The sequence below is a fragment of the Diceros bicornis genome, chromosome X, assembly GCF_020826845.1.
Source record: "Diceros bicornis minor isolate mBicDic1 chromosome X, mDicBic1.mat.cur, whole genome shotgun sequence".
Lineage (NCBI taxonomy): Eukaryota > Metazoa > Chordata > Mammalia > Perissodactyla > Rhinocerotidae > Diceros > Diceros bicornis.
Genome location: NC_080781.1, coordinates 138,012,715 through 138,079,916, shown reverse-complemented (window position 1 = coordinate 138,079,916; position 67,202 = coordinate 138,012,715). Strand labels below are relative to the sequence as shown.

The 67,202-nt window shown below is 55.3% G+C and overlaps 4 protein-coding genes across 16 annotated transcripts; 3 read left to right on the top strand and 1 right to left on the bottom strand.

Moving 5' to 3' along the window:
- Window positions 1–19,344: 19,344 nt before the first annotated feature.
- Window positions 19,345–25,047, bottom strand: TMEM187 (transmembrane protein 187). Of its 5 annotated transcripts, none has more exons than XM_058534992.1 (2): window positions 24,004–25,047; window positions 19,345–22,756 (listed from the first exon to the last, which is right to left on the bottom strand). In XM_058534992.1, the coding sequence occupies exon 2, from the start codon at window positions 20,474–20,476 to the stop codon at window positions 19,706–19,708; it is 771 nt and encodes a 256-aa protein (XP_058390975.1). In that variant the 5' UTR covers window positions 20,477–22,756; window positions 24,004–25,047; the 3' UTR covers window positions 19,345–19,705. The 5 variants fall into 5 exon arrangements, with proteins under 5 accessions (XP_058390975.1, XP_058390974.1, XP_058390976.1 ...); XM_058534991.1 differs by having other exon boundaries at window positions 19,345–20,738; XM_058534993.1 differs by having other exon boundaries at window positions 24,030–25,047.
- A 24-nt stretch (window positions 25,048–25,071) lies between these two features.
- Window positions 25,072–50,566, top strand: HCFC1 (host cell factor C1). Of its 6 annotated transcripts, none has more exons than XM_058534985.1 (26): window positions 25,072–26,200; window positions 32,457–32,605; window positions 32,876–33,036; window positions 33,666–33,874; window positions 34,822–34,906; window positions 35,408–35,514; window positions 36,675–36,854; window positions 36,933–37,292; window positions 37,579–37,739; window positions 38,339–38,536; window positions 38,901–39,041; window positions 39,268–39,372; window positions 39,632–39,851; window positions 40,171–40,313; window positions 40,461–40,599; window positions 40,825–41,045; window positions 41,748–43,260; window positions 43,538–43,701; window positions 44,226–44,802; window positions 45,260–45,583; window positions 45,762–45,880; window positions 45,971–46,108; window positions 46,515–46,700; window positions 47,359–47,659; window positions 48,258–48,321; window positions 48,515–50,566. In XM_058534985.1, the coding sequence occupies exons 1-26, from the start codon at window positions 26,008–26,010 to the stop codon at window positions 48,552–48,554; spliced, it is 6,198 nt and encodes a 2,065-aa protein (XP_058390968.1). In that variant the 5' UTR covers window positions 25,072–26,007; the 3' UTR covers window positions 48,555–50,566. The 6 variants fall into 6 exon arrangements, with proteins under 6 accessions (XP_058390968.1, XP_058390970.1, XP_058390969.1 ...); XM_058534987.1 differs by having other exon boundaries at window positions 38,901–39,125; window positions 44,358–44,802; window positions 45,263–45,583; XM_058534986.1 differs by having other exon boundaries at window positions 38,901–39,125; window positions 44,358–44,802.
- Window positions 50,567–53,381: 2,815 nt separating this feature from the next.
- Window positions 53,382–59,775, top strand: RENBP (renin binding protein). 3 transcript variants are annotated; one of them, XM_058534990.1, is made up of 10 exons: window positions 53,386–53,867; window positions 53,959–54,034; window positions 54,218–54,293; window positions 54,465–54,637; window positions 55,176–55,400; window positions 55,979–56,060; window positions 56,388–56,563; window positions 57,222–57,353; window positions 59,449–59,536; window positions 59,626–59,775. In XM_058534990.1, the coding sequence occupies exons 1-10, from the start codon at window positions 53,761–53,763 to the stop codon at window positions 59,757–59,759; spliced, it is 1,269 nt and encodes a 422-aa protein (XP_058390973.1). In that variant the 5' UTR covers window positions 53,386–53,760; the 3' UTR covers window positions 59,760–59,775. The 3 variants fall into 3 exon arrangements, with proteins under 3 accessions (XP_058390972.1, XP_058390971.1, XP_058390973.1); XM_058534988.1 differs by having other exon boundaries at window positions 53,383–53,867; window positions 55,979–56,563; XM_058534989.1 differs by lacking the exon at window positions 55,176–55,400 and having other exon boundaries at window positions 53,382–53,867; window positions 55,979–56,563.
- Window positions 59,776–60,062: 287 nt separating this feature from the next.
- Window positions 60,063–65,845, top strand: NAA10 (N-alpha-acetyltransferase 10, NatA catalytic subunit). 2 transcript variants are annotated; one of them, XM_058534980.1, is made up of 8 exons: window positions 60,066–60,195; window positions 60,650–60,748; window positions 61,174–61,232; window positions 62,301–62,346; window positions 62,433–62,548; window positions 62,736–62,780; window positions 64,104–64,188; window positions 64,820–65,845. In XM_058534980.1, the coding sequence occupies exons 1-8, from the start codon at window positions 60,175–60,177 to the stop codon at window positions 65,054–65,056; spliced, it is 708 nt and encodes a 235-aa protein (XP_058390963.1). In that variant the 5' UTR covers window positions 60,066–60,174; the 3' UTR covers window positions 65,057–65,845. The 2 variants fall into 2 exon arrangements, with proteins under 2 accessions (XP_058390964.1, XP_058390963.1); XM_058534981.1 differs by lacking the exon at window positions 62,736–62,780 and having other exon boundaries at window positions 60,063–60,195.
- Window positions 65,846–67,202: the final 1,357 nt, after the last annotated feature.

Sequence of the window (67,202 nt, the reverse complement as noted above, 5' to 3'; positions counted from 1 at the left end):
TAAAAATACAATGTGTCTCTTTTAAGCAGTTTATTGTTGGGGGGTTTCCCTTTAACCCACCCTGGCAATCACTGTTTATCCACAGACGTTTTAATGTATTTGTTGATATGGTCGTGTGTGTGTGTGTGTTTATGGTGATAAAATATACGTGACATGATATGTGTCATTTGAACCGTTTGTATCCCATTCAGTGGCACTGGCTGCGGTCACAGTGTGGTGTACCCACCACCGCTAGCCATACCTCTGTGCCTCCTGAGCAGGAGCCTGATGTGCTTGCGTTACTATTTGTTTTCTGTTGTCCTATCTGCTCTTCAGGCCTTCCTTTCTCCTATCTCACCTTCTTTCGGTGTCACTTGTGTCATTGCTCTAGGGTGACCCTAGGCCTGGGTCTGCGTCCCTGCATTTCCCCCTCCCTCTTGCCTTGGGCACTGTTATTGGCCTGTATCTTATCCACATATCCTTCCTTCCTGGTGCTCTCCATGGAGCACTGCAGAACCGTTCTTACATCTTCCCTCCCTCCCCACCTCTCTTTCTTGCTCAGATTACTTCATTTCTTGGCAGAAAACGGGGTCAAGAAAATCATGAGAGGATAAGATTGCTATAGGAGACATTAAGGACTATGAACATCCTTAGCTATTTCGGATCTTGGCTACTCATACAAACATTACCCAAAGCCCTGTGTGGGGCCCACAACAGACGTATCAGGATATTTTGAGTAATGTTTCACAGAACAAATATGCGATGGATTGTCCTCTACAATACGGGGGAAATCTGCGTCTGCTTCATGTGTTTATTAAGAGGGCCGGGGCCAACATGCTGCAGTTTGTAACAGCTTTAGTAAGAAAAAATTCATAGGGGCCAGCCCAGTGGCGCAAGCGGTGAAGTGCGCGCGCTCCACTGCAGCGGCCCGGGGTTCGCCAGTTCGGATCCCAGGCGTGCACTGACGCACCGCTTGTGAAGCCATGCTGTGGAGGCGTCCCATATAAAGTAGAGGAAGACGGGCATGGAAGTAAGCCCAGGGCCAGTCTTCCTCAGCAAAAAGAGGAGGATAGGCATGGATGTTAGCTCAGGGCTGATCTTCCTCACAAAAAAAAAAGAGGGGCCTGCCTGGTGGCGCAAGCGGTTAAAAGCACATGCTCCGCTGCGGCGGCCCGGGGTGCGCTGGTTCAGATCCCGGGCGCGCACCGCCACACCGCTTGTCAAGCCATGCTGTGGCGGCATCCCACATAAAGCGGAGGAAGATGGGCATGGATGTTAGCCCAGGGCCAGTCTTCCCCAGCAAAAAGAGGAGGATTGGCAGATGTTAGCTCAGGGCGAATCTTCCTCAAAAAAAAAAAAAAAGAAAAAAAGAAAAAATTCACATACTATAAGGCTCACCTGTTTAAGGTGTGCAATTCAATGGTTTTTCATATACTCATGGAGTAAGCTATTTTATGCCAGTTTCAGCACTGCAGAAAGACACACTGTGCCCATTAGCAGCCACTCCCCATCCTTCCCTGTCCCCCTTCCAGCCTGAGGCAATTACTAATTTACTGCCTGTCTCTATGGTTTTACCTATTCTGGACATCTCACGTAAATGGGATCATACAAATGTGGTCTTCTGTGTCTGACTTTGCTCCCATAGTATAATGATTCCAAGGCCCACTCATGCTGCAGCATGGGTCAGGACTCCATTCCTTCCATCGTGGGCAGAGACCACACACACAAACCTTCACCAGCTGATGGACACTTGGCTCGTTTCCACTTTGGGGCTGTTATGAGTGATGCTGCTAGGAACATTAGTGTATAAGTTTTTGTGTGGCCATGTTTTAATTTCTCTAGGAGTAGAATTGCTACGTCATATGGTAACTTATGTGTAACATTTTGAGGATCTGTCAAACTGTTTCCACCGTGGCTGCACTGGTTTACATCCCCACCAGCAGTGTATGAGGGGTCCCATTTGTCCATGTCCCCCCCAACACTTGTTATTGTCCGGCCTTTTGCTGACAGCCTTTCTAGTAGGTGCAAAGGGCTATCTCATTGTAGTTTTGATTTCTATGTCCCCAGTGACTGATGATGTGGAGCATCTTTTCATGTGTAGGATCATTTTCCTTCAGCTTGAAGAACGACCTGCCATATTTCTTGTAATCCACGTAGGCTGGCATTGAGTTGCCCCAATCTTTGCCTGAAATGGATTTATTTTGCCCTCATTTTTAAAGGACATTTTGCTGGGTATAGAACTCCGGGTTGCCAGTTTTTCTCTTTCAGCGCTTTTAGTGATATTGAAGCTGGGTACCTGAGGTTACTGTCGAAATAAAACCAATTTGCTGTTTTCCAGTTTAACTTGAGGGGTCACTCAGGGGTGTCGAGGACTCATGAGCTTGTTTTCCAGAGGATTTGTGAGCTTGTTTTGCAGGAGAAAGAAAATGCCTTTGGGGAGGTTGCAATCACCAGATGGCTATCCAGCCCTCCGCAGCTGTTGAAGCCCAGAAGTCAGATTGCCCAAGGGCTTATCGGGAGTGACCCTTTTGTTTCCCTGAAGCCCCTCCTGCTGAGCCCCTGAGCTCTATAAACCCCCTGCTTTCTGTTCTTGGGGAGGTGGATTTGACCGAACCCAGGCTCCCACCTACTCGTTTTGGCCAATTCGAATAAATCTGTCTCCGTCTCCAAGCACCGATGTCTCAGTGTTTGGCTTGCTGGGCATCGGGCACACAAACTAGAGATTAAGAGGTTCCGTATCAATATCACCCATACCTTTCATTATTTCTGTTGAGAAGTCAGCCATTGGTCTCATTCTGGCACCTTTGCAGGCACCGTTTTGTTTCCCTCTGGCTGCTTTGAAGAGTTCTCCTCTGCCCTGATTTCTAGCAGTGTGACTCTGATGATGTACCTGGCTCAGATTCTCTCTGTATCTACATTGCTTAATGTTTGTAACCTCCTTGAATCTGGGGTTTGATGTCTTTTTGTCAGTTTTGGAAAATTCTCAGCCAGTATCTCTTCAAATATTGCTTCCATCCTTTGTCCCCTGTTGTTTGGGGACAAGCCAGGGTGACTGCCGTGCTCACCTCTTGCATGCACCCTTATCTCAAGTCATACCTTCACTGCTTGTTCCCCAGTGCCTTCCAAACGTTCTTTAAAAATACACCCTTTGTCCAACTTCTATAGCTGTTTTCAGTGAGAGTTAATCTGATATACTCTATCATGGCCAGAATCAGAAGGAGTCTCCAGAAGTTGTTCTTGACTTCTCTCATTCCCTCAGGCACACCTCCAACACCAAATAACCAACACATCTTATCTTCTTCCAAATTGTATATTTCTCCCATTTGCGTCATACCATCTCCATGGGCCCTGCCCTGGCCCAGGCCACCGTCCTCTCTGTCAAGGATGGCTGCAGCAGCCTGCCTCCTCTCCTGCCACTCAGGTCTCTTGCTTCTGTCAACATGAACACAAAACTCAGATGTGAGACCCTGTGGTTGGTTTACCCTCATTCAAGACAGATCTGTGCCCAGGCCAGCCTGAATGCAGTCAAATGAAACCTGCATCCCTCAGCTTTAATCTCAGTTGAATTTATGAACCACACTCAGTCCCACCACTAGTGGTGGGGGGCGTTTTTTATTTGGTTTGTTTTTTCTAAAAAGAAAAAAGCTTCCAAGAGCCGTGCTTGTGGTCTACAGGCCACCAGTTGCTGTAGCAACATTGAGCGAGCACTTGTGAAAGGAAGCTTGCTTTACATTGTCAGCAGGAAGGTCTAGAATGAAGCGCCGTAATTGGAGGCAGCACATTCAGTAGAGCCAAAGGACAGGCGGCAGAGGAAAGGGGACCCGTGGTCTCCTAGGGACAGGAGAGCAGAGAAACTAGAAGAGAGGGTTGACTTCTCCACCCTCCTCATTTCTCATCATCTCACCAGATTGCAAATGTGACATCAGAAATACTCCCTTGCTATGGTTTTTCTAGAAGAGAATGAAAGTCAGCAGGCAAAAACAGTGAATGGAGACGTGCCTCTTGGGTTGGGTTTTCTGCTGAGTCACTGCCTTAATGGCTACCCAAGATAACCGACTCCCCCTCTCTTAGCCGGTTTCTACGGCAACCAGTGAGCAGGCTGGGAGTGAAGCCAACCTGGGATCAGAGGGAGTCCCATTCCCGGCCACCCTGTGGCCATCTTGTTTTTTCTAGCCAGAACATTTTTAGAGTCCATTTTTTTAAAAAACAAACTTTTTCTTTCAAAAACACCTGCTCATTACAAAGAAAGCCAAGCAGTACAGACATATAGTGTACAGAGTAAGAAAAACCCCTTCTCACTTTCCCAGCCTGCAATCTCCTCCCTGAGGGCAGCCCCGAAAACCTCCACACCCGCCTCCCGCAACTGAGACTGCACTTCGATCCTGCACCGCAGACACCGTGCGACCAGAAAATAATTTCACATCCTCTGTTGTTTCCAGTTTTTCTGTTTGTGTTTTTGCCATCAGAGCCAACCCTGCATTCTTGCACGTGTATTTTTGCACACTTAGGCAAGGGGATCTTTAGGCGAGACTCCTGGGAGGTGGATTACCAGGTCATTTTGATTGATGTAGCCAAAGTGGCCCCCAAAACACTGAGTATTGGCAAAAGTTTCACCTTTGCAAATCTAATCGGTGAAAAAGCATATTTTGCTTTTTATTTGCATTTCTTTCAGTCTGAGCGAGGTTGGACATTCCTTTATTGTCTTCATTGGCCTTTTGAGTTTCTTTTCACCTGAGCTATCTAGTCATATCCGTGGTCAGACTTCCACTGGGTTGTGGGTCGTTTTCTCATCAGTAGCGAGAGTTCTGTCCATATTCAGGATGGTAACTTGTGATCTATCCATATGTATTGCAGATAATCTATCCTGGTTTCTGATGTGTCTTTGGCTGTTCGTGGTACTTTCCGTGCAAAAATTTCCTCATCTTTTCCTTTACAGCTTCTGGCTGGGAATCTCAGGCTTTGAAAGGCTTTCCCTACTTCAAGATCATTTTAAAAATCAACTCATGTTTTCTTCTGATATGAGTTTATCTTTTAATGTTGAAATATTTTATGCAAAAGACCAACATTGATCTGATAGATCTACACAGAGAACTGTGCCCAACAAACAGAGAATACACGCTCTTTTCAAACATACATGAAACATTCAGAAAAATATCGTGCTGTGGGCCACAGAGAAAATGTCAACCAATTCCAGAAAGGGGAAATCAGATAGACCACTGACTGCAATGCAAAGAAATTAGGATGACCAGGAAGAGATAACGCCTCCTCTCTGTAAAATCTCCAACCAGAAATTTAAAATCACCCTTCTAAATAAAGTTTGGGTTAAGGAGGAAATTAAAATTAAAAATACTAAATACTAAATATAACTTTATGCCAATACATTTTATTTTTTTTTTATAATTTTATTTATTTATTTTTTTCCTCCAAAGCCCCGTAGATAATTGTATGTCATAGCTGCACGTCCTTCTAGTTGCTGTATGTGGGACGTGGCCTCAGCATGGCTGGAGAAGCGGTGCGTCGGTGTGCGCCCGGGATCCAAACCCGGGCCGCCAGCAGCGGAGCGCCCGCACTTAACCGCCAAGCCATGGGGCCGGCCCCCAATATGTTTTAAATTCTAGATTAAATGAAGCTAGTTTCCTTTGCTCTCTTCCCAGTTTGACGACGGGACAGGAAGGGATACCTAGTCCCAGAATTGTTTCTCCCAGGGCCAGGAAGGCCTGTTTGCGCCCAGTCTGCTTTAACACGGGGCTAGGGAAGGATGTTGGTTTCAGATTTCATACCTAAGACCCCTAGGCCACTGTCGGCTCCCACTCCCCACAAGACCACCAAGATGACTTGTTGGACAAGCAAATCCAAGCTCATTGCTGCCTAGTAGTAAGGCAGACTACGACCTTGACAAAGCCTTAGGAGCTTCTTGGAAGGGTGAGGGAAGGGGTGCGATGTTTTTAATTAGGTTTTCCAGTCTGGTTTCAGGCAGGTCTTTCCGTGAGGACGCCTGACTGGGACTGAGCAAACCTTGTTTACGATTGGTGGATCCTGCAAGGAGAGGGCTTGGAAGGTAACCTTGAAGAATAAATGGTCCCCTGAAAAGCCCAGCTGGTTGATCTCTTGTTCTCATTTGGGGGCTGTTACCCTGATGAGGGCTAGTTGAATAATCTAATATTTGGATAAATGGATTTTCAGGAAGTTCCTGAAATAAACAATAAAGGTATTTGCAACTTCCTGGACAAGGATTTCCTGGCAGAGTAAAGGCACGTTAATACAGGGAGACAAGAGGTTGGGTGATTATCTACGGTTTCAGTTCTCGCCTGAGTAGCTCACATTCTGAGGTCAAAAGCTGCCGCCTCTGGGGGAAGCCATCTCTCCCTGGGGCTTGCTGAGAGGCGCCACTGAGCAGAACTGGCCCCACCGACAGCACCAGCTGCCCCGCTAGTGCCCGGGCGACGAGGGTCACCAGCTGATGTAACGTTTGAGGGGAGCACGTGGAGGGCTTGCCCTCCGCAAAGACAAGGGAGGAGTGCCCCAAGAGAATCACAGCTGGAGACTAGGAGTGCTTGAATTGTCCCAGTCTCATCTGGAGTGGCCAAGCTCCTGGCTCTGGGGGGCTGGAGCAAGTGTCAGCCGAGGCGGGCCCAGGCGGAGGCAACCTGCTCGGCCACCGCTTGGCATAGCAAGGGGAGGATGGGTTTCAGGTGGGCTGTCTCGCTGACTCCTACCCACGAGGATCTCCTGCCGAGGGGCCCCCAGCAGCAAGAGCTGAGGGGAGAGGAAGAGGTCGGAGCCCGACGCTGATGGACTCTCGTGCAGGGGAGTGTTTTGAATTGCATAAGAGGGTAATATTTGAAAATTTACACCACTGGGTTTTAAGAACCACAGTGAGACTAACTACAGGAGACCTGAAAAACGATGGACTCAGCCTCCGCTGTCTGAAGGGGTTGAGACTACTACAAAGATGGTAAAGGAGTGAAACTCGATGCTCAAATGAGACAAGCCCAAAGAGAAAATGATGCCCAGTCTCAGAGCGGGCCCAGTGAAGAGAGCCAGAGTCAGTCCCGCCTCAAAGGCCACTCGAGCCCACTGGGACCAGAAGGACGCCTCCCTGAATGATGAAGGGCAGCCGCTGGGCTCACCGCCACTGCGGTTGTCTCCACCACCCTAGTCAGAGGGGCAGGCAGGGGACGAGCCCTCTTGGTGTGGGGCCCAGTTGCCAGGAGCAGCACTGAGCTGCATCTCGCCAAATGAGACTTGCTGTCAGAGAGACGCCAGCTCTCTTGTGTATTGGTTGGTTTTTCGCATTGGTGGTCTTGCTACAGGAAATGTGCACAGAACAGGGTCCCTCAATACATTGTCTACCTTGTTTTTACATCGAAACCCACCCTTTTTTGGTATGGTGTTAATTTTGTAACCAACCAACTGACTGCCTTTGCTTATTTTTTTTCACATTTCTACTTTATGTACTTTTGTTAGGTTTGAATATTTTTACACCAATCATTAGTCTCGTAATCAGGAAAAAAAAATAACCATCTGGGGGCCGGCCCTGTGGCTTAGCGGTTAAATGCGCGCGCTCTGCTACTGGAGGCCCCGGTTTGGACCCTGGGCGCGCACCGACGCACTGCTTCTGTGGCCATGCTGAGGCCGCGTCCCACATACAGCAACTAGAAGGATGTGCAACTATGACCTACAACTATCTACTGGGGCTTTGGGGGAAATAAAGGAGGAGGATTGGCCATAGATGTTAGCTCAGAGCCAGTCTTCCTCAGCAAAAAAAAAAAAGAGGAGGATTAGCACGGATGTTAGCTCAGGGCTGATCTTCCTCACAAAAAAAACGCAAAACCATCTGACTTAGTAAATGCTTAAACACTCCAAAGTCAATTTCACTTAAAAACTAGGGAAAATTCCAATAGCCTTCCTTATTAAGTTACTAATCAGTTTTTGGTTTTCCACGAATAAATCTCCATCAATATATAAAACATGCTTAAGTGTCTTTCAAAAAACCACTAACCAACCAGGATTGGTTCCTCTAATCTTTCCTCTGCTCCATAACAGACAAACGGATTGAAAAGTAGTCTGCATTTTGCATTTGCTTATGTTTTAGAATAATTTTTCAGTTGACTCTCTTGGACTTTCAGTTATACAACCCTCTTAATGACAAACAATGACGACTTGGCCCTGGCCTTTCCACCGTGTGTGCCTTGTATTGCTCGTTTTCAGTGTTCAGTAATAATGCTGATCATGGGGATGTTGTCTCGTTCTTGGTGTTTTACCATTAAGCATAGCACTGCCTTTTGCCTTGAGATAGATATATTGAAAAAAATATATATATGTGTGTATATATATATATCTATCTCAGCTCATGAAGCTATCATCTGTTGCAGGTTTTACTTCCCCAAAATGGCTGGAATAATATTTCCCATCCCACTTGCTCTTCCAGAACATTTCCACTCCCTCAGCAAGATGTGGAGTCCCCTTGACCCTGAGTGTGCCTCTGTGACTGCCTGGACTAGATAGAGTCTGGCAGAAGAGACACTAGTGACTTCCGAGGCTAGGTCCCTTTCTTGGGATGCTCACCCTTGGAACCAGACACCACATTGTGAGGAAGGGGACGTGGCAAGGCACATGTGCAGAGGAGCCAATGCCCTCTGCCCTCAGCCCCAGGTGAGCCCCCAGGTGACACCCAGCACCAACTTCCCCACTTGCCATCTTGGCAATGGACACTCCAGCCCTCGTTGGGCTTGCCCCAGCTGACGCCACAGACAGCAGAGATGAGCCTGGCCCACGTTGCAGATCCATGAGCAAAATAAGCACATGGAATTGTTTGAAGCCACTGTTTTGGGGTAGTTTGTTACGCAGCAATAGTTAACTGGAACATCATCTATTCCAATTCCTATATTACTAAGAGCATTGAATTTCATCAAATACCTTTTTTTCCTTTATTTGTTTTATTGTGGTAAGATATACGTATAAAATTTACCATTTTTAACTGTACAGTTCAGTAGCATTTAAGTTCAAATCATTCACATTGTTGTGCAACCATCCCCACCGTCCATCCCCAAAACTTTTCATCTTCCCAAACAGAAACTCTGTCCACACTAAACACTAACCCTTTCTCCCTCTCCCCCAGCCCCTGGCACCCACCATCCTACTTTCTGTCTCTATGAATCTGACTCCTCTAGGACTTCATACTGGTGGAATCACAGAGCATCTGTCCAACTGTGTCTTGGCTTCTTTCATTAGCATAATGTCCTCAAGTTTCATCCATGCTGTAGCATGTGTCAGTACTTCATTCCTTTTCATAGCCATATAGTATTCCGTTGTGTGGATAGCCCACATTTTGTTTCTCCATTCATCCGTTGATAGACGCTTGGGTTGCTTACACCTTTCAGCTATTGTGAGTAATGCTGCTATGAACACTGGTGTGCAAATATTTGTTCCAATCCATGCTTTCAATTCTTTTGGGTATAAACCTAAATTGCTTCAAATACCTTTCTGACATCTACTGATTTCATGTTTTCCTCCTTTGACACATTGATATTACTAATTATAGTAACATAATTCCTAATTGTATCATCTCTGCACTCTTGGAAGGAACTCCACTTGGTTATGGTATATTTGTTTCTTAATCTGCTTTTGGACTCTATTAGCTAATATTTTTATTTTTGCAATGTGCATTGATATTTGTCAGTGATAGCGATCTGCAGTTTTCTCTATGGTGTGGGTGTGGGCGTGGGTGTGTGATCCTTGTCAAGTCTGGAAACCAGATTCATTCAATCCATCACCTGGGAGTGCCTACTGAGCAGCAGACGTGGCTCTGGACTTTGGGAATGGAGCCCGACTAAAACCCACAGAGGGACTGTCTGTGTGGTGCTAATGTTCTCCCTGGAGAAGAAGGTTCTTCCAGTTTTATAAAACATATTTGGAAGCTTTTCTTTACTTTCTTTGATACAATGGAACTACCTGTTTCTGAAAGGCCAGAAAGAATTCATTTGAGGATTCCCTAGGCCTCAGGCTGTGTTGCAGCGTTGGCTGTCTGACAACTCTCCCCATTTTCTTCTCTGCTCAGCTGTTCTCTTTCTTCTGGGGCCAATTTTCGCAATGCCAATTCTCCTGCTTCCCTAGCTGCCCCACTTTGGGAGCAAACGTGTCCCTTAAAACCCTGTGGCCCAGGGGGCATCATGGTCCCTCCCAGCCGCGAGCCAGTAAGCTCGCAGCAAAGCCATGAGAGGTTCCGCCTGAAGCCCACCTGTCTCCTGTTGCACAGGGCCACCACTCAGACCTCAGGGAGAGCACCTCGCCTAGGGGGAAGTCATTCAAGAGTGAGGAGCCTGAGCCTGCGGGGGCCCTGCCCCTACTCCCACCCTCCCTCCTTCCTCGCACACTCAACTCCCCCCTCTCCTCCTCCCACTCTTCTGCCCCCGCCTCCTGCTCTCCTCACTAGCGCAGATGCAGAGGCAGACGGAGAGATGCTCAACCTCATTAGTCATAGGGAAATGCAAGATAAAACCACAACGACTAACACTAAAAAGACTGGTCATACCAAGTGTTGGCGAGGACCAGGAGCCAGAGGGAGTGTAAACTAGGACAGCCACTTCGGACAACTGTGGGGCAGTGTCTTATAAACTTGACTTTCACCTACCCTAAGCAAGCAATTTTATTTCTAGGTGTATACCAAAAAGAAATGAATGCATAAGTCCATACAAAGACTTGTACACAAGTGTTCACAGCAGCTTTATTTATAATAGCCAGGAAATGGAAACAACTCAAACGCCCATCAACAACAAACAGATAAACCAAGCTGTGGTCTATCCATACCATGGACTGCTACTCAGTAGTAGACAGGAATGAACTGCTGATGTGTGTATGAATGTCACATGCTGTATGCTTCCACTTATATGAAGTTCTAGAACATGCAAAACCAATCCGTAATGATGGAGGTCAGAATAGTGTTTACCTTTGGGGGTTGGATTGATGGAACCTCCACTGTGTGTGTATGGAAAGTTCAAGCTACACACTTCATATGTTTTGGCTCAATAAAAATAAATTAAACATGTGAGCTCTGAAAGCTGTAAATTTTACTTCCAGTACCATTGTCACTATCACCCACCAGTTTTATTATGTAGTTATTTTTATTAATGTAGTTGTAAGTTTTTTTAAATTCTCATTATCATTTTTAAAACTTTGCAATGTGTGGTGGCTGTGTGTGTGTGCGCACGCTGCTGACTTCTCACCTAATGGTGTTGTGCTCTGAGAATGTAGTCTGATGCCAAGTCTTTGAACTTACTTGCTTCTTGTTTTATGGGTAGGACGCAGCCATTGTCTTTGACGCCACTCGTGGACATGGGTGGGGGGCGTGGGAGGACAGTAGTCCATCAGAGTGCCCTTAGTTAGGGGCTTGTTTACATGTTCTGTGTCTTCACGGAAATGTTTGACGTATGTCTCTAGTAAACAGCATTTGCCTGGAGGTTGTGGTTTTCATACAGCATGACAATCGCTGTAATCTTTGACGGCCCTCCCATCTGAAGTCCTCTCAGAGGTGACATCTGTCTTTGTTGTGTCGGCCCCAAAGAAGCCCCCAAGTGGCTCTGCTCTTCCACCTGTTTCGCTTGTGCAATATAATAACAATCTAGAAAACAAGCCCATCTGAATAGCAAAGAGCTTCCAATGGTTAACATTTTATAGATCTCATAAATGGTTAAACTTCCTAGACCTTCCAATGGTTAACATTTCTGGATGGCTCACCCGGCAAGGGCAGGGAGCTCTCTGGTGAAGCTGAGATGCTGGTGTTACCGAACAGCAGGTTCATTTTGCCCGCCGCATGATTATGCCAATCACCAAGACGACGAGTCTGCAAAGAGAAAGGGTTTAACCACAAGGCAGCCAACTGAGGAGGGGGGAGAATCAATCTCAGATCCGCCTCCTCGAAAATGAGGACTCAGGAATATTTATGGGATAAGGCAGCAGGGCGGTCTGAAGTGTGGGGCTAGGTGACTGGAGGTGAGGAGAAGTGAGGTAACTGAGGATCTGCATAAGCGGAGTCAAGCTTCATGCCTCTTCACGAAATGGCGGTGTTACCATGATCTGAGGGTGGAGTTTTTACCTCCTTGACATCAAAAAGGTCACTTGTGGAGCATTTGTGCAGGCCCAGTTGATGGGTTGGTGGTCTCAACCAGCCTGAACAGAATAAGAGGTTGACTCTCAGTTCCTGAAAAACTCAAGCACTCTACCTGTTACCATGGTGACCCAAGCCTCAGAGATGTTATCTATCGAGTGGGCCTTAGTAATGCATTATCTGACTAGTTTTGCAAACAACCAACTGAGTATAGTTAAAGCAAGCTGGCCCCCTGTTTCACTGGGGGCCGGGCACAGTAGTCTCCCGTGTCCACACTTGACCCATGACACATCCGAGTGTGTGTGCTATTGTAGTTCAAAGCATAATGAGTGGGCCAGCCCCGTGGCTTAGCAGTTAAGTGCACGTGCTCCGCTACTGGCGGCTCGGGTTCGGATCCTGTGCGCGCACGGATGCACTGCTTCTCTGGCCATGCTGAGGCGGCGTCCCACATACAGCAACTGGAAGGATGTGCAACTATGACGTACAACTATCTACTGGGGCTTTGGGGAAAAAAAAACATAATGAGATACCACTTCACACCCACTAGGATGGCTAGAATCAAAAATCAATAACAAGGGGGCAGCACGGTGGTATAGCGGCTAAGTTTCCACATTCCACTTCGGCAGCCCAGGGTTTGCTGGTCTGGATCCTGGGTACAGACCTACTCACTGCTCATCAAGCCATGCTGAGGCAGCATCCCACAGAGAAGAACTAGAAGGACCTACAACTATGATATACAACTATGTACTGGGGCCTTGGGGAGGAAAAAAAAGGAGGAAGATTGGCAACAGATGTTAGCTCAGGGCCAATCTTCCCAAAAAAAAATCAATAACAAGGGATGACAAGGATGTGGAGAAATTGGAATCCTTGTGCATTGCTGGTTGGAAAGCAAAATGGTGCAGCTGCAGTGAAAACAGAGTTGTGGCTCCTCAAACAATTAAACATGGAATTAGCATATGGCCCAGCACTTCCACTCCCAGCTATAGACCCAGGAGAAAGGACAACATCTATCCACACAGAGACTTGTCCACCACTGTTCACAGCAGCTTTATTCAGAAGAGCCAAATGATGGTAACAACCCAAGTGTCCATCAGCAGATGAATGGATAAATATAACATGGTCCATCTGTACAACGGAATATTATATGGCCACAAAAAGGGATGAAATACTGACACATGCTACAACATGGATGAACCTTGATACCACGATGCTCTGTGAAAGAAGCCAGGCACAAAAGACACATTGTATGACTTCATTTGTATGAGATGTCCAGAACAGGCAAGTCCATAGAGGCAGAAGGCAGATGAGTGGGTGCCAGGGGCTGGGGGGAGGGGCAATGGAGCGTGATGGCTAACAAGCACAAGGTTTCTTTTGGGTGAAGACAATGTTCTGAAATTGGATAGTGGTGATGGTTGTGCACCTCTGAACATTCTTTTTTTTTTTTTTGGTGAGGAAGATTGGCCCTGAGCTAACATCTGTGCCCATCCTCCTCTATTTTGTATATGGGACGCCTGCCACAATATGGCTTGATGAGCAGTGCATATGTCCACGCCCAGGATCCGAACCTGCGAACCCTGGGGCACCGAATCAGAGTGTATGAACTTAACCACTATGCCACTGGGCCGGCCCCCACCTCTGAACATTCTAAACTCCACTGAGTTGTCCACCATCAATGGGTGAACTCGACGGTATGTGATTTATTACTCAATTTAAAAATGTATTTTCAAACTGAAATTTGGATCCCAAGTCATGGTGGCGAAGGCTCCAGTTACAAACAACAAAGTAGCAGCTGAGAGGGAGGGAGGGAAGTCTGGAGCCCCAGGGCAAACCCCACCTCCGCCACTTGCTACCTCCATGAACCTGAAGGTCGTTCAACTTCTCTAAATTCACTTTCCTCGACAGTAAGCCCTCAATAACTGTTAGCTACCACCAGTCTGAGGGTGTCTCCTCATCTGCAGTGCAGCCGTTGGAAGGCATCGCGAGGCTGTGAAGAGGTGACAGGACCAAGCCCTCACTCTGTGCAGACTCGCCACGGCTGCTCTTACGGGTTACCTCGGCTAACCCTCACAACCACTCCGCACCATCCCAGAGAGGTTCTGCTAGTATCTCCTTTTGGAGAGAGGAAACTGAGGCACAGAGAGCTTATGAAACTTACCCAAGGCCTCCCAGCTAGTGAACTGCAGAGATCAACATCAATTTTTTTGTGTGTGTGTGTGAGCAAGATTGGCCCTGGGCTAACATCCGTGCCCATCTTCCTCTACTTTATGTGGGACGCCGCCACAGCATGGCTTGACAAGCGGTGCATCAGTGCGCACCCCGGATCCAAACCTGCAAACCCCGGGCTGCCACAGCGCAGCGCACGCACTTAACTGCTTGCGCCACCGGGCGGGCCCTGCTTCCACCTCTTGGCTACTGTGAATCATGCTGCTGTGAACATGGGTCTGCAAATATCTCTTCGAGACCCTGCTTTCACTTCTTTTGGGTAGATACCGAGGAGTGGGATTGCTGGATCTATGGTAATGCTATGATTAACTTTTTCAGGCAACATCGATTTTCAGCTGGGAAAGGCAAAGGAGAAGGAAATGGAATTTGAGTCCCCCCATCAGATTGGCAGACAGTAAATCCTCTAACAGTACCAAGCAGTGGTGAGGCCATGGGGCAACAGAGAACTCGGGTGGGCAGTCATTTCAGCAACCTCTTTGGGAAGGGATTTGGCAACTTCTAGTCAAGTTGAAGCATAGCTGTGCTGCACGCAGGCAGATCCCCTTGCAAAGTGCTCACACGTAAGCAGAGAGGCACGGACCAAGGGAGGAACTACCGCAGTGGGCGCCCCATGAGACCCGGGGAAAATTCCCACTGATCAGGGCCTACAGCCATTGGGAGAAGGATGTGGACCGCATGAGTGCGTTTGTAGAAAGTTACACCACACGCCAGACAGTAGTATCCATTGCTGGTGCATATGCCCACACACAGGAAAGGTGTAAGAGTAGGCCAGGAGTAGGGGTTCCCTAACTCTGGAGGGTGGTTACCTCAGGACTCCAACTGAATCTGTTAGGTTCTATGTCTTTTAAAGGAAGAGACCTGAGCCAGCTGAGATGGTGGAGGTGCAGATACCCTGGCAGAGGCCCCAGTGGAAGAAAGAAGAGGCAGAAGTAAAACCCGAAGTCAGCGGTTCTGAAGAGAAACAGAGGGCAAAGATCAAAGCGAAAGGCGGGAAGTGGAAGAAAATACCAGAAAAACATGAAAATGGCTAGAAGGGCCTGCGGTGCTACCATGGTCTAGGCTGCCGGCCAGTCCCCCAGTCACTTAGCAGCCAGGCAGCAAGGGCTTAAAGGGCCCCCAGGATGAACAGTGCTTGTCATAAGGAGCCCAGGGATGGCAGAAAGACATCGGGGCTGAAACAACCAGGGCCCCAAGTCCTCCACTTAGCAGGGGAAGGGGCGCCCCTAATCACATGACTATTTGGGGGCTCGTTTGAGGACATAAATTGCCTAGTTTATATATATCAAAGATTTCTACTCCCGGAGACCCTCAGAGGTGAGAGGGCAATGCTTTGCCTGTCAGCCGTGCTGCACTGAAAGAGCTTACACAGGCCTACGGCCCTGCCTCTCCTCGGTGAGACCCGACCGCGGGGGGCGCCCGGTCACCAGTTTGGGAAATTGTCATGTTGACAATGAAGACAGCTGCACTGTTTTATTTCTAAATGTAAATTTGAAATATTTTATAATAATATTTTATAATAATTATTATTTTAATAATTTATAATTAAAATTTTATAATGAAAAAGGTCTGAAGCAGCTATAGGAGATGCTGAGACCGGACAAAGCTAACTGATACATAGACAAGGATAATCAAGGTGCCCAGAGACCTGCTGTAAGCAAGGCCGGAACCCAAAGCTCTGAAGAACAAGACAGACAGACAGACATGACTACATAAATCTTCAACCATGCTGCCTTAAGATGCCCCCAAAAGACAAACCATAGATTAAGAAAACATATTTATCATCTGTATGACAGATGAATGGTTAATATTTATAATACTACAAAAAGAGCTCTTGCAAATTGAGAAGAAAAAGTCCAAAAATGAGGAAAGGATATAAACAAGCAACTTACAGAACAAATGCAAACTTCCAACAGACAAATGCACGCACCAGTTGTGCAGCTATATGTGTGCGTGTGTATGTGTGTGCGCCCATGTGGTGGGGTCATGAGCTAGTCACGATAAGATCTCGCTTTGCCCCCACCACATTGGTAGAAACTGAAACAGTGTGCTAACACCTTGCTGGAAGAAACGTGTACCATGAGCCTCAGTGGGACAAGTAACACACTCCTGAGACCAACCTAGAGGAAGGTGCGCTCCAGGCCGCAGGGGCACGGTGGCCGCATGCCGTTTCCAGCAGCACCGCTCGCAGGAACGAAAGCTGGGAAGGAATTGGAGCACTGGATGAGGACAGGGGGAAGGAGCCTGGTACCAGCCCCAGCTGAGCACGGGATGTCACTAAAGCACAACAGGGCCGGGGCGGCATCTGTGCCCATCAGGTGGCTCATTGTCTGTCCGTCACCCAGGAGCCTGTATCACCTACACAATCAGAGCAAAACCACCGGAGCAAAACCTCCAGTGTTTTCACTGGAGGGCAAATCCCTAGGCCACGGTACGGGAAAGCAAGAGGCCAGGCAGCAACACGACTGTCCCTTCTTCCAGGGAAGGGGAGAGCGATGCTTTGTGCTGAAGAGGCAGGATGCCTGGCTTTCTGACGCTCAGAGTTGCAACTTTCGGCCGAGCCAAACTTCTAGAGTTTCAGTTTCTATAAAATGAGGGGGTTGGCACAGATGGTTTCTAAGATCCTCTAAACCGTTAGGACAAATGTGGAGAGAGGGCCCATCTGGTAACCATTGACTTCTCAGCTGTGCGGGGTAAGATGGAGACAATGACAATAACAACGCAGGATAACCGACCAGGAAAGGGCAAGAACTGCTCAGAGGCACTGCGGACTAAAGGGCTGCAGAGCTCAGAGCAGAGCTAGGAAGGGACACAGCCACCAGCCTCCTTCCTCTAGCGTATCAAACATTGCTGGCACCCTCAAACTTCGGAGCAGGGCTGAGGCAGTCTGAGGTCCCGGCCCCAGAAGCCAGGGCTCGCCAGGGCTGGAGGGGACGCAGGAAGCTGTGTGGCTAATGCCGGCCACACTTTGAGACACATTGATCAAAAACAGGGGTTAGGGAGAGAAGGTTCCGGACCTCTGGCTTTGGTCAGGTGGGCTCAATGTTGCGTTGTCTGATCTAGCAAATAAAAAGACAGGACACGCAGTTAAACTTGAATTTCAGATAAACAATGAACAATTTTTTAGTATAAGCATGTCTCATGTGAGATTTGGGGTACATTGCTACTAAAACATTATTCGTTGTCCTGCATTTCATCTGATATCCTTGGATGGGAGCCCCGGCAGGAGAGAATGGAGTTGGGCTACTGGAGGTCTCTGCCCCGCCCGAGGGGTCCCTTCTGCACGGGTCTCTCCTTTGGGTGGAGTCCCCCTGCCCAGGGTCTCCCCAGGCCCCCGAGTGGTAAGGCTCCCTGTGGCCCCTCCCCCCAGTGGTGTGCGTACTTCTCCACGAAACTGTCCTGAATCACCCTAATCTGAGTGTGCCACCTGTTTCCTGTGGGGACCCAGCCCGACACAGGAGTGTAATAAACCCAGAAGGTTCTCAGGGTTATTTATTAAATAAGTATTGGTAAAAATAGAATAGAATAAAACAAAATAAAATAAAACATTATTGGTGCTTGCAGCTCAAAAGTGTGGAATGAACCAGACAATGCAAAGGCCCAACAATTCTCAGTGGATCTACTGTCAACGAGGGAAACAGTGACTCAGAAATAGCAAAAGGGGAAACTCACTTGGATACCAGGTGAAGAGCCTGCCCCATACAAGAACCTGGTCCCCCCACATTCCTCCACCCTCCCACCCCCCATCTCTAACTGAGCCACCCAAGGAAGCACGTCTTCCCCCTCCCTCCCTCCCTCCGGCCTCTTTGAGGTACAGGCGGCCTCTCTGGAGATGCCTATAGCCTTTTTCGTCTTCTAGGGCATATAGAGCCTCCGAGACAATGAATGGAACCAAGCTGTCTCCCCAAGGAAATGCTGCCCCAGCTCTTCACCCACCTGCACACCCTGCCTCAGGCCCCAGGCCCTGGGCCAGGCCCCACCATGTGCTCAGGCCTTGGGGAGGGATAGAGGCTGGCTGGCTGCTGCCCAGGCAGAGGCAATGCTGGTGGGCCCTCATCGGCTGGGTTTTTCAGGTGACAGCTTGGTTGAGACCCACCCATCCACTTGAAATAGAACATCCGGCTCAGGTACCCAGTTTCAAAAGCATCCTGGTAGTCACAGCAACAGTCCGCAGGTCAACAGGCGTGGCTCCAGGGACAGGGGCCTCGGGGGGCCATGAGCAGATGCATGTGGGCAGCCTGTCTTGAGAAGGCATTGGGAGAGACAGGGCGTCCTCTCTCCTCTGCCCTTGCCTTTGTCTTTAAAGACCAGATGCCTTTCAGGTCACAGGGGATGAATAGACTTTCTAAAAACACGTTAACAAGTGGGAAGAAAGCACACAGAGGGGATGGTATCCAGGGGTCTGCAGAGGGCAACCCAAAGGCAGGACCCCCAGCACCTCTTTGACTGCAGCATCCCCCTCGGGCTCACTGGTTCAAACATTGCCATCTGCACAAGAAGTACACTGGGGAGTTTAAAGATGCCAACTACAGGGCATGACCCTGAGATGCCATCAGATCATGGTTCCTAAGGACCTGGGGTGACGGGGATGCAGGGATTGCTCGGACCACGCTTTGGGTCTCTCCAATGGCGACAGACACACAACACTTGAGTAACCCTGGCCACTAAGCACATCTAAGCCACACCCTAGCTCTGAGGGTAGACCCACCAAGCAACATTCTGTTGAGAATTCAACTTTTGACATTTATGTGTTTCTTCATCTAGACGTACTCTGCCTTGTTCCATAAAGGATCTGAGGTGACGTGGCTTCCATGTGACCTGCTGTCTTCTTGGCAGTCAGAGATGTCATGGTGCCTTGTGCTCTGGCCCTCTGACTTCCCTACCAGCCTGCTGGGCTTGTGATTAACGTGACTCAGTCTCCCTGAACCCACTCACCTCTGGGGACACTCACTGGTTACCCTGCTGTCACTGGCCCACACTTGTAACCGACACCCCAGAGCTATTACAGACAACCATTCTCTCTCCAACTGCGAGTGTGATGGATTTCTTGGGGTCATTTCCCCACAACATTTTATTTTGAAAAATTTCAAACTACACAAAAGTTACAAGAATAGTATAATGAACCCCCACATCCCCTGAATCTAGATATTTGCTTTATCTCTTTGAAAGTAAGTTGCAGAGAGCATAACATTTCACCCCTAAATACTGAAGCCCATAACTTTGGAGGCAGGGACAGTCTTCATCATATAAACATCATCACATCTTTGTATCTTCTCACACCCAGGAAATTTAACACTGATGGTAGAATGTCATCTGATAGTCCGTTTCCATGTTGGGGAGTCAGCGGCTTAAGTAACTTCTTTCCATATTTTAATGCATCCTACCCTCAGAAGGAAGTCTTTAGCAAGTGTTTAAATTTGTTAGAAACAAGAAAGCAAAGTGGAACTGGAGCACATCACAGACTTTGGACCAGAAGTGGCCTGTGAGCCGCTGGAAGAAAGGCCACTGGGTGAGCTGATGGTCATATAGCTTAAGGCCCACAAAGCCCAGGCAGGAGAGCACACCCAGAGCCAAGTATGCTCCTGAGGAGGCACTGCCATAGCGCCCATGGGCACGCAGGGCCTGGCCCACAGTGGCTGCAATGTGCACACCCAGCGCGACCTCAAAGCCCTGGGGGTGCAGCAGGGCAAGGCCGTAACTGCACAGGGAGAGGCACTCGATGGCGAGGAAGCCCCAGGGTGTCCAGCCCCTGTCTAGAAAGAGGCACCAGGCCACTGGCCACGCGAAGATGGGCAAGGTGAGCCACTGGTCGAGCACAGCCGCGAGGGGCATCTGCGTCCCGATCCGCAGCCACTGAACGGGGCCATAGACCAGGGCCATGCCAGCAAAAACGTCCTTCATGTAACGAGCCCTCTGCACCTCTGCGGGGCGCCCCAGGGCGCTGGCATCTCTCTGTAGCCAGTACATTCCCAGGAGCATGTAGGCCAAGTTAATGACCGAGTTAAAGGGCATGGCTAGGAAGGCAGGGAGGCTGGCTACTGGTGCTTCGGCATAGTGCTCATAGCCCACTTGGATGAGGACGCCTTTGAAAACGCCCGTGTAGATGGTGGCTGCGCAGAGGCAGCTGGCAATGGCCACGTGGAAGAGGGCCTGCCCTGACTCAGGCTTCATCTGGAAGCCTAGGTGTGACTCCGAGGCAAAGAGCTTACAAGAGCAGCAGCCTCCACGTTCCTTCAGAATTCAGATAAACAGCTTTTGCAAAACGCTCCTTGGCCTCCAGGCTGAGCCAGCAGGAAGAAGTCCTGTGATCTCCGATGGGAGGGATCTCCGAGGCAGCCGTGGCGCCCTCGGCCCAGCATGGCAGGGGCAGGCCAGAGGAAGCCAGGCTCCTGCTGATTGGCTGGCACGAGTGGAAGAACGTTCTGCCTTTTTCCTTTGTGGTTAGAAAAAGAGTGTGGTTAGAAAGAAGACCATCCAAAAACGAGCCTCCATCTTCCCGCTCTTAGCCTCAGGATCCACCAACAGTTTTCATCAGAAAAGACAGAAATCAAAGTGAAGCGATACCCACAGTATGTTCACTTTCTTATGCATGGCCTCTAGAAGCCTCTCTCTCCTGACACCTGTGCTGTTCTTTCGTCTGTGCTATAAAAAGCCTGCTCACTGCCCTTGTTCCCTCGGAGCCACTGCATTTAGAGACGTAAACCTTCTCTAGCTCTGCTATGACAACTCAGAACGGGCTTTCCCACCTCAGTGGTGTTAGAAATGTGGACGATTCCAAGCCAGCCCTAATGCCCTTTTAACCAAATACCCAGGGGAACTCAAGACCATTAGCTGTGGTCCAAGTTCTACAATATAAGGCAAGAGATGGCATGGTGCTGGAGGAGGAGGAGGAGGAGGAAGAGGACGAGCATCTCCCACCTGCTTCTCAGGTGTGAGGCCAGGCCTGCTCCCCTCCCCTGAAGTGCCGTACAGTCCCAAATCACCTGCTTTCCTTGGCCCACAATAAAACCTTCCATTTCCTGCAGTCACAGAAACAGACAATTTAGAAATTTATCACTGACTGTTAACTGCTTTGGGGCCAGCTGCAGTGTGAGTTGGCCTAGTAGACAAGAAATGTATTAATATCAAAGAAAAAAGAGGATTAAGGCTCTGAAAATGACTCAAAGTCAAGACGGCAGGCAGGCAGGTGTGGTAACGAGGACTGTCTGTGTTCAAACCCCAGCACCCACCTACTGTGTCACCTTGGGCCTTAACTGTTCTGGGCCTCAGTTTGCATACCTGTAGAACAGGACCCTACCAGAACCTCTGGCCCAGTTGTTGTGTGGATTAAACGAATTCTTATATACGTAGACCACATCGCACGGTGTATTTTTGAGGCACAGTGTTGTGTCATGTCTCCCCACACCCCCGGCAGCTGGGATCCTGAAGGGTGGGTGGGGCAAGCTCTAACTGCTCTCCCTCCAGCACAGTGCAGACCTGCTCCAGTTCAGGTCAGCTCAGTTCCAGCATGAAGCCAGCGCCTCTGCTCCTCGTCCTCACCCTCTCACTGGTCTTATTTGCCATTTCACTTCTCAGATGGGCCCTGGGGGCCCACCTGGATTCTCTGGGGAGGGCACAGCTGCACCTCACGCTGAGCTTTCTTGCTCCCGTTCTGTCTTGGGGGTCCGTTGTTAGGAGGACCATGAGGCCCAGCACTTCCATGAGTGAACTGAAGCCCTCAGCCCGACTCTGCGTCTCCTCGCTGACCACAAGCCTCTATCTCAGCATGTGGGACTGCCGCACACCACCCCCAACCCCCTCCTCTCTGACTACGGAGGCTCCAGGTCCAGGGGGCCGCCCCTGCCCCAAGGTTCCCAATTCCAGGCTGGCCACTGCTAACATGATCTGCACTTTCTTTAAGTACCTAGTATTTTCTTTAAGTACCCTTGGATTGGATCATGTCAGCCTCTGCTTAACACCCTTCAATGGCTGGCTTTCCACTCCACGCACGATCACGTCCCAACCACTTGGCCAGACATCAAAGTGCCATTCCCAGGTGGCCCTGCAAGCTCCCCAGGCCCACTCTGTCCTCCAGCTAGAATGAGACTCTGCAGTCCTTATTCCCTCCTGTGTCTGGCCTGCTCACACCCTCAACTCAGCTGTCATTTCCTGTCAGCGGCTTCCCCATTCAGCTCCTGACTCCAGCTGAGAAGCCAGCTGAGGCCCCGCCTGGGCTCTGGGTCCTTCCCTGCACCCGTCTGGGGCCTGGATCCCTGGCAGAAAGTGCCAGGCCTTTGGGGCCCTATGTGGCCCACGTTAGCCTGACCCTCTTGTCTGCTGGCAAGCATGGAGGAGGGCCAGGGACAAGAGCCAAACAGTATCAACTTGATAGAGAAGGAGGTCCAGGAAGGGCGTGGAAAGCGACTCTTCTCTCCAGCAGCCAGGCAGAGTCCACACCAGCCCTTGTGCAAGCTGAAAGAGACACGTAATCAAACCAACTTTCCAACTCCACCAGGAAGACTTTATGGTCTAGCTCCTCCATACCCCCAAACTGCCATGACCCTTGTCACATGACACTCAAAGTTATTCACAGCTTCCCCCAGCACCTGGCACACAAAGGCCAAGGGCTTAACAGCATCGGCCCAAAGTTCTGGGGTCTTTTGGGGAAGTCCTGCAAAGCATGACAAACTCTCGGCTAAGGGGTTAACGTGTGTTCCTTTGACTCTCTTGCTTCCTGGGGCTGTATGTGTTTAAGCAGAAGCCACTGTGACCTGTCACAGTGGTGGCTTCTTAGGCCTCTGGCATTTATGACAACTGCTTGTGCCCCTGACCGCCCTTGTTGCCTTTCTGCAGATAAGGGAATGCCAGCCTGAGGGCTGTAATGTGGCACATCCCTAGCAGGCGAGGTCAATCTGGGCCACTGGATGCCCAAGGAGCCAGGAGCAACCAGTGATTCCTGAACTCTTGGGGGAGAATTTCTGAAGGTGGGCAAGGCCCCTGGAGATCAACAGCTTGGCTTCCTTATTTTACAGGGGAGGGACTGGGGGCCAGAGAGATGAGGTGAATGGTCACTTAGGGCAGTTGGTGGCATGGCCAAACAGGTGAGGGCTCTTGTCCTATGGCTGTGTCACAGGCTTCTTTGGCCTTTCTCAAACAAATGCTTCCAAATGCACAAACTAAGACAGAGAATTAAGACACAAATCTAATATATCAAAAGACGTTATTAAAATATTTTTGAAAATGTGTGATACGGTAACATATCTGCTTCTTCATTAATAGGTTAAATTACAAGATCTATGGGTAGGTCGAATAACTACAGTAACTTCAAAGTACTTATTCTGCTTGCCGTTAGTTCTTGGAATTTAGTTAATTTCAGGCTATCTACAACAAACGCTGTATGATCTGAAATGATGTCATTTCCATTGGTGACAAAGTCACCAGGCTGACGCTCTGTGCTCTGCTGCCTACCCTCGTAATCGCGGGAAAGGCCAAATTTCAGCTAGAGGCTGGTGAAAATAAAGATGAAATAAAGATGAGGAGGAAAAACAAAGGAAATAAACATGAGAGAAAGTGGAAAAATCATGCGTTGTTGCTCCAAGCTCCCGGACACCAGCGCAGGACCCCTACACTACAGCCTGCGTCTGGCAGTGAGGATCACGGTGTAGCGTCCAGGCGGCCTCCTGCAAGATTTGGAACATGGGGACGACCCGGGTACCCACCTCTAAAGCTTGTTGTGAGAACTTACAGTATTGGCGCGAAAAGGCCAGCGATCACCATCCGGGTATTTTGCCTCTCTCGCTTTGCTGGGGGAAATTCAAATCTCGAAAAAGGGCGGACCCGAAGGGCGGCCGTGCGCCTGCGTGCGGGGCGGAGCACGGGGCTCTGGGAAGCAGGCGAGGCAAGGCGGGGCGGGGTGACACGAGGTGACGCCGGGCGGCCCGGCGCTGTCCCGCGCCCGCCCGCTCGCCTCGGGCGCCGCCGGCCTGACTGCTCACCCTGTGGCAGGTGGGGCAGGGGGGTACCCGGCGCACGGCTGCCCCGGCCGCGCCGCCCGGCTTAGTTGCGGCGCGCACGGTGGCGGTGGCGCCCGGGGGCGGGGCTGGCGGGCCTGGGAGCCGGCCGCGTCACCGCCCACTCTCGCCCCGCCTCCGGCTACCCCCGCGGCTGGCTCGGGCCGCGTTTCCTGCGGCTGCTGGGTGTGTGAAGCGGCAAAGCGTCCGTTCCCCAGCCCGAGTCGCAACTTTAATGTCTCCCGTCAGCCACCCTCAGCAACCTATGCCCAGTCCCCACTGCTAGTTAAAGGCAACTCCTCGGGCGTGTGTCCCTTCGGCGACCCGGGGGACAGTTCCCAAGGGGGGCGGGGCCGAGCTCGTCTGAGGCATTCTCATCCGGGCATTCCCCAGATGCCGCAGCCGCCATCTTTGTTTTGTGCTGAAACTCGCTATTGACGCCCGCGGACGGCCGGGCGAAGGGAAGTGGCAAGATGGCGGCTCCCAGGGCGGAGGCGTGGAGGCGCGGTGGGGGGGCCGCGGGGCTGGGCGCGCCTGCGCCTGCCTCGACCGCGGCCTGAGCCCAAGCCGAGCGCGCAGTGGCCCTGGGCTCTCGCCGCGAGGCAGTGTGGGGTCCTTTAAGAGGCCTCGGCCCAGAGGCGAAACCGTGCGAGGGAGGGAGGGGGGCAATGACGTCGCCCAACTCCGCCCACTCGCCAGACCGCTGCCGCCGCCATGTTTAGTTGTTACTTCTTCACACAAGATGGCGGCTCCCAGGGAGGAGGCATGAGCGCCCTGCCGTTACCGCTCCTCCTGCCGTACAGTTGCTACTTAGGGGCCTAACTCTGGCTCTTTGGAGCGGCTCCTGTGGGAAGGAGTCATAAGGAGCGAAGCCAGGATCGGACGCTGCCTTGCGTTTGGTTTGCAGTGGAAGAACTGATCCAGGAGGAAGAGAATAGGGGGGAAGGGGGAGCTAGTCTCAAGATGGCGGCTCCCAGGGCGGCAGGCGCAGCCTGAGCAGCAGAGGCGGACTAAGGGGAGAGGTTCGAGACCTCACGAGCTGTACGGCGCGAGCCTCCGAGCAGCCTCGGAGAATTGGAGCTCGTTCCACTGGCCTCCGGCGCGCCTCTCTTCCTTACGAGTGTCGAAGCTGTCTCGGGAGCGGCGGCTGCACTAAGCGCTGGGCGGGGAAGCGGGACGGTCTCAAGATGGCGGCTCCCACAATTGTGGTCTGAGCGCCGGCGGGGCTGGGACAACCGCCGCGCTTGTGGCTCCTTTCCACCCGCCCCGGAAGCCGGCCAGTGCAGGGGACTTGGGGGGTGTGGGAACCGGGCCGGGGCTCCGCCATTTCCGGCGGGGGAGGGCTACGACTGAGGAAGGGAGGAGAGAGAGGCGGCTCAAGATGGCGGCTCCCAGGGCCTCCCGCCCGAGCTTGTAAGCCGGAGCGCCCGGGCAAGTAGTCAGGGCGGCGGGACTCGGCGGCCTGTAGCTTCTCAGGCCTAGGCGCTCGACAGCTTCGGGAGGCTCTTGAGGACACGGGGCGAGCGAAAAGAAGGGGAAGAGCCAAAGGGAAGGAGGATAGTTAAGATGGCGGCCTCCATGGAGCCGTCCACCGCTGTGTGAGGAACCGCTTCTCCGTGAGAGCTGCCTTAGACGAAAGGGGGTGTGTGCGAGAGGAATTGGGGGCTCCCTTCCCGCTTGGTGACTTTTTCCACCGCGCCCTTTCCCGGAACTATGGCTTCGGCCGTCTCGCCCGCCAACTCGCCAGCAGTGCTCCTGCAGCCCCGCTGGAAGCGAGTGGTGGGCTGGTCGGGTCCAGTGCCCCGGCCCCGCCACGGCCACCGCGCCGTGGCTATCAAGGAGCTCATCGTGGTGTTCGGCGGCGGCAACGAGGGGATAGTGGACGAACTGCACGTGTACAACACGGGTGAGTGCAAAGCCCGCTGGGTCCTCGGATCTTTCCCTCCCTCCATCTCCTCCCTCTCCCTCCTCTTCTTTTCCTTCCTCTTTCCCTCCCTCCCTTTCCCTCCTCCCTCTCTGCTCTCGTCCCGCTCTCTCCTCTCTCCCTCCTCTCTCACCTCCCTTCTCTTCCCCTCCCGCCCTCTCTCCCCGCACCGATCTGCTTTCTGCTCCCCTCCACGACCCTTTGCTCTGCCTGGCTTCTCTGCTTTTCCCTGTTTTTTCCCCCCTTCTTATACCCGTTGACTCTCCTGTGTTTGAGGGTTGCTTTTTATTATTGGAGTGGAACCCTCTAGTCCGGCTGGTGAGGGTGCGGGGGCGTCGCCAACAGTGGTGACTTCAGACACACACCGTTAGCCCGCCGGGCGGGCGGATGCGTCCCTTTGGCGCAGGCGGAGTCCCTCTCCCTCTCTCCCTCCTCCCTTTTCCTGCGCCTGCTCCGCTCTTCCTCATCTCTAGTGCTCCTTCGGGGGAAATGACAACTTCGAGATTACCGATTAGTTCTCTGTCTCCAGAAAAGGGGCAGAGTTGAGCAGCCTGTTCCCGATCTCTGGGGAGTTGTGTGCCGCAGTGGGTAACCGTCTCCCAGCTTGTGCGGGAGCCTTGGGGATGCAAAGCGTTGCTGCCTCCCTCTTTCGGCATTTACTTCTGCAGTTTTTCTCTTCGTATTTGCCCTCCGTGTAGGAGATGAATTCCGGTGGCCCCACATCTGGCCAGGTGCTCCCTGATTCCTCTTCCGGGGAGGTTGAGGAGGTTGCCCTGCCCGATTTCATGCTTCCCCCAACCCCGAGGCCTCTTTGGTTGCAAAGAGCGGGACTCGATGGTAGACTGAAGGCTGTGGTGTGCCTCTGTCTCTGGACATGGCGGCTCCGCTGGCTTGCCTTCTGCCTCTTGCTGGGTGTCCGTGCTAGGTCTTTAGGGCTTGGCCGCATCCTCCCGCCCCTTCTCACCCATGGTGGCCACTTGGCGTGGTTTGCACAACTAGCACCTCGTTGGTCCCAAGCTGCCTGTTGAATGGACGCTGGCCCACTGCCCCTCACCTTGCTCAGAAGGAGGGCTTAGGCGTGCTCACTGAGAACGTGGGCCTGTGTGCCTTCTGTTCTGGGTGAGAACCTGAGGCTTGGCTGTGGAAAAGCCCCCCATCCCCAGTGGTCTTTTAGGAAGCTCCCCTCTGCAGCAGGGAGATGTCCCTGTTTGAGTTGGCAGTGGCCAGGTGCCCTCTTTGAGCTCTTTCCCCCTTGCTGTCACATGTAGCAAACGCCTTTTGCTTTGGGTCCATCCTTTCCCAGAGTGCTGGCAGTACCGGGTTCTTGAGTCTGGGCACCTCCTCCCAGCTTTGAGGTTGCTTTGGGGCCAGCAGCTGGCGCCCGAGGGAGAAGTTGGTTGGAGTGGCAAGGGTTGGAGCTGGGCTCTTGGTGGGGCCCTCCCCGCCCCCACCCCCACCCCAGACAGAGAGTGCAGTTTTCTCTGCACATTGTAGGTTGTTGCCCTACCAAGTTGACTTTCGAAGGCTGGTGGGTTGCTGGTGACCATTTGCATTCCGAGTCTCAGCACCTGTTGCCTCCAGCGAGGCTGGACTGGTTGGTGGTGCTCTGTGCCAGCTCAGACAGCTGCGGTGGCAGCAGTTAGCCCAGTAAGGTAAGGCTGAGGGGCAAGGCTGTTTTTAGAGAGGCCGTTGCCCTGAGCAGGACCTCTTAAATTCCCTGGACCAACTTTATTCTTGTAAGGCCTGGAGCAGGCTCCTTGGAAGGGAAACACAATTTTAGAAAGTAGGGCAGGGGCCTAATTACCATCAGCTCCAAAGTCCGCTGCTTCCTCGGTAGCTAGTTTATTAAAATGAATTGACGACTTTGGCGATAATTCATTCTGCATCTGCAAGGATGTGTTGCGTAGTAGACAGTAGCCAGCCTTCTCGAGGGCTGCAGCCTGGCTGCCTCCAGAGTAGCAGCTTGGAAACTGTCCTGTTCAACTCCTTCATGACTTCTCACGAGAGTGACTAGCAGACCTGACTCCCTGTTCCTCAGCCAGTGTGTATGCAGTGTTTGATGGAGCATTTGGTGTCCGCTCCCCTCGCCGTGATTGTAGCTGTGAGGTTCTGGTGTTCTCTGGAGAGACCGGGCTTGGTGTCGCCCCTCTCCCACCAGCGGTGGCATAGATTCCTGTCACCCTTGGCTGCCCTCCTGCTTACCTTTGCTTTGTCTTAAGTGAGGTCAGAGCATATGGTCTTTATGCCTCTTCTCTTGCACTTTTTCTTCTGCAGGATAAGTGCTCAGAGACTCGCCCTTGGGGGACAGAGCTGATGTGGAAGCACTGCCTGTTGCTAAGATAAAAGGCTTCAGGGGGCGTGTGCATGCTTCGCTCTTTTGGTTAGCTCGGTGATCTGGGGGTGACAAGGGGCTGGGAGTGGCAGGTGTGCACTTGAAGGGGGGCGGGTGTGTCCTTCCTCTTTGGCGGCGGTCACCACAGTGGCTGCAGGACACTTGACTGGCCTTTGGGAGGTTTTAGGGTAGCTACTGTCCTTGACCGGGGAATTTTATTTAACCATAGCAAAGCTGATTACCCAGATGCCTGGAGCAAAAGGATTCTGAGTGCTGGCAGGGTGGGGGTGCGCCCTGGCGAGGAGAGGGTGTGGCTGGTCACCCAAGGCTGGTCTGCCTCAGTGGTTCTTTAGTGTCTCTCAGCTGTTACAGCTGGAAGGAGCCTTGGAAAATATCTAGTGGAGCTTCCTTGTTTTTGCACGTGAGGAAGCTGGGGTCTGAGAGGGGAAGTGATGGGTCCAGGGTCACCCCACCACCTGGTGGTGGAGTTGGGCGGGAGTACAGACCTTCACAGAGACTGTTGGACTGTCTCTTCCTTCAGTTAGCAGGTGCAGGCCACCACCTTTGAAGCTCCTCCCTGTTTCTCTGTTCCTGCAGCTAATTGGTCACTAAGTTGAGCTTGTCTCAAATCTGTTCCCCTTCCATTTGGGGCCCTTCTCTGCTCTCACTCAGCTCTCCCGCTCACTTCCTGATTGGCCCTGCGTTTCGTTTGTTGGGAAATCCTGTTCACCCTTCAAGACGCAGCTCCAGTGTCACCTCTTTTGAGAAGCCCACTCCCCATAATCGCCCTGCTCTGTGCTCCCCGGGCTCGGGCTCAGGGCAGAGCTCTTGCTGTCGTGGGAGGAGGGCACAGAGATTGGGAGTTTGAGGACTAGTGCTAGCTCTTCTGTGCCTCCTGGCCCCCAGCACCGCATATACCACACAGGAAATGCTCCAGCGGGACAGCGAACAAAAAGGCAGCTGGTGGGGCCTGACCGGCTCCCACTGCAGGGATATGGATGGGTCTCTAGGTGGTGACGTGTAGAGGGTTACGGGATGGCAGCAACGACAGGTTGCTCGGACCCTGTCCTACCCCTTCCCAGGCCCCTCAGGAGGACACGTTGGCAAAGCGTAGAAAGGGGTGTGGGGAGCTGATAAAACACCAGAAGCTAGGGTTTCGGTCTTGCTGAGGAGGGAGGAGGTGGGTTGTGGTTCTGGTCATCCCACGAAGGGTCCCGTGTGCAGGCAGCTTCCTTTCCTCAAACCCTCCTCCCAGCTGAGAGCATTGACAAGCCTGGGCATATTGAGAATGAGGGACCCATAGGTTGGGTTACATGACACCCTGCTAGATGAACTAGAGATAATTTGATTAAGGGGCAGTGGAGAGCAGCTGTTGTATTTAAGAGCCGGTCGTTTGTGCCATCTCAGGGGCAGAACTGGGACTGTGTGTGAAATGAAGAGAGTCAGACTGCGGCTTCATACTAGAAACTGTACTGCTCGACGGGCTGCTCTTGACGGGGTGCAGAGAGCCCCTGCCCTGCCTGGAGTGTTCTAGAATGAGATCAGCCTCTCTTGGGTACCATAGAATGAGTTGGTGATCATGAGCTCTTAGGACATCACAAGTCATCTGTAGCCTGGCTCAGTGATCAAAGTGTGATGGGAAAGCTGTGGGCTGCTTCCACTTGCCGTGTAGCTTTGTCCCAGCCCTGACCGATGGTCCCTAATGCCCCGTAACTGTGTGCAGCAGCCTTGAGGATGCTCAGCTGAGGTAGGGCGGCCGATGGCTCCCTGTACATGGGGCCCTTAGGTGGGCACCTAGCGATCACTTTAAGTTGGTAACAAGGTTCTTGTCTCTCTGTGTCTGTTTTGCTCTGTGACCCCAGGTAAGTTGCTTGTCCTCCTGGGCTCCATTTCTTTATCAGTTGAGGGAGGTTGGCCGAGGCAATCAGAAGTTTCTTTCAGCTTTTACCCTGGTAATTTGGATGAACCTTCTTCCAGGGCTCACGGGAGGCCGTCTCTCCCCATCTTGCAGGGGTGACTTGCCTCTGCATGGAAAGCTGCTGCTTCTCTTGGTTTGTGTTTGCACTAGGGATGAGAAGGAGGCGGAGGACTGGGATCTGGGTGTGCATGTGTGCGTGCGTGTGGCCGGCAGTACAGCTTTGCCCCTCTAGTAGGAAAATGGCAGAGGAGGGGAGGGGAGAGTCAGTGCCAGGCCTCCTGGAGGCCCAGTGACTCCGCTAAACTGCAGAGTTTCAAACCAATCTGGGGAGTGGGGAGTGAGGGGGGCGCTCTTACCTCAGGAAAGGCTGTGAGGTGGTGCAGTTGTGCTTGTAGATGAGAGCAGGCCTTTTGGCCTAGGTGCATGTTGGGCCTTGGGGGTGGCAACACAGGACTTGGGTCACCTGGCATGCGGGGGTCGGGGCCAGTATCCATGACCAAGTGCGTGCTTGTGCAGAAAGTCAGGCCGAGAAGCAGTGAGTAGCTGGGGCCTCCTAAGGCCCTCCCCTCCCCGTGAGGGTATCCTGACACCTGGTCAGGCCCCAGGGCGTGCTCTGTTCACACCCAGGTCCCTTCCCCGCCTGCCGGCTCCTCAGTCCCAACCTGCTTGCTCACATTTGACAAAAAACCCATTTAGGGGCCTGGAATCCAATTTGCATCTGGCCTCTAGTTTTGAAGATTTTGGAGGGAGTGTGGTGTATCCTTTAGGGAATAGCCCTTCAAATAATGTGTAATGGAAGGGACCCCTCAAAAGAGGAGGATGAGGGTCCGGCCTGGTGCTTAGTGGTTAAGTCTGTGTGCTCCGCTTCGGCGGCCCGGGATTCACAGGTTCGGATCCCAGGTGTGGACCTACATATTGCTCATCAAGCCATGCTGTGGCAGGCATCCCACATATAACGTAGAGGAAGGTGGGCGTGGATGTTAGCCCAGGGCCAATCTTCCTCAGCAAGAAAAAAAAAAGGAGGATTGGCAACGAATGTTAGCTCAGGGCTAATCTTCCTCACCAAAAAAAAGGGGGGGGGGAGTTGCCCCATGCCTTTTCTGGGAAGTCCTGGCATGGTGGGTATGGGGGGAGTTGAACTCGAGGACGTGGGAGCCTGAAACGGGCATGAGTTGTGATTCTAGCTGGAGGCCAGGCCAGCAGGACCTGCCTGGCTTCTAATTCACCCTCTTCTTTGGTGGCCTCCCCACCCCACCCCCAGCTAGAGGTGATGGGCTTTGGGGAAGCTTCTGTGGCCGGCAGAGGCTGTGAGGCTGCCACAGAAGCTCATGCTACTGCTGCCATCTCTGGCTTTCGAGAATGTTCTGGAGCAGAGAGGTGATGTAGACCATCACATAGGAGACAAAAGCAGAGATGGATTCTTGCCCCAGTGGCTCTCCTCAGCCAGCAGGCCAGGCTGCCTTGACTGGCCTCCCTCGCCTGCTCACCACCTGCCACTAGCACCTGCAGGAAGGGAGGGCACCAGCCCACACCAGTTGCTCTTTTGGCCACTTAAAGATGCAGCCGTGGGTCCCCAAGAGAAGGAGCACAGATCACCGAGAGGGTATTTTGGGTGTTAGAAGTTTCTTTCCAATGACCCACTGAGTAGTAGGGGAAGGAAGTCGGTGGCCACATTCCCAGAAGCTGGTGAATTATCTTGGTCAGTGATTTCCTGCTTGTGACGATCTTGATGAGAAGCAGGGTGATCACAGGCTGCTTTGAGGTGGCCTCTGAGGTCAAGGGCTTTGGAAGATGGCTTGGGTAGAGGGCTGGCACTTTGATGCTAAAGGAGAGAGACCGACAGCCTTGGGAAGAAAGTCGCTGTCTTGCTCCCTTCTTTGTCAGACCATGTTTTAAAGGCTGGTGGATTTGGAGAGTAAGAGAAGTGGGGGCTCTGGTTCTTGGAAGCTCCTGAGGTGTTCTGACTTCCATTTCCCTTTGTTCTCCAGCGACCAACCAGTGGTTCATTCCGGCCGTGAGAGGGGACATCCCCCCTGGGTGTGCAGCCTATGGCTTCGTGTGTGATGGGACACGCCTGCTGGTGTTTGGTGGGATGGTGGAGTATGGGAAATACAGCAACGACCTCTATGAGCTCCAGGTAATGGCCCCTGGTGTGCTCCTTATGGTAGCGGCTTGGTGGGGGGGTGAGGCAAGAGGGAGGAGGTGGACGGGGCTGCTTAAGAGACTGCCCAGGCCACCCTGAACACGCCAGCCTCAGGAGAGGGTAGGCCCCACCCCGCCCAGGACCTTCTCGCTCCAGTCAGGCACCTGCCTCCGCCTGACCAGCTCCTCCCTACACGACAAATGGCCCAGGCCCCGACGGCGGCCAGCTCATCCCCAATTCAATCACCAAGTCTTCCTTTTGCAGGCAAGCCGGTGGGAGTGGAAGAGACTCAAAGCAAAGACGCCCAAAAATGGGCCCCCTCCATGTCCTCGGCTTGGGCACAGCTTTTCCCTTGTGGGCAACAAATGCTACCTGTTTGGGGGTCTGGCCAATGATAGCGAGGACCCCAAGAACAACATTCCCAGGTGAGACTTTGTTCTTTTCTTGTGAAATCCCACAAGCTTGGGTGTGCTTGCCCACGTGCCAGCCAACCCCACTGTGCCAAGTCCCTTTCCTTTGTGAACCAAGAGAGTGGCAGTAGGTGCCCTCTAAGGAGCTTTCCAGCTCTGAGGTCTCTAACCCTGAGGAGGCCTCATGGGAGGAGGGCGGGGCCAGGAGGTAGAAACCCACCTTGCCTTGGGCTGATGCCTGCTCCTCAGAGCAAGTTTAGAGCCAATGTTTTCCTTCTCAGCCTCCGCTGCCTGCAGGTTTAATGATGGGTGTTTTCCAAGGCCAGCGGACAAGGGGCCTTTCTAAAATCTGGAGGAGGTAGTCCTGAGCCATCACCCCCTTTTCCCCTGGGAGGCCCTTGTTTAATGCCCAGTTTCGTGTGCAAGGCAGCCCAGCATGCCCCATCCCACTACTCCTCTTGGACTCACGTTCATCCTCGGGAGTTTATGGCAGCTCCTTCTTGGGGGCAAGGGTAAAAGAACTTGGAGTCCATGCAGCCTTAGCCCCGTTTGTCTCCCAGGGAGTCCACTGTTCACCCGTAGATGCTGGTGAGGCCTCTGGTGCATGCGCTCGGGGCTTGCCATAAGTGACCTTTCTTCTCTAGGTACCTGAATGACTTATACATCCTGGAATTGCGGCCAGGATCCGGAGTGGTAGCCTGGGACATCCCCATCACTTACGGCGTCCTGCCCCCACCTCGGGAGTCACATACTGCTGTGGTCTACACTGAGAAAGACAACAAGAAGTCCAAGCTGGTGATCTACGGAGGGATGAGTGGCTGCAGGCTGGGGGATCTCTGGACCTTGGATATCGGTAAGATGCGTGTGTGGCTGCTCCAGTAGGCTCAGAGCAAAGCTAGTCTGCTGGGCAGTCAGCATGGGATGCTGAGGCGGGGCTCATGGGGATAGGGAGCATCCCGCTTAGCTCCTTTCTCTTGTCACGGTGGGGTGGGGGCAGGACCCTGTTTGGGGCTGTTATCTTTCCCCTGAGCTTGTGGCATTGCTTTTAAGAAAGAGCAAGGCTTAGTTGGCTGAGTTGGTCTGCTAGCTTATAAGAGAATAAGGGGAAAGGTAAAGGCCTTTCTAGAATGGAATTGTCTGGATTCGGTAGCAGTGGTCCCTGTCAACTCATCAGTGATCCAACTGTCCCAGGAGTAGTGTACCTTGGTCTGTCACAGTCAAGCGGGATCAAGAGACCGTAAGACCTTCCGGGGGCTACTTGGGCTGATAACTAGGTGGAGTGTCAGGAGTGGTTGACAGAACTTCAGGTGTTTGACCTGAAGAAGGCTGAAGGGAGAAGATGGCTGATGACACATCTCTGGAGGGTTAGCCTGTTCTGTAGATCAGTGTCAGCACTCAGAAGAAAAGTTTATCCTGAGTGGAATTCCCAGCAGCACGGTGCTTCCCAACCCGCAGTCTGTAGAGGGTGGAGGTGGTGTGGGGGCGAGCAGGATGGAGAGCAGCGCATCTTCAGGATTTGCTCACCACTCCTGCCCCCATTCCAAGAGCAGTGCTGGCTCCTGGCAGGTGGTCAATAAATATCCGAAGAAGCGCTCTTGCCAGGATGGTGAACACAGCTTGGGAGAGGCTGGAACCTGGTGATCACAGGGCTTGCCATGGGCTGCAGGGAGGCCAGGCATGAAATGCTTGCACTGGGTTGGCGCCTGCCTTCCAGAGCCTTCCCCACGTCTGGGGAACATTGTCTGGGTCACAGGGCATGTGTCTGAACCAGTGTGTGTAACCATCCCTTCTCCATCACAGAGACTCTGACTTGGAATAAGCCTAGTCTCAGTGGGGTGGCACCACTTCCTCGAAGTCTCCACTCGGCCACAACTATAGGAAACAAGTGAGTAGCTGGCCATCACTTTTCTCTTCCTTGCTTGCCCCTGCCCCCACTTGGCTCTCAGTTTTGTTCTACAATTCCAAGAAGGCCTCTTTCTGGCGGGGCTGGCATTTAGCAGCCCCATCTTTCCACTATAATCCTGGGGGACTGAGAGAAGGCAGACTCAGGGTAGAGGGGCGCAGAGTGTTCTAGACCCTCTACACGAGCAGCTGGGTGTTTTTGTCAATGCCAAGGTCCCAAAGTGAATATAAAAACAGTGGGGACTGAGGTGAGATTTAGATGAGCTAAACATTGTGGTTCCACATGGTGGAGGTGATACAGTTCTTGTGAGGGCTGAGCCACCAAGTAGGAGAGGGCCTCGTCAAGAGCCTCATACGTCCTGGGGGACTTTCCTGGGGAGAGCTGGATTACCAAGCTTGTTTAGAACTTTCTGGATGGAAGAGGTGGCCTCTAGCTTGGCATCTCCTCTACAATCCTCTCCTACTCTTCCCTCCCTCGTCCCAGAATGTACGTGTTTGGTGGCTGGGTGCCTCTCGTCATGGATGACGTCAAAGTGGCCACACACGAGAAGGAGTGGAAGTGTACCAACACACTGGCTTGTCTCAACCTCGGTATGGCCTCCTCGGGCTCGGAGTGGCCTGTGGAGGGCTGCGGGAGGCTGGCCCTCCTCAGCCCCGAGAGCTGTGTGGGGTGTGCAGGGAGCGAAGCTTCTTCTGAGGCCCGTGCCTCTCAAATCCACCAGAAGTAGCCGCTGGTCAGAGCGCTCTGAGGGACGCTCCTCCTTTTCATTTTCTGAATGGGCTCTTCCTACACACAGTCCGACAGGCGAAAGCACAAACGCATACCGGTGCAGAGCCTCCCTCCGCCTCCCACTCTGCTCCTCAGGCAGCTACCTCGCTGGCTTCTCCTCTGCTCTGCAGGGGCTTTTCTAGATAGACAAGCCTTGCCTATAGGTTCCTTTAAAAACAAACAAAACGGCAGCCTGCTCTAGGCGGCGCCGCGCCTGGCCTTTTCCGTTTACTCTGTCTTGGAGACCGTCCATCCCTGCGCTGCGAGCGGCCTCATTCTTTTGAATTGCTATCGTGCTGTCGAAACTTGCACAGACCCTGCTCCGTGAGTATCCTTGCATTGCTCTCACCCATGTGCAAGTGTGTTTGAAAGGTAAAAACCTAGAGGTAGAATTGCCGTCAAAGGGATGTTGCCAAGCTGCCCCACACGGAGGCTGTACCCACGTAGACGCCTCCAGGGGTGCCAGCACGGCCCCCAGCCAAGCATTTGCTCTTCACCAAGCCCGATAGGTGATTGAGTCTCCCGTGGGCCAGCCCCTGCCCCCAGCTCACCTTGAGCCCTGGCTACAGTGGGCATGAAAACCAAACTGCCAGGCCCCTCAGGGGTTAAGTTTGCATTTCTCTTATTTTGAGTGAGGGTATGTATTTTTTCTTCAATCCTTCTGTCACCTTTCCATAATTTACATTCCTCTTTGCCCGTCTCGCTCTATAGGCTCTTGTGTTGCTTGATGTGCAACAAGTGAAGCCTTTGGCTATGCGTTTCAAAGAGTTTTCCCAGTTTCTAGTTCATGGTTTATAGTTTTAATTTGTATGGTCTTTTTGCCATACAGAGTTGTTTTTTATCTTTTCCTTTTTTTAATTTAGTAATCTTTGATGACTTCCTGGTTTCAATTCCCCATCCCTGACAGCAAAAGGCCAAAGGGCCACTGGGGATTGTGGGTTCCTCTGCCTCCCTGCTGACCTCCACGTCCCACCCTCCGCAGATACCATGGCCTGGGAGACCATCTTGATGGACACGCTGGAGGACAATATTCCCCGGGCCCGAGCCGGCCACTGTGCTGTAGCGATCAACACCCGCCTGTACATTTGGAGTGGGCGCGATGGCTACCGAAAGGCCTGGAACAACCAGGTCTGCTGCAAGGACCTCTGGTACCTGGAAACAGGTAAGGTCGCCACAGTGCAGCCCTGCCAACCCCTGAAGCTTCTGCCTCCTCCGTTCTCACCAGCTTGTGCTCTTACAGAAAAGCCACCGCCCCCGGCCCGGGTACAACTGGTGCGAGCCAACACCAACTCCCTGGAGGTGAGCTGGGGGGCAGTGGCAACAGCCGACAGTTACCTTCTGCAGCTCCAGAAATATGACATTCCTGCCACGGCTGCTACTGCCACCTCCCCCACACCCAATCCAGTCCCATCTGTGCCTACCAACCCTCCCAAGAGCCCTGCCCCAGCAGCAGCCGCACCTGCCGTGCAGCCGCTGACCCAAGTAGGCATCACGCTCCTGCCCCAGGCTGCCGCCGCACCCCCAACCACCACCACCATCCAGGTCCTGCCGACAGTGCCTGGCAGCTCGATTTCCGTGCCCACCGCAGCCAGGACTCAAGGTGAGCCGGGGGCTGGGCATTTGAGGGCAGGGGCTGGCCCCCCCGGGAGCTCGTGTGTCTGAGTGAGGGCTGCTGAACAGACAGCACCCCTGAAGAGGCAGCCAGGAGCGAAGGCTTATTCCTGGGGGTGGGGAGGGCTCCGTCCCGCCTGTGAAGACTGTCACTGAGAGTGCCTGGAAGGGCCAGACGTGAAGCACAAGCAGGTCACAGAAGCAGTTCATGTCTGCATGCTGAGTGCAACAGAGGGGCTGGGGCTCTGCTGATGGTCGCCCTCTTGTCCCACCAGGTGTCCCTGCTGTTCTCAAAGTGACCGGTCCTCAGGCTACAACAGGAACCCCACTAGTCACCATGCGACCTGCTGGCCAGGCTGGGAAAGCCCCTGTCACCGTGACCTCCCTTCCTGCAGGCGTGCGAATGGTCGTGCCGACACAGAGCACCCAGGGGACGGTGAGGAGCTGTCCCTGGACTGGGCTGGGTGGGGCGGGGCAGGACAGCTCGGTGATTGATGGTGCCCTGATCAGGTTTGAATTCCACCCAGCTCTAGCACCATTCATCCTGGGCCTTTCTCGACTGTAACGCACTAATCAGGCGATCTGTCATTACTAAGTTAATAAGAATTAACTAATAAGTTAACACCTCCAAAGGACCTCCCTGCCATCTGATCCCAAGAGCGTTTCAAATGTGAACTTTCTAGTCCTGAAGGCTGAGGAGAGAATCTAGCCAGCTAGGATTTGACCCAGGCCCATGAGGAGAGAGCTGTATCTGACTCCATGGTCTTTAGAAAAGATCCACAGCTGCTGGCAAACTTCTGCCGCTGGGTTGCTGCGCCTGGTCGGTGGTAGGAGTCCAGGTTGGAGCCAGTAGAGCAGGGCCCGGCAGTCTGAAAAGATGCGAGATGCTGCTGTGAGGAGTGCTGGGCAGGAAGGAGGCTCCCCGGAGCAAGGCTGAGCCTCATGGCAGATTCTGGTGAAGTTCACAGAGCAGGGAGCTAGGCGGCCTCACTCTCGATGCTGCCTGCGGGCTCACGCTCCCTGTGCCCACTGCAGGTGATCGGCAGCAGCCCACAGATGAGCGGGATGGCTGCATTGGCAGCCGCAGCAGCCGCCACCCAAAAGATTCCTCCTTCTTCGGCGCCCACAGTGCTGAGTGTCCCAGCGGGCACCACCATTGTCAAAACCGTGGCCGTGACACCTGGCACTACCACCCTCCCGGCCACTGTGAAGGTGGCCTCCTCACCAGTCATGGTGAGCATCCCTTGGGCCTGGTTCTGAGCCAGCAGCCTTGGGGTTTCTGGGCAGTGTGATCGGACAGTGGTCACTCCTTCTGGGCTTTGAACCAACCCACAAAGGCCGCTTCTCCGTAATTGGTGCTTGCAGAGGACTGTGGAATAAGCTGTCGCCCTTAGGGGTGTGACAGCCTTAGGCTAGACCTTCTGTCACTCAGTCTCTTCCCTTGCTTTGCTAAAGGAAAGGTAAACCAAACCGAGCTGTTCTTCAGTCTAGGAGGGGTAGGAGCTGGAGCTGTGGGCCAGCTGCTGGGACATTCTGGGTGGAGGCTCGGAGACTTGGTCTCTGTGCGCCACCCATCACTTGTCTCTGCCCACTCCAGGTGAGCAACCCAGCCACTCGCATGCTGAAGACTGCAGCCGCCCAGGTGGGGACGTCCGTCTCCTCTGCTGCCAACACATCTACCCGCCCCATCATCACGGTGCACAAGTCGGGGACTGTGACAGTGGCCCAGCAAGCCCAGGTGGTGACCACGGTGGTGGGTGGGGTCACCAAGACCATCACCCTGGTGAAGAGCCCCATCTCCGTCCCAGGAGGCAGTGCTCTGGTGAGGGACGGGTGCCACCCTGCTGCATGTGACAGCTGCCAGGCTGTGGTGCTGCCCTGGGCCTCTGCCAGGAGAGCCCTAGCCCAGGCTTTGCCTTTGATTGCTTTTGGGATCACTCCCTGCTGCATTCTTTCCTTTTTAGATTTCCAATCTGGGCAAAGTGATGTCGGTGGTCCAGACCAAACCAGTTCAGACTTCAGCAGTAACAGGCCAGGCATCTACGGGCCCGGTGACTCAGATCATCCAGGTGAGCTTGTGGGCCCCAGACTCTGCGACACAAGCAGGAGTGGGTGCTGGGCCACAGGTGGAACTTGCATCCCTGCCTAGAAAAGGTCCCGTGAGCATATATGGCACAGAAAGTCCACCTGCTCAGTTCGGTCACCTGCGGTTTTCAGAATATTCCCTGAGATGCTTGAGCTACCGGTGGCGAGTAGCCGGACCAGATTTTCCATCCTGGCAATGATGCCGGTTCACCTTGCCCTCTTCCGCCTGGTTTCCCCTTGCAGACCAAAGGGCCCCTGCCGGCTGGGACCATTCTGAAACTGGTGACCTCAGCAGATGGCAAGCCCACCACCATCATCACTACCACGCAGGCCAGTGGGGCCGGGACTAAGCCCACCATCCTGGGCATCAGCAGCGTGTCTCCCAGCACCACCAAGCCTGGCACAACCACCATCATCAAGACCATCCCCATGTCGGCCATTATCACGCAGGCAGGCGCCACAGGTAGGGGCCTACCCTGATGCACCAGTGAGGAAGCATGTGAGGCTAAAGCCAGAGAGGCGGTTGGAGGCTGGGCTCCAATGTGTGCTTGCTTTCTGTTCTGTTTCTCCTTCCTCTCTATCCTTTCCGTACCTTTTGTTGAAGATTTGCAGGGAGGTGGCAGAGGTGAGGCTATAATGTACTTCTTGCGTTTTAATCGAGGGGCAGCAGGGGTGACTACTTAAAAGGGGGCCCAAGGGAAATGGCCATGGGAGCTAGTGCAGAGTGGAGCTCCAGAGGTGGCAGGCCTAAAACCAAGCTGCCCCCTCTCTTTCCTGTCCAGGTGTGACCAGCAGTCCTGGCATCAAGTCCCCCATCACCATTATCACCACCAAGGTTATGACTTCAGGGACTGGAGCGCCTGCCAAAATCATCACTGCTGTCCCCAAAATTGCAACTGGCCACGGGCAGCAAGGAGTGACCCAGGTGAGGCAGGTCTGGCCCTCTCCTCACCCCAGTGTCCAGTCTAGGACCCCAGCAGGCCACACATGTCCTCCTGAGGGGCCTGGGATGGGGCATGACAGGGTCCGGCCAGCCTGTGAGTGACTGGGGCGTTTTCCTCTGGTGTTCCAGGTGGTGCTAAAGGGGGCCCCTGGACAGCCAGGTACCATCCTCCGCACTGTGCCCATGGGAGGCGTCCGTCTGGTCACCCCCGTCACTGTCTCCGCCGTCAAGCCGGCCGTTACCACACTGGTTGTGAAGGGCACCACAGGTGTGTAGCCCACAGGCTGGGCGCCAATCTGCATAGTGTTCCTGGGACTGCCTCCCTGTGGGAGGGCTCGGGGAGAATGTAGGTACTCTCTGTGGAGCTTTTTGGTCCCATTGGGTGCATTCCAGAGTTTCCAGTGCCCCCAGCCCCGCCCAGGGAGAAAAGCTTCTGAAAAGGAGGCACCAGCAACAGGCTGCATCCCACCCCTGCCTCCCTTCCTGCCTTTAGGTGTCACAACATTAGGCACAGTGACAGGCACCGTTTCCACCAGCCTCGCTGGAGCTGGGGGCCACAGCACCAGCGCCTCCCTGGCCACACCCATCACCACCTTGGGTACCATTGCCACCCTGTCAAGCCAGGTGATCAACCCCACTGCCATCACCGTATCAGCTGCACAGACCACACTGACAGCGGCCGGCGGGCTCACCACACCCACCATCACCATGCAGGTAGGGTGGCTGGGAGAGTGTGAGGGCACGTGGGTGCATGTCAGTGACACTACGGAAAGCACTTGAGCCCCAACCTGAGGGTTCTGGTCTCTGTCTTGGGGCCGTCCTGGCCAGGCTTCCTTCTGTTGCTGCAGGCAGCTGGCTCCTCTTTTACCTGATGCATGTAGAACCTGTGGGACGCTGTCCCTGTTGTTACAGAATCATGATTCTTCCTCACTGTCTAATAAATAGTCTGTTGCTTGGAGACATTATATTTTACCCACTTCCAGCTTCTGAACACTAGAGTCTTTCTCTCGTGGTATTATAGGGGACGCGCCAATTCATCTTCACGTGCATACAGCATTTCTTCTTTTCATACATCTTAAGCTGAATTCCTGAAAATGGTGAATCATCTGTTGCTGGTGTTTGTGTGGGCGAGGCCCCTGACCAAGGGCTTGCCCTAGCCAGGCCCGCCCCTGCCCTGCCCCCACAGCCCCTTTCCAGTCCCTGGGGCCCTTGAGGCCAAGCAGTACCTCTTCCCTGGTCTCCAAGCGAGTCACTGTCTTGGGGTCAGAGGGCGAGGTGGTCCTGGATTTGCTGGGGCTATTGCTTTAGGAGCCAAGTTTGTGATCCCAGCCAGGGTGGGTGACACTGTAGGGTGGTGGGAGGAACAGACAGACAGAAGTTGCGGCACTAACTCGTCCCATCTGGCATCTCCCCCAGCCTGTCTCCCAGCCTACCCAGGTGACTCTGATCACGGCACCCAGTGGGGTTGAGACCCAGCCCGTGCATGACCTCCCTGTATCCATCTTGGCCTCGCCTACTACAGAACAGCCCACAGCCACAGTTACCATCGCTGACTCAGGCCAGGGTGATGTGCAGCCTGGCACCGTGACACTGGTGTGCTCCAACCCGCCGTGCGAGACCCATGAGACAGGCACTACAAACACCGCCACCACCACCATCGTTGCTAACCTCGGGGGCCACTCTCAGCCCGCCCAGGTGCAGTTTGTCTGTGACAGACAGGAGGCAGCTGCTTCTCTCGTGACCTCGACAGTGGGGCAGCAGAATGGCAGCGTGGTTCGGGTCTGCTCGAACCCACCATGCGAGACCCACGAGACAGGCACCACCAGCACCGCCACCACCGCCACCTCCAACATGGCGGGGCAGCACGGCTGCTCGAACCCCCCCTGCGAGACCCACGAGACGGGCACCACCAGCACCGCCACCACCGCCATGTCAACCATTGGTGCCAGCCAGCAGCGAGACGCCCGGCATGCCTGTGCAGCCAGCACTGCTCCCGCTGTGGTCCGGGTCAGTGTGGCTGCTGGGGCGTCACAGGGAGCCCAGGGTTCCGTCAAGCCCTCCTGCCAAACCCGCCAGACCAGCGCAACCAGCACCACCATGACTGTGATGGCCACCAGGGCCCCGCTCCTTGGGCCAAGCCTGGCACTTGAGGCTGGCGGCCACAGCACTGCTTTTGTGCAGTTGGCCCCTGCAAGCAGCCAAGTCAGGCCCAGTGGCCCCGTCGGCAAGGACAACCCCGTAGCCTGCCTGGGTCAGCGGGTGTCTGTGGGGCACCAGCTAGAGGCACATCACACCCACACAACCAACACCCCCACCACAGCCCGCTCCACCATGGGTGCCGGGGAGCCCGGTGAGGCACAGGGGACCCTCACACCTGCGTACGAGAGCTCGTCTGGTGCCGCTGTGACTGTGACAGCACTGGAAGCGCTGCTCTGCCCCTCGGCCACCATGACCCAAGTCTGCTCCAACCCGCCGTGCGAGACCCATGAGACAGGCACCACCAACACCGCCACTACCTCGAGCGCAGGCAGTGCCCAGCGGGTCTGCTCCAACCCGCCATGTGAGACCCATGAGACAGGCACCACCCATACACCTACCACCGCCACCTCCAGCGGGGCTGCGGGCCAGCCTGAGGGTGGGCAGCAGCCGCCTACCGGCCACCCCTGTGAGACACACCAGACCACTTCCACCGGTACCACCATGTCCATCAGCGTAGGGGCCCTGCTCCCCGACACCACTCCCTCCCACAGGACCCTGGAGTCCAGCTTGGAGGTGGCAGCACCGCCCACTGCCACCCCCCAGGCCGGCGCTTCGTTGCTGGCTCCTTTCCCTACACAGAGGGTGTGCTCCAATCCCCCCTGTGAGACGCACGAGACAGGCACCACGCACACGGCCACCACTGTCACCTCCAACATGAGCTCAAACCAAGGTGAGCAAAGGTGGCTAGCCTGGCATTCCTGCTCTCCCGGAGCCCATGGCTCGAAAGATAAGGGAAGTGGTGGCTAAAAGATCTGTCTAGCCAGAGGCCAGCAGGTAGATGCCCTGGGGCTCAGTTCATCAGCAGGGGGGCAGGTCCTCCAAGTAGCTGTGTCCTGTGGCAGCAAAGCCAGGTGGAGGGAGGCCCTGGGGCTCCTGCCAACCAGCCATCTCATTAGGTCCCTCTGGGCGGAGTGCCTGTCACCCCACTCTCTGCTTTCCCCCTGCAGATCCCCCACCAGCTGCCAGTGACCAGGGAGAGGTGGAGAGTACCCAGAGTGACAGTGTGAACCTCACCAGCTCCAATGCCGTCACGACCACTGTGTCCTCCACGCTGACACGGGCTGTGACCACTGTAACGCAGTCCACGCCGGTCCCCGGCCCCTCAGTGCCGGTAAGAGCCCTGGCAGAGTCCCCTTTTGCCTCCCTGCTGCCTACTGCACCTTCGGCCCGTGTTGTTCTGGAGTTGGACGCCAGGTGTCACTCTTGTACCAGGCACGGTGCCATTCCTGGTCCCTTCTCCAGACCATAAAAGGGCAGCTTTGGTGCATGACATCGCAGGAGACAGGAATCCCCCAGTTCTCGGGGTCTCATGGGCACTTTTATTTCCCTAGTTGTTTCTCATGGCTTGTCATTTCACTGTAGCCTGTCAGAGTGACACAGCGGGAATCTGAGTGCCCCTTCGGCTAGACCAGGAGGCCTCTCTGAGGACAGGTTGAAATTGACCAGCAGGTCTTGAGAGTCTCTCCTCCTCCTGCCACCGCCACTGCTGTGCAGTGACTTGCCACCCACTCCCCATTTCACGGGGTTGCACTGACCCGTTGAGAATGAAAATCCAGGCCCACAGGGAAAGATGAAGGCTGCATGGTTCTGGCCTCTCTCTCCTCCCCTCTGACGGGGGCTTCTCTCCCTTTCTAGAAGATCTCATCAGTGACTGAGACTACCCCAGGGGCACTGACCACCGAAGTCCCCATTCCGGCCACGATAACGGTGACCATAGCCAACACAGAAACTTCTGACATGCCCTTCTCTGCTGTTGACATCCTGCAGCCCCCAGAGGAACTCCAGGCCTCGCCAGGGCCTCGCCAGCAGCTGCCGCCACGGCAACTCCTGCAGCCCGCCTCCACACCCCTGATGGGGGAGTCCGCCGAGGTCCTGTCAGCCTCCCAGACCCCTGAGCTCCAGGCCGCCGTGGATCTGAGCAGTACAGGGGACTCATCTTCAGGCCAGGAGCCTGCCAGCTCAGCCGTGGTGGCCACTGTGGTGGTCCAGCCACCCCCGCCCACACAGTCTGAAGTAGACCAGTTGTCACTCCCCCAAGAGCTGATGGCCGAGGCCCAGGCGGGCACCACCACCCTCATGGTAACAGGGCTCACCCCTGAGGAGCTGGCAGTGACTGCTGCCGCTGAAGCGGCTGCCCAGGCCGCAGCCACAGAGGAAGCCCAGGCCCTGGCCATCCAGGCAGTGCTCCAGGCTGCCCAGCAGGCTGTCATGGGTAGGTGCTAGGGGAGTGCGGCTCACCACGGTGTCTTCAGTTGAGGCCAAACAGGAGCCCTGAGGGGAAGATGGGCCCCCCAGGAGGAGCGAGGACATGGGGTTCTGGAGCCTCCCTGTTGACAGTGCTGGCTGGAGGGTTGCAGTGATAGGCAGCCCGAGGAGAGGGGACCCACTTCCTGCTGGGGTGGCACAAGTCAGACGTGAAGGGGAGGACGGGGGCATCAGCGGGCTGGGCTTGGCGCCCAGGAAGGAGGCAGGGCACCTTGGGAGAGGGCAGGCTAGAGGTGAGCCGGGAAACGGCCTGTGGGACAGGTTCTAAGGGCCTGCGTCCATTGGGACTGCCTATAGTGCTGAAGTGGGAAGACTAGCCTGGGAGGGGTGTGGCAGTGGGAAGCTGGGGACAGGCTCCCCCTGGCTGGCATTCCTCTTGAGTAGTGTTTTTCTCCACCCTGGAGCAGGCACCGGGGAACCCATGGACACATCCGAGGCGGCGGCAGCTGTGACGCAGGCAGAGCTGGGCCACCTGTCAGCTGAGGGCCAGGAGGGCCAGGCCACCACTATCCCCATCGTGCTAACGCAGCAGGAGCTGGCTGCTCTGGTGCAGCAGCAGCAGCAGCTGCAGGAGGCACAGGCCCAGCAGCAGCACCATCACCTCCCCACTGAGGCTCTGGCCCCTGCTGACAGCCTCAATGACCCAACTATCGAGAGCAACTGCCTCAGTGAGCTGGCCGGGGCCGTTCCCAGCACTGTGGCCCTGCTGCCCTCCACGGCCACCGAGAGTAAGTTCCTGTAGCACTTCCCCCAGGGGCACTCAGTTGCTTGGGGAGAAAATGTCTCTTGGTTGGGGGGCCCTCCATGCAGAGTGTGCAGGGGGGTGTGGTCTGGCCTGAGATAGGTGCTCCCACACAGAAGCCAGGTCTCCACGGTCTTGCCTGCTGATGCCTTCTTTCCTCCCAGGCCTGGCTCCTTCCAACACATTTGTGGCCCCCCAGCCAGTTGTGGTAGCCAGCCCCGCGAAGCTGCAGGCGGCGGCTACCCTCACTGAAGTGGCCAATGGCATCGAGTCCCTGGGCGTGGTGAGTCTGGTATGACGAGGATTTAGGGAGCACTGCCTCTGTGCCCCAGGGGCTGAGGGCCTGATCTCTTCTCCCCTTTCTGTCTTCCAGAAGCCAGACCTACCACCGCCACCCAGCAAAGCCCCTGTAAAGAAGGAGAACCAGTGGTTTGATGTGGGGGTCATTAAGGGCACCAATGTCATGGTGACACACTATTTCCTTCCACCAGATGATGCTGTCCCATCTGATGTAAGTGGCCCCGGGAGCTGACACTCTTGGGTGGGTGGATCCTGGCCATGAGGCAGGTACCAGGCTTTCGGGGACTTCTGAAGTACCCCAGGGGTGCCCTCCCTCTTGGGGCTGGCCCAAGGACAGCCAGGTGCAGAGCCTTCCCCACGCACTGCCTCATCCTGTGCCCCTTGAAGCAACGGAGAAGCCCAGTCTCAGTCCACCTCGCGATGTCCCCCCTTGTCGTGAAGGATCTGCCAGTGCTTCCCTCTTCCCCCTCCCTGACCCTCACATGGACCTCCATCGTCCCCAGGGTGGAAAACTGCTCTGCTGGCCCCAGAGCCGTACCCCAGAGCTGCCCTCTCGACAGTGGGCTTCATGTCACTTTCTCCTTTCTCTCTCTTGCTCTTCTGGCCTCTTTCCCCAGGATGACTCGGGCACTGTCCCAGACTATAACCAGCTAAAGAAGCAGGAGCTGCAGCCGGGCACGGCCTATAAGTTTCGTGTTGCCGGGATCAATGCCTGTGGCCGAGGGCCTTTCAGCGAGATCTCAGCCTTTAAGACGTGTCTGCCTGGTTTCCCAGGGGCCCCCTGTGCCATTAAAATCAGCAAAGTGAGTCTTGCCACGGTATGGCCCTCTGTCCCTGGCTGATCCCCTGCCCACCTGGAGCAGAGCAGGTCTTGGCTGAGTCCGTACACATGCAGTTCCCTTCTATGCTGGGCCAGGTAGGGGTGACTCAAGAGGGGCCCCAAGGTGTAGGCAGAGTCAGCCAGGTCTAGGGTGAAGCTTCTGGTCCTTGCTCTGTCACCAATTGCCAGGGTGACGAGAACAAGTTCCTTCCTGTCCCTTGGCCTCAGTCTCCCCCTCTGTAATGTGACAGCTGATGTTCAGCAAGCGTCAACTACATGCTATATTCAACATGTTCTTTTATCTAATCCTTGAAACATCCTGAGGAGGTTTGTGACCTGGTGTTAGCTGCATGTTGTGATGAGCAAACTGACGCACCAAGAGGCTAAGTGACAAGTCACACATTAGTGGGCAAAGCAAGTGTAGGCGGGCTGTTTTCCAGGTGGGGCCAGAACACGCCATCTCTTCGGAGCTCCTTTAACTCTGCTGTGAAATAGCCCCGTCAGGAGGAGGGGTAAAGTATGAGCAGTCAGTTCTGGAAGATGCAAAGTGTTCTAGCTTCTCTGTTCCTGGACAGGCAGGGTGGGATAAAGTCACAAAGGCCAAAGACAGCATGGGTTGACCTTTGCTCCTTGGGTTCTAGAGTCCAGATGGTGCTCACCTCACCTGGGAGCCGCCGTCTGTGACCTCGGGCAAGATCATTGAGTACTCGGTGTACCTGGCCATCCAGAGCTCGCAGGCCGGTGGTGAGCCCAAGAGCTCGACCCCAGCCCAGCTTGCCTTTATGCGGGTGTACTGCGGGCCCAGCCCCTCCTGCCTCGTGCAGTCCTCCAGCCTCTCCAACGCCCACATCGACTACACCACCAAGCCTGCCATCATCTTCCGCATTGCTGCCCGCAACGAGAAGGGCTACGGCCCAGCCACCCAAGTGAGGTGGTTGCAAGGTAGGTGTCGTTCCTACCTTGGGGCTCCTTGGGCCGCCTCTGGGTGGGGGCTGAAGAGTGGAAGCACCTGGCAAGTATCGGGTGGGGCACAAACTGGACTTTGGAGCTTTGGAACCCGGGGGGGACGTGATGGCCAGGGTGCTATTGGAGGTGTTTTGCAGAGGGTACGTCACCTCATCTGGGGTTGCAGGGAAAGCCTTCCAGAGGTATTTGAGGTGAGATGGGTAGGGAGAAGGGCAAGAATGTGAAGTAGGCACAGGGCAAGGCCAGAGCCCAGTGGGCAAGGTGCAGTGTGAGGAACAGAGGCTGCCCTGGCAGGTTTTGTGCCAGCTTCCATGAGGCTGACCAGGGAGGACAGTGAGGGCCTCTAACCTGAGTTCAGGGTGACCCTGGGGGGCGGCCCACAGGTGGCCAGGGCCATGAGGAGTGCACCCATGGAAGGGGCTGTCACACTCAGGAGGTCGGTCGGCTGGTTGTGCTGCAGGGAGTGGGGGGCACGTATCTCCTCTGCTGTTGCTCTTGGCCTGTGTGCTGCTGTGTGACTGGAGTCCTGCTGCCCACCTTGCCGCACTGCTCACCGCTCCCTCTTTCCTTTCAGAAACCAGTAAAGACAGCTCTGGCACCAAGCCGGCCAGCAAGCGGCCCATGTCCTCTCCAGAAATGTAAGCAGGAAGCCCCTTTCAGAAACCTTCTGAGGCTGGGGGAGGGCAGTTTCAGGGAGGAAGGAGCAGTGGCAATAGTAAGGCTCCACTCTCCTTACGTGATCTCAGTGTGAAGCCCTACTAAGTGCCAGCCAGAGACTTGTCAGGACGCATGCTAACACGGTGTCTTTCCCTTTTTCTTCCATCTTCCAAGGAAATCTGCTCCAAAGAAATCTAAGGCAGACGGTCAGTGAGAGGCAGCTGGCCCACACCTGGATGCTTCTCCAGACCCCCTTCTGCTTCAGGAACACCACCCGCCAGGGCCTGCCCGTCCCACCCACTCGGCGCTCACACTTCACCCTCACGAGCCACTGGCTGCCATTCATTCTCTCTCCCTGTCTGTTTTTAAATTAATCTCAAGAAAGCACATTTTACCATTGCTGTTGGGAGGAAGTAGAAGTCAGATCTGGAAGAGCAGTGAGCAAGTGAGAGCAATGCGCCTCCCTCCTCTCCCCCACCCAGCACCTTCCCCTGGGAGCTGAGCAAGCCCAGAGAATTCAGAGGTCCTCGAGGGAGAGAACTAGAAACTCAGAAGGAAGAAGGATGGAATGCACGCCCCTCCAAAGCCTGCTCGCCTCTTGCTGTTCATCACCCTCTGCTTGAGGGGACAGCCAAGGGCTGGGGGGCGCAGGCATGGAAGCCAAGGAAAGGCGCCACCCCCCAACCCCTCTCCGCCTCTGCTGCAAGAGGCTTTGTGGGCCCCCTCCCCTGAGCTGGGTGTCTGGCTGGCTGTATTGTATTTTGTTACCTTTGCATTTCGCACCACCTAACGGCCCCCTTCAGCTTATCCAACCCTGTCTCTGCCCAGCAATCCTACGAGAAGCTTACATGATCTCTCAGAGGCCTTCATACTCCCACCTCTTCTCTCCTTCCCTCTTCTTTCCCATTTTAAACAAGAGAAGAAAGAAAGAAAAAGAAAGGGGGAGAGAAGGAGCCCGGTGGTGGCCTGAGCAGTGTTCTGTGAAAACCTCCCGATTCCCAGTGGGGCCTAGAGGTCCGTGCCCCCCCCCCCCCACAAGCCCGGCCTCAGCCCCCGGCTCGGGGTAGGGGCCACTTCACCAACTGCTGCATTTGTTGTATTGTTTTCAGTTGAAATTGATGAAGTTAACATTTTTATTGTAATTTTAGCCTTAGTGTGTGGGGTTTTGTCCCTTTTTTGTTGTTAGCTGTGTACAGAATGTGTATCTTTTTTTTTTTTTTTTTTTTAACTTTTTTCCCTTGGCTAAGCCTTGGCAGGGATCTTTCTGGAGGAAAAGCTGGGGGCAGCTGGGCCAGGAGAGGCGGGGACTCTCCCCTGCGGGCCTGGTGCTTGCTGCCCAGCCCGATTTCCTCTTGCTGGCCTCTGCCCTCTGGGACAAAGGAGGATGAGCGGTCAGACCTCACTCCCATGGGTGACTACTCCACACCTATAGGACCGAGCTTGAGAGTCTGCTGGAACCTGCAGTCAGTCAGGTTTCTGAGGACAACTGAGGGGGGGGGGCGGCAGCTGTATCCCATTCTCCTGGTCCTGGCTTCACTGTGCTGTCCGCCACCTCCCAGGCCCCCTCCTGGGCATAACTGGCTTAGAGTATCTGACACCCTCCACTGCTGCTTCCTGTGGCCACCCCCCTCCAGGCAAAGTTGTAAGGAAAGGTGGGTGGGGAGGTACTCAGCCTCAAGCAGCCTGGGAGGGAGCCACTAAGAGCACCAGCCACCAGGTCTATGAATTTGCAGCACTGTTCCTAGGCTGGGCGCATCCTCCTAGGGCCAGACTTGGGCTTGGGGCTCTGCTTGGAGTGGCCCATGAGACAGCTTTCTGCCCCACACCACACCCCAGCTTTAGGCAACCAGCAGGGCTGCAAGCAGGTCACAGAAGGATTTAAAAGGAGCAGCCAGTCTTTTCAGCCCCCACCCCCCGCCCTGGAACCACAGCTGTGGCCTGGGGTCTCTGCAGCCCCCCACCACCAGTCCGTGGCCCCTGGGCCCCCTGGTTTGTTGTATTCTAGTAGATTTCGCTGTGGAAAACGTCCCGTTTAGTCACCTTGGAGCCCATTCACCTGGTCCCATTGTTGCCCCCAGTCCCTTCCCCCAAGCACCCTTTGATTTCTCGTTTCTGAGAACAGTACACCCATCATCTATTGTAGAGTAACCCCCGTGACTCAATATTACCATAGTGCGATGTCGTTTTGTGCTATTTTGAACAATTAAAAGACTTTTTTTGAAATAACCACCTGCTGTCTTTCACTATGTCCAGGCCCTCTGATGGGGAGGCCAGAGGTGGGAGGCTGGGCCCCCCAGGGCTCACTGAACCCCTTGGGAGCCTCTCGCAGGGCCTGCTGTGAGTAGGATTCTGCTTCCCAATTGCCCCCCAAGTTTCAAGACTCCCATCGCGGTCCCTAGCCTTGTGACCAGGCCAGGCTGCCCACAGAAGGTCTCACAGTGCAGGGCACAGGCCAAGGGGCTCCCTGTCTAGAGACCGGATCACCTCTCCTCTCCTCCCCGACCAGGGGACTGGGGCAAAGGCCTAGGCAGGTCACCAACCACCAGCCTCCTTGGACTGTTGGGGAGGGCTAAGCTGGAGCTCTCCCCCCAGGAGCTCAGGGCCCCCAGAAAGCCCTGGAATGTCAGCTATGCAGGACAGATCAGTGTTATCCACAGGCTGGTCTGTGCAGGTGCTGCAGGAGAGAACCCTCTTGTCTGGCTCCCTCTTGCACATGAGCCAGGCCTCACAAAGGAGAAGTGGAACTTCTGTTGAACCAACTGTGACAGTCCCACTGTTGGAGAGGGGTGGTATCACTAAGGGTGGATGGTATAGGCAGGGTTAGATGGACAGAATTAGTACATAGTGCCAACCAGCCAGGAGGCCCAGGGAGCCTGGGGTGAGGCAGCCCGAGGACTGCGGCCAGGGCTCAGCAGGCTCAGGTCTCGGTGCCAGACAGGGCAGAGGGGAGCAGCACCATGCTGCCATGGTGTGCTGGTCCCAGTGCTGGTGCTAGGGACAGAAGGGGCGTGGGGAGACACTTCCTTGGTATGCCCTGCTTCGTTTCCCCCTCTGGCCCAATCACTCGGGTACCAAAAGCTGTCTCCTCCATCTCTGTTCAGTCAGGACAGCTCACGGGCCGAGATCTCAGACAGAGGGAAGGCCCAGTCCCATTTCACCTCTCCCAGGAAGCCTCCAGGGCGAGCTCCTCTTTCCCTGGCGCTCACTCCGCTGGGCTCACGGTGTCTCGTATCGTATGGGGGCCTGTCAATCTTGGCACTGGGAGCCACAGCTCTGTCTTCCCTACCTCACGAACTCTGACCTGACTCAGAGCCCAGTGGCCTCACGGGGGACAGGGAGAGGGGTGGGCACGTGTCCTTCAGATTGGAGCAGTAGGACCAATCCCCAGGAGTGGGAGGACATGGGCCAGCTGGGGTGAAAGGTCTATGTGGGTCTGTCCCCAGAAGGGGAGCAGCCTGTGCAGATCTGCCAGACATGTGACAGATGGCTCTGTGACCGCTTAACCTGGGGAGGGCTATAGGGGTTCTTCCCATCCCCCGTGCCATCTCTGCTCACTGGCCTCAAGGGCCACGCCAGGAGCGCCTTTAGCTTTGGTCTCCAAATACTGGGCTCAGCCTCCTGGGAAGAGACCTGCACAGCACCCACTGGACCCAGGGCCAGGGGCCCACCCATGGGAACCTTGGAACCCTCCACATACCAAGGTTTGTCCTTGGCTAGGTATGAAGCAGACAGAGTGCAAGGAAGGCAGGGGAGAGGATGGACGTGAAGGGAAATCTGCCATAAATAATGACAGGCGTGTGCAAGCAGGGTGGGTCGACACAAGCCCAGCTGGGCCCAAAGCCAGGATGCCTTAAGCATAAGCTAAGGTGGAGGTGACACAGAGCAGCTACAGTGTACACCTACCTGCCAGCCAGGGAGGTCAGTCTTATTCCCAAGCATCACAAAGGGGAATTGCTTTCGGTTGGGAGGGTCAGCCTGCAGCAAGAACTCTGCCGCCCATGCAGCCATAGCCTGAAAGTAGGCAGCCACTGTGACATCAAAGACCAGCACACAGCAGTGGCAGCCACAGTACAGCACCATGCCCAGGGACTGGAGCCTCTCCGTGCCGGCCGTGGCCCAGAGCTGCACTGATGAGGTAGAGAGGCCTGGTTACACTCCTGGGCTGCAATCCATCCTTCCAGAAGAAGGGATGACCGATCCAGAAGTCCAAGCTTCCCCAAGCCATGCTGGGAGCCCAGGGGCCTCAGGTGTTCTGGCCCCTGGAACACTCCCTCCGCATAACTCTGCCATTGGCAGGGAAAGTGGAGGACAGTTCAGCCAGCCTTCCTTGGAGCACCTGATCAGGTCAGACAGTCACAGAGCCACACAAAGCAGAGCTGAGTGCTGGAAGACAGGCCTGGAGAACTTGGTGGGCCTGAGGGCAGAGAAGTCCTGGGACGCCCACTCTTACCTGCACAGTTACTGTCTAGCCTTCCAGCTGCATCACTGAGTGAAGAAGTCAGCACCAATGGCTACACTGACGGCTGAAGCGGTGGGTGAGGAGCTGATTCATCAGAGAGGACTTGCCCACCTTGTGGGGTCACAGGTCAGAGGAGCCTCTGGGTTCAGGCATTTCCAGCTGTCCCCTCTCCTGCTGTTCCTGCACCCCACGCCTTTGCTGGGGTCACCGCCCTCTGCCCCCCTGCCCAGGCTGCCCCTTGCCCACTAGGGCCCCTCTCCAGGCTCAGTTCAAGAGTAGGGAGAGGTGGGGGGGAGCTGGCCTTGCGTTTCCCACTCCCTCCTGCCCCAGACCTTCCTGCCAGCTCACCCAGCATTTCCCACAAGGAGGATCTTGAGCCGAGGGCGCCCAGCAGCGGCCATCGCGGGGCACCGCGGGGCTCTGCCGCCAGGGGGTGGAAGATGGACCGAGCGTGGGGGCGGTGCCAGAGAGCAGGGGCGGAGCCTCGCGACCGCCAAGTCCCGCCCCCGCTGCGGGCCCCGCCTCTGGGCCCTGCGGAACACCCGGGAGGAGGGGCTGGGTGGGGCATGGCTGGGTCAGCTGAGTGACAGTCACGGGACCGCGACCAGCTCCGTCTGTCTTCCTGGAGGAGAGGGAGGGATGAGCGGGGGTCTCCGAGTGTGGCAGGCCAGTGGTGGGGCCCGTTGGGGGGAGGGTGCTGTCTTGGAGGGTCCCTGGGACGGTGGAGTCAGTCCTGGGGCCGGTCCCGGGCCAGAGAGCAGCCCCGCACAGGGGTGGAGGGAAGCCCAAGGGCTGGCTCCCGAGGCCTGGAGGCCTAGGGGAGATGGGTCAGGTAGCCCTGGGGCCCACTCAAGCCTGGGGTGACCTGGGGCACAGAGGAGCCCTTTGAGGAGCCTGGGCCCCGGGAAGATGGGGAGTTTGTGGGGGATCTGTGCCTCCAAATACTGAGTTCCCCCAGGACATGGAGAAGGAGCGGGAGACTCTGCAAGCCTGGAAGGAGCGAGTGGGGCAGGAGCTGGACCAAGTGGTGGCTTTCTGGATGGAGCACTCCCATGACCAGGAGCATGGGTGCGCCTCCCCCTCCCAGGGCCCTCAGACCTGCTGAGCCCATGGGTAGGCGCAGGCCCCTTCCCCTTTGCTAATACTGCACCTCCCGCAGGGGCTTCTTCACGTGCCTGGGCCGCGATGGGCAAGTGTATGATGATCTCAAGTATGTCTGGCTGCAGGCGAGGCAGGTAGGGGATGTGCCCAGGCTCGCAGCTCTCCCAGGGGTGGAAGCCCCTCCCCCCCACGACAAGGCCGGTCATCTCAACACTCTTCCTCCCACAACAGGAGCACCTAGGACTCACTCCCCCTCATGCCAGCCCTGAGGCCTGGCTGCTCTCTGTTAAAGGCATGTTCCCTCCACTCCCCCACAGGTGTGGATGTACTGTCGCCTGTACCGCAAGCTTGAGCGCTTCCGCCACCCTGAGCTTCTGGATTCAGCTAAAGCTGGTGCCCTCTCCCTGCCCCCACCTCCCCAGAGGTCCCTCCAAGTTAGCGCACGTGTGCCTAGTTCCTAGAGGGGTCTAGAAGCAGCGAAGGGCCTGGGGACGCTCACAGGCAGGAAGGAAAGGGAGGGGTGTCCTCACCTAAGGTCCAGCATGCCAACTTCCCAACCACCAGGTGGCGAATTTTTGCTGCGTTATGCCCGGGTGGCACCTCCTGGGAAGAAGTGTGCCTTTGTGCTGACAAGGGACGGCCGCCCTGTCAAGGTGCAGCGGACCATCTTCAGCGAGTGTTTCTACACCATGGCCATGAACGAGCTGTGGCGGGTGACAGGGGAAGTGCGTTACCAGGTGCGTGTGAGGAAGACCACCCTGTGAGTCTCTGGGCCCTGTCTGCAGGCTGGCTCTATCAGTGGCAATCCTTCCACTGGGCCCCACAGCCCCAGGGCTTCTGGCAGCACCCCCATCGTTGTGCTGTATTGTCACCATGTGTCAATGGGTGTGTCCTCCCAGAAGTCTCCTTTACCTCTGAACTCTCCTCCACACACTCCCACAGAGGCCCTGGGCACAGAGGGACCAATCTATGTCCTGCCTTGGCTAGGATGGGGCCTCTCCCTCCTCCCGGGGGCCGCCTGTGCTTTCGGACCTGACCCCACTGCCTGGGAGTGGCCTGCACCCCCAGACTGGGAGCCCCCAAGGCAGGTGGGGCAGATCCACCCCGGCCCCCATCACCCAACCCGGCCCTTGGTGAAGGGGTCCTATGAGAGGGTGGGAGGACACGGTTCTCCCACCCCAGAGCCGAGTCCTGGGGACTGCAAGTCAGCACCTGAGGGACCAGACTGGACAGGACACAGCCTCAGCCCGGGCCTCCCCTCACCTCCTCTCCCAGAGCGAAGCGGTGGAGATGATGGACCAGATTGTGCACTGGGTGCGGGAGGACCCATCGGGTCTGGGCCGGCCCCAGCTCCTGGGGGCCCCAGCCTCGGAGTCCATGGCGGTGCCCATGATGCTGCTCAGCCTAGTGGAGCAGCTCGGGGAGGCAGATGAAGAGCTGGCGGGCAACTACGCGGAGCTGGGGGACTGGTGTGCCCAGAGGGTCCTGCAGCATGTCCAGGTGGGGGTGGGAGGCTGATGCCGGCTGCCAGAGGGGGCCTGGGAGCTGGGGAACCCCCGCTCCCCACCCCCCGTGGCACCTCCTCTACCCGCACCCACCCCTAAGCTGGGCCCTGATGGCCTCCTTCAGATGGGGAGACACGGGGAGGCTGAGCAGGGGTGAGGCGCAGCCCAGGACCCTCAGGAAGATGGAGGGCCCCAGGAGAGCCCATGCACACCCCACCGCAGAGAGCTGGGTGGGGCCGAGGGCAGGAGGGAGGGTGCCAGAGGCCCAGGCATGTCAGAGAGCAGGAACCCTGGCCAGACACAAGTCCTTCCAGGCCTCTAGGGGCAGTCCAGCCCACCCAATCTCAGTCCCCATTCAATGTTTTACCCTTCCCACCTCAGGGACCCAGGCCCGAAGCAAGGGTTAGAATCCATCCAGGCCCTTGGAAGTGACTCGGCCCCTCCTCAGATGCCTCTCTGAGCCAGGCCTGCCCAAGCCTGCAGATCACGGAGGGAGGGAGGAAGGGAGAGTCTTTCTGATTGGATGATGGGGGCTGAAGGCAGAATTACCTTCTCCCGCTCCTCCTCTGGCAGAGGGATGGGCGGGCTGTGCTGGAGAATGTGTCAGAGGATGGCAAGGAACTTTCTGGTTGTCTGGGGAGACACCAGAACCCAGGTGAGGAGCAGGGTGGGCTGAGGGCCACCCAGGGGGAGGCGAGCGCTCAGCCTTGGGTTCTGGGCTTTGATGTGGGGAGCCGTTGTGGGCTGCCTTCCTCCCTCTACCTTCCACACAGGCAGAGAAGTAGGGACAGGCCTTTGAGGTGGGGGCATCAGCAGCAGGAGAGCGAGTCTGGGACAGACTGGGAGGGCCAGCTTTCTGCAGGGGAGCTCAGAGCAGTTTCCACTGTGAGGGAGGGAAGAAGGCACTGTGGTCAGTGCAGGGGCTTGGGCCCCCATGCCCCAGGGAGGATCTGCTGCCTGCCTTACTCTGAGCCCTCACCAGGCCACGCGCTGGAAGCCGGCTGGTTCTTGCTCCGTCACGCCACTCGGAAAGGTGACCCAGAACTTCGAGCCCACGTTATTGACAAGTTCCTATTGTTGCCTTTCCACTCTGGATGGGACCCTGACCACGGAGGCCTCTTCTACTTCCAGGATGCCGATGGCCTTTGCCCCACCCAGGTGGGAATGTGCCTAGGGCCAGGTGGTACTAGCCTGTTCAAGGCTTTCTGTCCTGGGAGGTGGGTGCTGTCATCACCTGTTTCGTAGAGAGGAACCTGGGGCTCGGAGCGGTGAACTTGCCCAGTATGACCCCGGTGGTCAGCTCTTGACTTCTGTGCCACTGATCCTTGACCTCATGTGCATAGGAAGGCTGGTGCGGAGACACGTGTCTTTGGTCTTTGAAAGGCTCTCCGGCTGACTCTGAGGCATCAGCGGCTGGAGTGGCTTTGCTCTCTTTATGTCCGCTGCCTCTGTGCGTTGGTCCTGCTGAAATCTGTAGAGGGGGGCTGGCCCTGCCACTGGCAGGAGCTGAGTGTCCAAGGGGCTTTAGACAGACTAACAAGACAGTGTTTCGATTCCAGGCCTAAAGGGGAGCCCACCCCACCTTTGCCTTTTGAAAGGGGCCACTTAGGGAGCATCCGGGTCAGGCAGCTAGTCCCATTCTGAGGGGCCGTTCAAACTCCCAGGGACGTCCATCCCATGATTAAGTTCCAAGTGCTCAGGCCAGATGGAGTCTGAGCCAGGACCTGAACGATGGGGCTGGCTGACTTTCCTGCTGAAAGGGACGGTGGAGGGTGGGGCTCAGGGCCCCAGACCCCTGCCTCTGCTGTGCTTTCAGCTGGAGTGGGCCATGAAGCTCTGGTGGCCGCACAGTGAAGCCATGATTGCCTTCCTCATGGGCTACAGTGACAGCGGGGACCCAGCCTTGCTACATCTCTTCTATCTGGTGGCCGAGTATACCTTCCGCCAGGTAAGTGCTGCTTCCTGGTCCACAGCCATCTCTGGGCTCAATGGGGGTGTGGAGGAGACAGCAGGCAGCCTTTCCTCCCCAGGCTGGCCTAGGCTGGGGGGGTGGGCTGGGTGCAGATAGGGAGGCTCACTCCACACCCCCTCCTCCCCCCTCACTGGGCATGGTCCCTCCACTGAGCTGAGAGTGCCTGGAGGTGCAGGCCGGCCCTCTGTTCAGTCAATGAAGCAGCCCCTGGCCCCCCTGGAGCTCACATTTCGGTGGTGGGGGGTGGGGGACAGACTATAAACAAGTAAGCCAGCAAACATATAGATGGTGATGAGAGCTGTGGAAAATAAAGCAAGGTCAGGGCACTGGGGGGCGAGAGGAGGGCATAAAGGTGGAATCGTTCCGGTGGCATAGAACATAGATGGTACTGTAAGCTTTGGAGGACAGAAGGAGCAGAGGAGAGGAAGTAGGAGGGCCCAGCAAAGAAGACAAGAATCAGCTGTGAGGTAGGAAGGAAGCCAGGGGTCCCCAGAGGCCAAAGTGCTCTGAGCGTGGTGGTGAATGAATGAAGACTCCTGATGTGTTGTAAAGCCACAACTCACTCCATGGGTAAACCCCGGTATGGGAGGGACTCTAGCAGGGGGTCTTATTCTGGGATCTGTGGGCTTCAAAACCTAAGAGGAAATTACATCTTTGTTTGCACTAACCTCTAACTGAAATCCATTTGCTTTCATTATGAATGGAGGCAGTGAACTACAGTGGTGTTAGCAGTGCTCAACTTTGTCACCAATAGAAATCCCAAATGTGTTCCTATTACACTGCAGTTATGAGAGGCATCTCCAAGTATTGCACATGCTTATCACTACTTCCCAATACAGGAGTCGTGAGACCCGAGGCTATATCTTAACGTTGAATGCATTCATAAAGAACATGTGTTAGAGGCCACGAGTTTTAACTGCATAAAGTGAAATTTCAGGAATACATATTAAAGAGATGGAGATGGCATTGAGCAATTACAAAAGTTATAATCAACAGGTAAATCATTATGCACTAACCAACATAACAATACAAAAAGCAAAAATTCAGACATCCATGGAAAAACTGAACAGGAAAACAGTTAAATTCTTCATTATCTTCCTATGTGAGATCAAGCAGTCGAAAAGTAATTAAAGACACAAACAATGTCACTAGACAGACAGAATGAATAGATACAGAACTGGTTTTACCTCCTGAGAAGAATAACACCAACTCATAGGCCCCAATTTAAAAAAACATTTTAATAGTGGACTTCAATGTCATTGATTTCCTCTATAATCCTTGTGAGAAGGGGCTCCACTGAAGTCTCTTTTGGGGGAGGAGAGAGAGGGGCCTAAGCCAGGGCTCTGAGGTCCATCCTGGGGCATCTGGAAGGAACTGACAAGCCTCCAGGGGACAGGTGCTCAATGGGATGCGGCAGGAGAGACGGAAGGAATGTGGAATGGGTCAACAGCTGCTGGGCTGGGGAAGGCTTTAGGTGGCTCCAAGGGAGGAGGAGATGTGTTTGGGACCTGCAGCAAGCAAGGCAGGAGTCAGATCTTGGTGCTGGATGTCCACAATCTCATCTCCTGGAAGACAGGCCTGGGAAGCAGGGAACAGGGGCTCCAAGGGAATAACTTGTTACAAAGTTACATGACAGGTCAGCACCTCCATCAGGGTTCTCTTTGTTTCTTTCTTTAAATCAATTATTGAAGTACAATTTATATACACTAAAATGTATCCATCTTAAGTGTTCTGTTCTCTGAGTTAAACATTCAAGAAACGGAACGTTTCTATCATCCCCAAGCAGGGTTCTTTTTATTCCATCTTGCAGTGTTTCATCTTATAGCCTATGGCCCCTTCCCTCAGTGGGTTATCTAGGTGCAGACTCCCACCCCTCTGTGCTCTCGTCTTTGTCCAGGACACATTATCACGTTTAAGAGCACTGAATCTGGAGCCACGTTACCTGCGGTCAGCCCTGGGTTCTGACCCCGGGAAGTGGTGCAGTATGGACAGTGAGCACCCCTTCCCCAGGTCTGTGGCATCTGGGCGGCTCCTGCAGGCGCTGGCTGTCACTATCTCATTGTTATTGCAGTTTCGTGATCCCGAGTTCGGGGAATGGTTTGGCTATCTGAGCCGTGAGGGGAAGGTCGCCCTCACCATCAAGGGGGGTCCTTTCAAAGGTGAGTGGGGGTCAGGGCGGGGCCGCAAGGTCTCGGGGCACTCGGTTGCCCCCGGGCCTCCCAACCCAACCTCACGCCTCTCCCCGCAGGCTGCTTCCACGTGCCACGGTGCCTCGCCATGTGCGAGGAGATGCTGGGCGCCCTGCTGAGCCGCCTTGCCTCAGCCCCGGCCCCCGGCGCCCCGTCCCCGCCCGCTGTCCCCGACCGCAAAGGCGCGGAATAAAGCTGAGCCGACTCCACTGCCCGTGTGCGCGCGTCTGTGGGGTCGAGGGAGGGGGACAGCCCCGCGCTGGCCGCAGGGCACCTGCTCCCCGGGACAGCGGCCCGCCCCGCACGCTGTACCATCCCACTCCGCCGACAGGCCCGCCCCGCCCCGGCCCGCAGACATTCCCCGCCCCGGCACTGGCCCGCCCCGCGCATTGGCCGAGCGGCCGGGAGGGCGGGTTGGGTGGCGCGCGCTTCCGGCCGGTGGCCGGGCCCGGCGCGCACCGCCCCTTCCGCTGTCGCTCCCGCGAGCCCGGACCCAGCTCCAGCCCCAGCCCCGACCCCGGCCCGGCGGCCCAGGCGTCACTTCGGAGCGCGGCGGCAGCTGACTGCGCGTTCACGCCCCGCTGGGAGCCGCGAGCCCCGCCGCCATTATGAATATCCGCAATGCGAGGGTTAGGGGCCGGGGTGGGAGGCTGTCCGCGCCGCGTGGGAGCGGGGACCGGTGGCCGCGTGCGCATGCTCCCGAGGGGCCCAGCCGAGCCCCGGGCTGGGCGCGGGAAGGTGAAGGCCACCGTGCCCGTGGGGCTGGACCTCCCCGAAGAGGAGGCCAGGGGAGCCGGAGGCGCTGGGCCGGGGCTGCAGACCCCTTCGGTGCGGGATGTCGGCTCAGGTGCATGGTGTCCGGGAGCCTCCCGGCGCTGCCGATCATTCCTGGAGCAGGCGATTTTGGCGTAGCGGCTATGGGCCAGGCCTGTGCAAGGCAGATTGTCACAGTGCCGGCCCAGCCCAGCGGGGGAAAGGGGGTGTCGGGGAGTAGACAGCTAGGGAGCAGGGTGCTAGCACGACTGAGGCCTTCTTAGCGCAGCCCCTGGCCTGACCGCATTCCACTGCCCTCGTCCCTCACAGCCAGAGGACCTGATGAACATGCAGCACTGCAACCTTCTGTGCCTACCCGAGAACTACCAGATGAAATACTACTTCTACCACGGCCTGTCCTGGCCCCAGGTGGGCCGCTTTTGAATTTGGAGATGGGGGAAACCAGGCCGTGGAAAATCCAACCTGGATGGGCTTGGGAGAAGTGGGCAAGGGTGGAAAGAGCCCTGGGGTATGTGGGTTAGTGAGGCCCCAGGTGTTTTCAGCTGGAAGTGGGGCAGATGGAAAGGAGGTGCCTGAAGGGGGCAAGACTCCCACCTGTGTCTGTCCTCCTCTTCCGGGCTAAGGACACGGGACACAGTGTGGTGTGGGGAAACGAAGACACCTGACCTGGATGTCAGGAGCTGTCACTGAATTCGCCACTTGACTGGCCTCTGTCATGCACACAGCCAGAGGCAGTTGGTGGAACCAGGTCGGTGGGACCAGGTGTCCGCTAAGGGCTCCTCCAGCTCTGACAGGAAGTTGTTTTCTGACTTCTTTCTCCTCCCTGTCACCAGCTCTCTTACATTGCTGAGGATGAGAATGGGAAGATTGTGGGGTACGTCCTGGCCAAAATGTGAGTCACCAAGGAAGGAGAGAGAAACCTGGTGCTGGAGCTGGGGGGACTTTGGAGGGGGGTCACCAATACTGCACATGTCTGGTGGAGACTGCCTGAGTTTCTTTTTTTTAATTAATTAATAGACTATTTTTTTAAGTTCAGTTTTAGGTTTACAGGAAAATTGAGAGGAAAGTACAGAGAGTTCCCATATAACCCCTCCCCCCCCAGTTTCCTCTATTATTAACATCTTGTGACACATTTGTTATAATTGATGAACCAATATTGCTACATTATTATTAAAGTTAGATTACATTATGTTTCACTCTCTGTGTGGTACCTTCTCTGGATTTGGACAAATGTATGATGACGTGGATCCCCTCTTATAGTATCATACAGAGGAGTTTCACTGCGCTAAACACTCTCTGTGCTCCACCTATTACCCCTCCCTCCTGCCCCCCCACCCCCGCAACTGCTGATCTTTGTCTTGTCTCCATAGTTTTGCCTTTTCCAGAATGTCATATGATTGGACTCATGCAGTATGTAGCCATCTCAAATTGCCTTCTTTTGCTTAGTCATATGCATTTAAGTCTCCTCCATGTCTTTTATTTTTTTTATTTTGTGAGGAGATCAGCCCTGTGCTAACATCTGCCAATCCTCCTCTTTTTGCTGAGGAAGACGGCCCTGGGCTAACGTCCATGCCCATCTTCCTCCACTTTATATGGGACGCCGCCACAGCATAGCTTGCCAAGCAGTGCGTTGGTGCGCACCCAGGATCCGAACTGGCAAACCCCCGGCCGCCACAGCAGAGCGCGCGCACTTAACCGCCTGCGCCACCGGGCCAGCCCCCTCCATGTCTTTTTATAGCTCATCTTTTTATCGCTGTATTTATCACTGTATTCCATTGACACTGCACATGTCTTCTGGCTGCTGTGTGGAGTTTTCAGAGTCCCAGCTCTCCCCCATCCTGGGTCTGGGGGGACTTTGGGGCCAGCCAGAGGAGTCTGCACTCCTGTCCGCACGTGCTGGTGGGGTGGCTGCATCTGCACCAGGCTCCTTTCTAGCCTCTCTCCTTTCTTCTGGTTCTAGGGAAGAGGACCCGGATGACGTGCCCCACGGACATATCACCTCACTGGTGCGTAGGGCCCACCCAGGCTCTGGCGGGGGCAGAAGTATGGGTTAGTTGGGGCAGCCCTCGAGGTCCCACCCTTCTCCCACCAGGCTGTGAAGCGTTCCCACCGGCGCCTCGGCCTGGCTCAGAAGCTGATGGACCAGGCCTCCCGAGCCATGATTGAGAACTTCAATGCCAAATACGTCTCCCTGCATGTCAGGAAGAGGTGGAAGCCGGGGCCGAGGGAAGGGGAGTGTGTGTGGGGGATACTGTCTTGATGTGGGTCCTGGCTTTTGGAGAAGATCGGGAAATGGGATTAGTTGGGGGGGGGGCAGGAAGAGGGGCAGGACCTGGTCGTGTTGTCCCTGCCTGGCCAAGTCTGTGCAGCTCAGCAGTACCTTATTCCCCTGCAGTAACCGGGCCGCCCTGCACCTCTATTCCAACACCCTCAACTTTCAGTAAGTAGATCTAGATTTTTCTAATGGAGTGGGGTGGTCCTAGGTCTGGCTTATCCAGGTGGCTGAGATGGGCTGAGCTGCCTTCCAGGCAGGGGGGTGGGGGCAGCTGGAGGAAAGAGCCGGAGTCAGCTGAGACGGGGAGCAGGCCATAGACCCCATGTGTTGCCAGGATGCCTCCTGCACTCAGGGGCGCCGGCACCGGCCTGCTGCAGTCTGCCCGCGGCATGCTGTGGTACAGGAGGATGTTTGGCGTGTCTGGCTGGGTGGAGCAGCAGTCACTGCATGCCGGCTGGGGCTGGGTGAAGGGCAGTGTGGTCAAGAGCACACAGGCTTCTCAGGGAAGGTGCAGGAGTAGGGCTGAGGGCCTGGGACGTGAGCAGAAGCTGAGGAGCAGGACTCAAAGTGACCAGGCACCTAGAAGCATCTATGTGGGACCAGAAGAAAGGAGAATGTGGTGCTACAGAAACCTGTGCACATCCAGGCAGGAAGGGCCATGGGCAAGAGCAGCAGAGGAATCTAGAGCCCTGGGCGTCCCAGCAGATGAGGGCATGTCCGCTCAGGGATGTGGGATCTCTGTCTACCCAACACAGGACAGAGAGAGCCGGGCAGGGAATTGGCACACCCAATACCTGGTGCCGAAAGCTGCTTGAAAGTGACGCTGGAGTGGGCTACCCCTAGAGGGCCCACTGAGACTGCATGGCACTCGGGTTGGTGGGAGATGAGACAGGACTGTTGGGAAGGGCACTGGCCCTCTGGGCTGGGCATTTGAGAAGGGATCTTTGACCTGGATGCAGCTACTTCTGGTGGTCAACAGTCCTGGGGTTTTAGGGCTGGCAGGGCCTTCCCAGTGGCAGAGCACCCGAGTCTGCATGCAGACCTCCCAGTGCAGGCTTGGCCCCAGAGCTGCTCAGGCCCAGGGCCACTCTGCCTGGCAATGACTGCCGGTAACAGGCCGTGACCCCCCCCCCCCCACGTCCCAAGCATAGGAACTGGCCATGCATGCTCAGTAAGTGACAGGGAGCAAGGCAGGGAGGGAAGGGGATGGCTAAATGCAAGGCTTCAGCTCAGAAGAAACCACAGAAACAGATCCTCAGTAGCCAGGTTACGGACGCAGGATGGTGGCAGGCCCTGGGGGAAAAGCACTGGATACTACTTACTGCTGGAGAGAGCAGGGGAAGGGCCCACTGGTGACGGGGCTTGCTGCCTCCGAAAGGGTCCTTTGGGGAGAAATGACACCCTGCACCAGAAGCGTCTGAGGCCAGAAGGCTGAGGAGAATTTGCCCCCTGATTTGGGTCCTCCTTCTCTCCACCCCCTGCCCCTAGGATCAGCGAAGTGGAGCCCAAATACTACGCAGATGGGGAGGACGCATATGCGATGAAGCGGGATCTCACCCAGATGGCCGACGAGGTAAGAGTCCGGTGGGGCCGGGGCTGCAGTCCCCGCAGATGAGGACAGGCAAGGCCCTGCTGGAGGGGAGGTGCAGCTCGGGGCCCTGAGATGGTAGGGAGTCATGGCCCTCTTCCCCTCAGTTTCCTCAGCTGTTGGGGGGAGCTGGGCCTTGGCAGGGCTTTAAAGGAGGCCATCGGCCCCAGATTCCTTCTCTGAGGAAGAAGCCTATACCGCCCAGAGGCCCCTCTGTGTGCTGAGAGCTGGGGCCCAAGGACCTGGGGGTCCGGGGACAGCCTTGGCCTGCCCCAAGGCTAAGGGGTAAGACGAAACTGGGCTGAGGAGAAAGTCAAGGTCCTGCCCAAGGCTCCTTGGGGGCCAGAGCCATTCAAAGGGCTTCCCAGCAGCCTGTGTGAGGGAGGCATGAGCACCCTCACTTCACAGGAGAGGAAACTGAGGCCCAGAGAGGGCAGAGCCAGGACTCAACCCTGCTCTCCCAATTCAGTCCTGTGTTTCCTGCCCTGCCCCCAGCAAGTGACAAAGCGTAGGCTCCCCTCCCCCCGCCTGGGGCAGCTGGAGAGGGCCTACATGTGGTCTGGATCCTTAGGGCCTGTCTCTTTTGTCTCACTTCTCCCTGGGCTCCTGGTGGCAGCTGAGGCGGCACCTGGAGCTGAAGGAGAAGGGCAGGCACATGGTGCTGGGCTCCATCGAGAACAAGGTGGAGAGCAAGGGCAACTCACTTCCAAGCTCAGGAGAGGCCTGTCGTGAGGAGAAGGGCCTGGCTGCTGAGGATAGTGGTGGTGACAGCAAGGACCTCAGCGAGGTCAGCGAGACCACAGAGAGCACCGATGTCAAGGACAGCTCCGAGGCCTCTGACTCGGCCTCCTAGAGCCCGCATGTGCTCCTCGCCCCGCCCTGGCCTGCACATCCCATCCTCGCCCTGTGAGGTTTCACAATAAACTTCACCCAGCGGCCTTGGGGAGTTTGTGTGTGCAAGTGTGCACGTTCAGGGGGTGTGCCTCTCTCTGGTCCCTTTGTGTCCCCATGGATGGGGACCTCACAGCCTTTTGGCACAGCACATCCTGCCAAGCCCCAGTAGAAAGGCAGTGCTTTGTCAGGGCTTTGGAGGTGGGGCTCCCAAGTCTGATGGCTTTCAGCATCTTTGAGCCCTGGGGAGGGAGGCCCTGGAGTTCTGGGAGCCATCCCCGTCACAGAGGCAGATGCTCTGCCTTCTGAGGCCTGCTCTGCCACTGCCTTGATGGGCTCCAGATGTGTAAGTCCAGCTGCTCACTGGACTTATGACTGATGTCCTGTCTGGGTAATGGCCCAACCAGCTACCCAGTTGCTCAAGCCCTGGCAACTGTTATTGATTCCTCCCTCCCCTGCCATCCAAAAGGTCAGCAAGTCGTGTATTCAACCACCATAATACCCCTTGAATATACTCCTTAACCCTAAGCCTTCATTTGAAAATAACTAATAGACTTTATTTTTAGTACAGTTTTAGATTTACAGAACTGAGCAGATAGTACAGAGTTTGCATGTACTCCCTCTCCCCACTCACAGTTTCCAATATTATTAACATTTTGCATTGTGTTGCATGTTACAATTGATGAGCCATTATTGACACATTGTTAACTCTAGTTCAGGGTTTGTATTACATTCTATGGCTTTGGACAAATGCTCCTGTCATTTCATGCAGAATATAAGCCCTCCGTTTGTCATGGCTTTACTCTAAACGTAAAATTTGCTCCTGTGCCTTTAGTAGCTGCTCTTCCCTTGGTGGCTCCAGCGCCATCACTTGCTGCTCCTAGTCCCTGGGTGGGCTCTGCCTGGGCAGCCAACCTCCCAGCGGAGCTCAGCACTCCGAGCTGTCACTGTATCTTAGGCCCCTGCTAATGCAGATGTCACGCTGCTCCCCCGCTAGGCTGAATAATTCGCCACCGGGGCCTGGAGATCGGTTCTCTTTGGCTGGCGCCTGTCACGTGACTCACAAGCAGCTGTGGGAGCTAACCGAGGCCGGGGTCGGAAAGACGCGCCTGCGCACGCCTGCCTGCTCGCCGGCTCGCGAGGCTTTGTTCTGATTGGCTCAATTCCCAGGCTCCGCCATAGGGCTCGGAGGCGGAGCCCCACCCTGCCCTCTGCGCCTGGTGTCAGTCCCTTCCCGTACGCAAGCCGCAGCGGGCTTCGTTCCCAGGCTCTGATTGGTCCGGCGGCGAGGGGGCTGGACTTTGTGCGCGGGGTGGGCGAGCATGCGCACTGCCTCCGCCGCCCCCCAGCTCTGGTGGGGGGTAGCCTGCAGAAGCTCCCGCGGCGCCGTGCGGCGGTCTCCGTCTCCCCCCGCTTGGCTCACAGGGATCTGCCCCGCCCTCTGCTCTCCGTGCCCTGCGTCCCTGTCGGGCTGGTGGAAGCTCGGCCGCCCCCAGGTGGTTGGGTTTCCTGGGCGGAGGTGGGAGCTGCGGCGGGGGTGACGCGGGCGGAGAGAGGGGAAGCCACAGGCCCGACTGGCCTTTGGGGCCCAGCACTTCCCCCGCCCCTGCAGCACGCGCCTCTGGGAGGGGCTGCTTCTCTGCCATCGAGCCGAGCCGAGGCTGGAAGGCTGAGAGTAGGAAAGCAGGCCCCCCTGCCCCCCTCGCCCTGTGGCTGGAAGTGGGCTCCGGGGACATCTCCCCAGGGTATGAACCTATACACAGAGGTGCATAACCCTGACCCCTGAAACCCCCATTGTTAAAATTTTTCTGGAAAGCTGACTTGTAGGAAAATAGAAGGGGCCTCACAGCGCCTTCATGTGAGACCCTTTGCCCAATTCATGCTCTCATTTATTCTCGCTCTGACGCGGACGGCTGTAACAGCCTCCCCATTGATCTCATGTCCCTCTGGTCTATCCTCCATGCAGCAGAGCTGACTACATCAGCCCTGCGGTCACCCCCCTCAGGACCAAGTGTACACTCCAGTCATCAACAGATTTAGTAAGGTCTCACAGATCTGGTCCTCACCTTCAGCTGGATAATGGGCTTTTGGATTCTTTGAAGGGGAAC

What these genes read in the sequence shown, in the direction of transcription:
- TMEM187 (XM_058534992.1), bottom strand. Translation starts at nt 20,476, where the DNA reads ATGAAGCCTGAGTCAGGGCAGGCCCTCTTCCACGTGGCCATTGCCAGC.
- HCFC1 (XM_058534982.1), top strand. Translation starts at nt 26,008, where the DNA reads ATGGCTTCGGCCGTCTCGCCCGCCAACTCGCCAGCAGTGCTCCTGCAG. An exon ending in CACCGCAGCCAGGACTCAAG is followed by an intron (nt 37,293 to 37,578) that starts GTGAGCCGGGGG and finishes TTGTCCCACCAG; the next exon opens with GTGTCCCTGCTGTTCTCAAA. An exon ending in TGCCCAGCAGGCTGTCATGG is followed by an intron (nt 44,803 to 45,259) that starts GTAGGTGCTAGG and finishes TCCACCCTGGAG; the next exon opens with CAGGCACCGGGGAACCCATG.
- RENBP (XM_058534988.1), top strand. Translation starts at nt 53,761, where the DNA reads ATGGAGAAGGAGCGGGAGACTCTGCAAGCCTGGAAGGAGCGAGTGGGG. An exon ending in TCCCATGACCAGGAGCATGG is followed by an intron (nt 53,868 to 53,958) that starts GTGCGCCTCCCC and finishes CACCTCCCGCAG; the next exon opens with GGGCTTCTTCACGTGCCTGG. An exon ending in TCTGGATTCAGCTAAAGCTG is followed by an intron (nt 54,294 to 54,464) that starts GTGCCCTCTCCC and finishes CCCAACCACCAG; the next exon opens with GTGGCGAATTTTTGCTGCGT.
- NAA10 (XM_058534980.1), top strand. Translation starts at nt 60,175, where the DNA reads ATGAATATCCGCAATGCGAGG. An exon ending in TGAATATCCGCAATGCGAGG is followed by an intron (nt 60,196 to 60,649) that starts GTTAGGGGCCGG and finishes CGTCCCTCACAG; the next exon opens with CCAGAGGACCTGATGAACAT. An exon ending in TCACCCAGATGGCCGACGAG is followed by an intron (nt 64,189 to 64,819) that starts GTAAGAGTCCGG and finishes TCCTGGTGGCAG; the next exon opens with CTGAGGCGGCACCTGGAGCT.